The 60,948-nt window shown below is 42.1% G+C and overlaps 1 protein-coding gene across 3 annotated transcripts; it reads right to left on the reverse strand.

The window, feature by feature from the left end:
* Positions 1 to 20,650: 20,650 nt before the first annotated feature.
* On the reverse strand, positions 20,651 to 59,438 carry LOC129822276 (CMP-N-acetylneuraminate-beta-galactosamide-alpha-2,3-sialyltransferase 4-like). 3 transcript variants are annotated; one of them, XM_055880416.1, is made up of 12 exons: positions 59,110 to 59,125; positions 41,561 to 41,618; positions 39,689 to 39,766; positions 33,866 to 33,938; positions 33,430 to 33,522; positions 29,557 to 29,654; positions 27,002 to 27,065; positions 26,460 to 26,555; positions 25,148 to 25,337; positions 24,703 to 24,840; positions 21,351 to 21,503; positions 20,651 to 21,186 (listed from the first exon to the last, which is right to left on the reverse strand). In XM_055880416.1, exons 3-12 carry the CDS (start codon positions 39,711 to 39,713, stop codon positions 21,097 to 21,099), a joined length of 1,020 nt encoding a protein of 339 aa, XP_055736391.1. In that variant the 5' UTR covers positions 39,714 to 39,766; positions 41,561 to 41,618; positions 59,110 to 59,125; the 3' UTR covers positions 20,651 to 21,096. The 3 variants fall into 3 exon arrangements, with proteins under 3 accessions (XP_055736391.1, XP_055736390.1, XP_055736392.1); XM_055880415.1 differs by lacking the exon at positions 39,689 to 39,766 and having other exon boundaries at positions 59,110 to 59,438; XM_055880417.1 differs by lacking the exon at positions 59,110 to 59,125 and having other exon boundaries at positions 39,689 to 39,762; positions 41,561 to 41,580.
* Positions 59,439 to 60,948: the final 1,510 nt, after the last annotated feature.

Raw genomic sequence — 60,948 nt, forward strand, 5'->3', positions numbered from 1 at the left:
AGCTGGAATGAATATTCTCAGGGCAGGGAAAACACTGCTTTGATGGTTATGAAACAGTCTACTTTATTTTTACATTGTTTTCTAGGATTCTTATTCAACTCTTTCTGTATCGGGGAGACGGAGAGACACGAAGTTGACCTCTTCATAGCGTGGGTGGGTGTTACCACATCAAGAGCTGGTCGACAAGAGCATGGAGTTTGACTTTGCTCAAATCATTTGAATTGCATGAGGATTTTGGGGGGGATTTTGGAAAAACAGTGACATTGCAATATTATGCAAGCATATTCCTAACCCCATACTTCCCTTGGTAGCCAAATTATTTTAAACAAATAGATGTTTGAGAGCAACTAGCTTTGCAATGCAACATTTCCATTGTGGTTCTGTTCTTGTCTTTAAGCAAATGTCAAAGGCTGTATCCACACCTGGGCCTGGAACTGTTCATGTTCTCTGACGTGCTCTGAGTTTATAGTAAACACAGCGTATTGAGTTAAATGCTACCATTTGTCAGCAAACACACTTATTTCCAGGAATATTTTTACACCTCATGTGATGCCATAAATTGACAGCGTACATAAGGGAGTGTGTGTGTTTTCTGCTGGTCTCACCAGCTGTTATTTTCAGTGATAAGGCGCACGTTTCATGATGCTGCACAAAATGTAATTTGGAGATCAGAATTGACAGATCTTCAAATGCTAACAAATTAAATTTAGTTTCTTATCATTTCACATTACACAAAAACCTATGCAAATCTAAACAGTGATGCAAAAGATATTCACCTGACCTGAATAAGTCAATAAATAAAAAGTAAAGGGTGTACACAGAAAATGTGTCTGGGATGTTGTGGGTCAGGCAAGACGTGCAGAGCAGGCCTGCAGGTAGCCAGAGGGAGGGGGCTTGGTGAAGCCCCCATGTGACATGTCACTTAACCCATTTGTTTCCCAGACATGCCACTATGCAAATGTTATAGCATTAGTAACCCAAACATGTAATCCATATTGCTTAATATATATGTTAATGTTCTCTGACATGCACTCTGGGTTTGCCTATAATAAAATGAACAAACAAGTACCCCCATTCCCCAGTCCCAATATTTTACCTTTATTTAATTAGGCAAGTCAGTTAAGAACAAATTCTTATTTTCAATGACGACCTAGGAACAGTGGGTTAACTGCCTTGTTCAGGGGCGTAATGACGAATGTTTACTTTGTCAGCTCGGGGATTCGATCTTGCAACCTTTCCGTTACTAGTCCAATGCTCTAACCACCTGCCGCCCCACTAGGCTATTTATATACCTCAGCCCACTTACCCACACACCTAAACTCAATTACCCACACACCCCAGCCCTGTTAACACACACACACCCTAAAATTGGTACAATCAAGTACCGATACACCCATATCCTAGATCCTTTGCCAATACACCTGTTACTTGCATATATCTGCCTTGTTACACTTTCCTTAGCCCTGTATTCCCCAAGTCACCAACAGTAACCTATATTCAGCTATTCGATGCACATTCCAACACTGTTATTTGCATATCTTAGTCATGCGACCTCTAACCTGTTTACGTTAATAATTTCCTAAGTCAATCCATAGTACAGTGGTATAACAAATGTGCCCCAGACCGATTAAATTTTTTTAGACCACAAACGTGTTGCCAGAAAGGTTTTGAATGGGCAATAGACGTCCATCCAGACACATTACCTGTACTAGCTTTGATTATCCCTACACTACATTACTAATGTAAACCAGACAAATCCATGAGCATACTCATATAATTGCAGGTCTACCCTAGTGCCCAAGCCTCAACATTCATACAAACCAGATCTATACCAGATCTATACAGATCTATACCAGATCTGTACTTCAGTCCCAATTGTCATAGAAACCAGGTCTACACCTGTACACCTCCAATGTACATACCTACAAAGTCAGCACCTGTGCTTGAACCCAGTAAGTCAACGAAGCCATGTCTAAATGTGCCAAAGCCTGAAAACTCAAACTGTAAACTAGGTATACCCCGGCACCTCAGCCCAAATACCCATACAAACAAGGTTTACACCTGTGGCTACAGTATGTCCCAATACCCTGATAAACCAGGTCTACCCTTGTGACTATCCAGCAAAACACCACATAAACAAGGTCTACCATTGTGCAAGAGACACTAAACAAACCTATTAAAATGTTATATTTGTTATTACACTAATTCAGATAACTCAACCTGAAATAACAAAATATGATGTTTTAAAGTCAAAGTCACTTATTTAAACATAGGTAAAGGCTAATGCATAATGGTAGATTCATCTGTAAGTTCATCTTGATCAACTACAGTGCCTTCAGAAAGTATTCAGACCCCTTGACTTTTCCCACTTTGTTATGTTACAGCCTTATTCTAAAATGGATTAAATATATATTTTTCCCCTCATCAATCTAGACACAATACCCCATAATGACAAAGCAAAAAGAGGTTATGACATTTTTGAAAATGTATTAATTTAAAACTGAAATATCACATCACATAAGTATTCAGACCCTTTACTCAGAACTTTGTTAAAGCACCTTTGGCAGTAATTACAGCCTTGAGTCTTCTTGGGTATGATGCTACAAGTTTGGTACGCCTGTATTTGAGGAGTTTCTTCCATTCATCTCTGCAGATCCTGTCAAGCTCTGTCAGGTTGGATGGGGAGCGTCGCTACACAGCTATTTCCAGGACTCTCCAGAGATGTTCGATCGGGTCCAAGTCTGGGCTCTGGCTGGGCCACTAAAGGACAGTCAGAAACTTGTCCCGAATCCACTCCTGCATTGTCTTGGCTGTGTGCTTAGGGTCGCTGTCCTGTTGGAAGGTGAACCTTCGCACCAGTCTGAGGTCCTGAGCGCTCTGGAGCAGGTTTTCATCAAGGTCTCTATATGCTCCGTTCATCTTTCCCTCGATCCTGACTAGTCTCCCAGTCCCTGCCACTGAAAAACATCCCCACAGCATGATGCTGCCACCATGCTTCACCGTAGGGATGATGCCAGGTTTCCTCCTGACGTGACGCTTGGCATTCAGGCCAAAGAGTTCAGTCTTGGTTTCATCAGACCAGAGAATCTTGTTTCTCTTGGTCTGAGTCCTTTAGGTGCCTTTTGACAAACTCCAAGCAGGCTGTCATGTGCCTTTTACTGAGGATTGGCTTCCATCTGGTCTAGAGGTCGACCGATTATGATTTTTCAATGCCAATACCGATTATTGGAGGACCAAAAAAATCTGATACCGATTAAATCGGACGATTTTTATATATATTTGTAATGATGCCAATTACAACAATAATGAATGAACAATAAACACTTATTTTAACTTAATATAATACATAAATAAAATCTATTTCGTCTCAAAGAAATAATGAAACATGATACATTTGGTTTAAATAATGCAAAAACAGTGTTGGAGAAAAAAGTAAAAGTGCAATATGTGCCATGTAAAAAAGCTAACTTTTAAGTTCCTTGCTCAGAACATATGAAAGCTGGTGGTTCAATATTCCCAGTTCTTCAATATTCCCAGTTAAGAAGATTTAGGTTGTAGTTATGACACGTCGACTATTTCTCTCTATACCATTTGTATTTCATATACCTTTGACTATTGGATGTTCTAATAGGCACTTTAGTATTGCCAGCCTAATCTCAAGAGTTGATAGGCTTGAAGTCATAAACAGTGCTGTGATTCAAGCATTGCTAAGAGCTGCTGGCAAACGCAGTAAAGTTTGAATGAATGCTTATGAGCATGCTGCTGCCTACCACCACTCAGACTACTCTATCAAATAATAGACTTAATTATATTACACAGAAATATGAGCCTTTGGTCATTGATATGGTCAAATCTGGAAAGTATCATTTCGAAAACAAAATGTTTATTCTTTCAGTGAAATACAGAACCGTTCTGTATTTTATCGAACGGATGGCACCCTCAGTCTAAATATTGCTGTTACATTGCACAACCTTCAATATTATGTCATAATAATGTAAAATTCTGGCAAATTAGTTCGCAACGAGCCAGGTGGCCCAAACTGTTGCATATACCCTGACTCTGCGCGCAATGAACGCAAGAGAAGTGACACAATTTCCCTAGTTAATATTGCCTGCTAACATGAATTTATTTTAACTAAATATGCAGGTTTAAAAATATATACTTCTGTGTATTAATTTTAAGAAAGGCATTAATGTTTATGGTTAGGTACATTCGTGCAATGATTGTGCTTTTTTCGCTAATGTGCTTTTGTTAAATCATCCCCCGTTTGGCGAAGTTGTCTGTGATTCGATGATATATTAACAGGCACTGCATTGATTATATGCAACGCAGGACACGCTAGTTAACCTAGTAATATCATCAACCATGTGTAGTTAACTAGTGATTATGTGTAGATTGCTTTTTATAAACATAAGTTTAATGCTAGCTAGCAATTTACCTTGGCTCCTTGCTGCACTCGTGGAATGCAATGTAATCGGCATCCAAAAATGCCGATTACCGATTGTCATGAAAACTTGAAATCGGTCCAAATTAATCGGTCAACCTCTAGTCTGGTCACCATAAAGGTATGATTTTTGGAGTGCTGCAGAGAAGGTTGTCCTTCTAGAAGTTTCTCCAATCTCCACCACAGAGGAACTCTAGAGCTCTGTCAGAGTGACCATCGGGTTCTTGGTCACCTCCCTGACCAAGGCCCTTCTCCCCCGATTGCTCAGTTTGGCCGGGCGGACAGCTCTAGGAAGAGTCTTGGTGGTTCCAAATGTCTTCCATTTAAGAATGACTGATGCCACTATGTTCTTGGGGACCTTCAATGCTGCAGACATTTTTTGGTACCCTTCCCCAGATCTGTGCCTCGACACAATCCTGTCTCGGGGTTATACGGACCTCATGGCTTGGTTTTTGCACTGACATGCACTGTCAACTGTGGGACATTATATAAACAGGTGTGTGCCTTTCCAAATCATGTCCAATCAATTCAATTTACCACAGGTGTACTCCAATCAAGTTGTAGTAACATCTCAAGGATAAATCAATGGAAACAGAATGCACCTAAGCTCAATTTTGAGTCTCATAGCAAAGGGTCTAAATACTTACAGTACCAGTCAAAAGTTGACACACCTACTCATTCAAGGGGTTTTCATGATTTTTTACTATTTTCTAGTAAAGACATCAAAACTATGAAAGAACACATATGGAATCATGTAGTAACCAAAAATGTGTTAAACAAATCAAAATGTTATATTTTACATTCTTCAATGTACATTTTGCTACATAAGACTACATATTTACAAATAAAATACATTTTTTAAATCAACAATGTATTTGTTCTTTAAGTGTCGAAAACAGACTTCTGGTGGCAAATTTGTCTGAACTATACCTTTGAATTGTATGCTTGTGACCATTTTGAGAAATCATATGAAACTTCAGAAAAATACTAGACACCTTAATAATGCACCATATATGACTTATTTGTTGATAAGTACAACTTTAAATTCTCTAGAGCCTGTAAAGTACAATTAATACTTTTTTACTATTATGATTGATGGGATTAAGTCCCACAGTTGACAGTGCATGTCAGTGCAAAAACCAAGCCATGAGGTCAACGAAATTGTCCGTGTACTGCAGGAGTAAATAACCCTGAGATCTGCAATCAGACCATGGATAAAACCACACACACACACACACACACACACACACACACACACACACACACACACACACACACACGCAAACACACACACACACACACACACACACACACACACAGAGCCTTAGCAGTCAAGGTTTATTCATCTATAAGTCCATGCTAGGTAAAGCTCCGCCTTATCTCAGTTCACTGGTCACGATATCAACACCCACCCGTAGCACGCGCTCCAGCAGGTATATCTCACTGATCATCCCAAAAGCCAACACCTCATTTGGCCGCCTTTCCTTCCAGTTCTCTGCTGCCTGTGACTGGAACGAATTGCAAAAATCGCTGAAGTTGGAGACTTTTATTTCCCTCACCAACTTTAAACATCTGCTATCTGAGCAGCTAACCGATCGCTGCAGCTGTACATAGTCTATCTGTAAACAGCCCACTCAATTGACCTACCTCATCGCCTTACTGTTTTTATTCATTTACTTTTCTGCTCTTTTGCACACCACTATCTCTACTTGCTCATGATCATCTGATGATTTATCACTCCAGTGTTAATCTGCTAAATTGTAATTATTCGCTCCTATGGCCTATTTATTGCCTACCTCATGCCTTTTGCACACAATGTATATAGACTCATTTTGGTTTTTTTCCTACTGTGTTATTGACTTGTTTACTCCATGTGTAACTCTGTGCTGTTGTCTGTTCACACTGCTATGCTTTATCTTGGCCAGGTCGCAGTTGTAAATGAGAACTTGTTCTTAACTAGCCTACCTGGTTAAATAAAGGTGAAATAAAATAAAAAATTTAAAAAGTGGGTTTAGCCTGGTTCACACTGGCTGTTTGAAGTGACACAAGTCAAATAAAAAAAATAAAAAGTTGTTATTTTTCCTGCAGTCTGAACAGCCAAAAAGCACATCAAACTCGATATTTCATGGTTTGAAATCCTTTACAAATCTGATTCCTGGAAATGTGACTTGTCTAAAAAGTAATATCTGATTTATTTGCCCTCTAGTGGGTTTGAGACTTATTGGTCAGATTGTGTTGCTTGCTAGCTACTCTGCTGACAGTTTGTAAACAATTAACAAGCTACCACATGTTTTTGTCAAACAGTTTAATGAACATGCTAAACAGCTACCTAGCTAGCTAGTTGACTGCTGTGGCTAGCCAAAAATGACTTGTTTTGAAAGTTGGATCATCTATCCTGAGGCTTTAAGTGTTCTTACACTATGATTTGAACACTCAAAGCTACTGGGAAACTTCCATGGCAAGCACTGTTGTCACCTTAGCTTGCTACATAACTTCTGAGTGATAGAAAGCAAGAACACCACTACACACACTCGCCATTACCATGATAATTAGCGTAGCCATGTCAGCAAATGACTAGTCTGCAAACACACAAATCTGGTCACTTGTAACTTGCTGTTTGGACAGTCAGTATTCCAATACGGATTTGAAAAACAAAACTAATTTGAGCATTAAGGCGTGCTGTGTGAACAAACTTGAATGTCACTCTTGTTTACCTGTCCCTAGTCGGTCAGATGGAACACTAAACTGCCGTTGTTTATAGAAGCATGGTGACACACAGACAGTCTTGTGACACTCTGTCCTAGCTTTAGATGCTGGAGGACAGGAGACGCCGGACAGATAAGACTGACAGTAACACTGACAGCGGGCACGCTGCCAGACAGACAGACAGAGTGGTGCCTGGCAGAAATCCCACCCACATGCCACACAAAATGGCCAGAGAGTCTCAGTGAATAAGGCGAGACAAGCGTCCCTGAGTGTACTGCAGGAGTAAATAACCCTGAGATCTGCAATCAGACCATGGATAAAACCACACACACACGCAGCCTTAGCAGTCAAGGTTTATTATGCACACAGCATACCAATTCCCCCCTGACCCTGTCCACCTTTAGCAGCCAGCAACTGTAGTGCTGCTCAATAACACAAACAACAATTTTTGGCCACAACACCTTCAACCGCAGTTTAGGAGAAAATGTCAGTCTACCAGACTTTAAATCATCAAGGACAACTGATCTTTGTTGGTTGTCAGGGAGATGAATTACTCCTCCTGCCATAAAACCATTATAAATTAGATTAGGGGTTCTTAAACCTTTCCAGACTGGGACCCAAATAAGAAATCCTGTGTTTTCTTGAGACCAAAGCTTATGAAAACATGTAACTATACGTAAATATAGGCCACAAATGTGCATGTGTCAGCATATGGTCTCATGCACATTTGTGGCCTGCTGGAGGTTGTTTTGCAGGGCTCTGGCAGTGCTCCTCCTTGCACAAAGGCGGAGGTAGCGGTCCTGCTGCTGGGTAGTTGCCCTCCTACGGCCTCCTCCACGTCTCCTGATGTACTGGCCTGTCTCCTGGTAGCGTCTCCATGCTCTGGACACTACGCTGACAGACACAGCAAACCTTCTTGCCACAGCTCGCATTGATGTGCCATCCTGGATGAGCTGCACTACCTGAGCCACTTGTGTGGGTTGTAGACTCCGTCTCATGCTACCACTAGAGTAAAAGCACCGCCAGCATTCAAAAGTGACCAAAACATCAGCCAGGAAGCATAGGAACTGAGAAGTGGTCTGTGGTCACCACCTGCAGAATCACTCCTTTATTGGGGGTGTCTTGCTAATTGCCTATAATTTCCACCTTTTGTCTATTCCATTTGCACAACAGCATGTGAAATTTATTGTCAATCAGTGTTGCTTCCTAAGTGGACAGTTTGATTTCACAGAAGTGTGATTGACTTGGAGTTACATTGTGTTGTTTAAGTGTTCCCTTTATTTTTTTGAGCAGTGTATATATACACATACATACACACACACACACACACACACACACACACTCCTAGCGTGTGGCTGGTTGAAGTTTTCAACAAGCATGTCTATTCTGGGCTTAGTTTTTGACAGTGCAACCCTGAGGTCATGCTTAGCATTGAGTCTGTTACTGTTCTTGTTTTTTTAATTATGCCATTGTTGAGAACCCTGACTCATATAGGTACAGGTATGTGGTGCCAAACTGGATCAGAACATCTACTGCATTCGCAGTCAGACAGGAAACCGCAACCAAGAACTGTTAGAACTGCATCTTGCTTCAATCGCTTTATTCCAGAATAAAAATAATTACCTTATTTAAAAAGTAACAGTTCCAATCTAGACTGTTTTCAAAAATAATTTCTACATTAAAATGTAGTCGGCCTGATAAATGTTCAACTTCATCTGTACTGTTACTTAGGGTTATACTATCAGTAGTTAGCTAGCTTGCTTTGGCTAACGTTAGCTAGCTATCTATTCGTTGTGTGCAACGGGATTGTTTGAAAAATAAACTCACACCTACTCTGATACATAGTACTGTACTAGAGGTCGACCGATTAAATCGGAATGGCCGATTAATTAGGGCCGATTTCAAGTTTTCATAACAATCGGAAATCGGTATTTTTTGACACAGATTTGGCCGATTTTTTTAAAATTTAAGAACACATTCTTATTTTCAATGACGGTCTAGGAACGGTGGGTTAACTGCCTCGTTCAGGGGCAGAACGACAGATTTTTACCTTGTCAGCTCGGGGGATTCAATCTTGCAACCTTACAGTTAACTAGTCCAACGCTCTAACCACCTGATTACATTGCACTCCACGAGGAGCCTGCCTGTTATGCGAATGCAGTAGAAGCCAAAGGTAAGTTGCTAGCTAGCATTAAACTTATCTTATAAAAAACAATCAATCAATCATAATCACTAGTTAACTACACATTGTTGATGATATTACTAGTTTATCTAGCGTGCTCTGCGTTGCATATAATCGATGTGGTGCGTATCTTTGCTCCAATGTGTACCTAACCATAAACATCAATGCCTTTCTTAAAATCAATACACAGAAGTATATATTTTTAAACCTGCATATTTAGCTAAAAGAAATCCAGGTTAGCAGGCAATATTAACCAGGTGAAATTGTGTCACTTCTCTTGTGTTCATTGCACGCAGAGTCAGTGTATATGCAACAGTTTGGGCCACCTAATTTGCCAGAATTTTACGTAATTATGACATAACATTGAAGGTTGTGCAATGTAACAGGAATATTTAGATTTATGGATGCCACCCGTTCGATAAAATACGTAACGGTTCCGTATTTCACTGAAAGAATAAACGTCTTGTTTTCGAGATGATAGTTTCCGCATTCGACCATATTAATGACCTAAGGCTCGTATTTGTGTGTGTTATTATGTTATAACTAAGTCTATGATTTGATAGAGCAGTCTGACTGAGCGATGGTGGGCACCAGCAGGCTCGTAAGCATTCATTCAAACAGCACGTTCGTGCATTTTGCCAGTAGCTCTGCTGTTTATGAATTCAAGCATATCAACTCCCAAGATTAGGCTGGTGTAACCGATGTGAAATGACTAGCTAGTTAGCGGGGTGCGCGCTAATAGCGTTTCAAACGTCACTCGCTCTGAGACTTGGAGTAGTTGTTCCCCTTGCTCTGCATGGGTAACGCTGCTTCGAGGTTGGCTGTTGTCGATGTGTTCCTGGTTCGAGCCCAGGTAGCAGCGAGGAGAGGGATGGAAGCTATACTGTTACACTGGCAATACTAAAGTGCCTATAAGAACATCTAATAGTCAAAGGTATATGAAATACAAATCGTATAGAGAGAAATAGTCCTATAATTCCTATAACAACTACAACCTAAAACTTCTTACCTGGGAATATTGAAGACTCATGTTAAAAGGAACCACCAGCTTCATATGTTCTCATGTTCTGAGCAAGGAACTTAAACGTCAGCTTTCTTACATGGCACATATTGCACTTTTACTTTCTTCTCCAACACTTTGTTTTTGCATTATTTAAACCAAATTGAACATGTTTATTTATTTGAGGCTAAATTGATTTTAATTATGTATTATATTAAGTTAAAATAAGTGTTTATTCAGTATTGTTGTAATTGTCATTATTACAAATAAATAAAATAAAAAAATCGACAGATTAATCGGTATCGGCTTTCTTTGGTCCTTGTAACGACTCCCACCGAAGGTGGCTCCCCTTCCTGTTCGGGTGGCGCTCGGCGGTCGTCGTCACCGGCCTACTAGCTGCTACTGACTTTTCCTCCCCCTCCCTTTTTGTTGAGTAGTGACACCTGTTTGTGGTTAGGGTGATTTGTGGGGCTTTATTACCCAGCAGCCCGGTGTGCGGGATTGTTGTGTGTACAGTCTGTACATTCTTGTGTGTCAGGGTACGTGTACGTTGGTTTGTGATTTTCGTGTTTCTCACTTTGTTTGTGGTGAAGCATTAGTTTTAGAGTAGCGTCGTGTTTTCACCCGTGTGGGGAATTAAATTTGGAACGCTACTCTGAACTCTTGTCTCCTGCGTTTGACTCCTTTCATCCACTACGCCCCGGGCATTACAGTCCTCCATTAATCGGTATGGTATCGGCGTTGAAAAATCATAAATCGGTCGACCGCTATACTGTACTCCCTTATTTCTGCTAAATGATAACAATGTCTTGCTAGCTGACTTACTTTTTCACTGTCGAAGCATTGTTTCATGAAGCATTCTGCCCTGTTCTGAAATAACTCCATGGGTTTACCGTCATGCTGTGAATGTTTGGTCAGGACGTGACGTTTTAATTTGTTAATTTTGTGAGACTCCTTACTAAGCACTCCCCTCCACAAAACATATTGTGGGTGCTCCTCGTATTAAACCAAGATTGCGAAACTAATCGCTGTATTTGCGTTTCAAGACAATTGAGCGCAGTCAGAACTTTTGGCTACCTTGAGTCCATTTGATCACAGCGGCGAGTGGGACTGACCACAGTGACCGACAGCGCATAATCTACTTCTGAACGACAGCAATGCAGTGTGTGGGTCGTGGAGTGATCTTCAATAAAACTGCAGGAAAAATATCCGGTAAAGCACACGGGCATCTCCCTCCCACTCGCGCAGCTGCCAAACTGAGCAGAGACACCGCTGCTAAGCAGAGTGCGCGCTGCACAGAGAGCGCAGTTGCTCTTGGCCAAATCAATTCCAGTAATTAATTAAACATTGTCTGACACGTCGCGACCCATACTTGAAGGGCGAATTCGTTTAACGTCTCTTGAAGCAATGGTCTTAAAACGTTGGACTATAAACTTTGAATAGGATTTTAGCGAATGTAGTTTTAAGGCTGTATCACATCCGGCCGTGATTGGGAGTCTCATAGGGCGGCGCACAACTGGCCCAGCGTCGTCCGGGTTTGGCCGGAGTAGGCCGTCATTGTAAATAAGAATGTTATTAACCGACTTGCCCAGCTAAATAAAACAAATAATTAGGTATGCCAGGTTTTCCTTGAATCAGTGAAAATAACCATTTCACCTGTCCTTTTTATCCATACTGAAATTGTTAATTACAACTGTGAGCCTTCATCCTTACTGCAGAACTTCGGGTAGAAAGGGAGGAAATCAAACCTGAACACCCATCTCTAAAGAGTGCCCACGCACACGAAAAATAAGTTTATTCTTTTCATTATTCTCCCCCATGTACCCAGTTCCCTACTTCATTTAGCTTTGGTGTTTGGGTTTATGGGAGAAGCACCTGAATCACTGCAGTGCCCCTTCACTGTGGGCGAGTGAGTGGTGTGTAAAGCTAGATCCTTCTCCAGGTAGAATACACCCCTTCTTCCTTGCATCCCACACAATCCAGAGAGAAGCCTTCCTCTGGGCTCCAGGCTCCAACACTTCAGCATTGAGTCTCCATCTCTCACCTGCTTCGGGAGGAGTGAGGTATACAATACAAAATACCCAAATTGGCTACAAGGGTGCGACTTGTGGAGTTATGTGGCAAGTAGCCTAGAGTTTAAGAGCATCGGGCCAGTAACCGAATGGTCACTGGTTTAAATCCCTGAGCCGACTGGGTAAACAATATGTTGATGTGCCCTTAAGCAATTAAGGTGCCTGCTAAATGACTAAAATGAAAAAAATTATGAAAACGAGACAACGCTAAAGCAAAATATCATAATGGGTGGACCATATATATGTACCATATGGTGAAATTAGATATGAGGTAAGTCTCTGGCTGAACTGGCTCTTATTGTCAGGGAAAACTTCTTAAAAAAGGTCTAATGCAGCCGTTTTTAATCTCAATATCAAATTATTTCTGGTTAACAATTTAGTACCTTATTGTGATTGTTTAATTAAAATGGAAACAAAAAAAGCTTTTGGGGAAAGAGCAATTTCTAAAGCAATAATTATGTTCAGATCATCTGGGAGCGGTCTGAGTGGGGAGGGGAAAACTGAATATAAACTGTTATTGGCAGAAAGGTTTGGAACCCTTTCTTATTGGTCTATTAACTAATTTACCACCTGGTGATGTAACCAGGCAGGCCATTCTCCATCCCACCAAACAGGCAGAGATGTCAGGTTTTTTCAAGCAGCTCTTACACTAAAAGGGCATTAATTATTTTCACAATTTCACAGTATTATTCCAACCTCAGTGGGTAAATATATATAAAACAAGAAAATCACGTTGTCTGCACGGGGCATTTAAAGTTCAGTTTAATCAAATTCAGAATAATAGGCGCTTAGAAAATTATAGTGTTGCTGTGTAAATATCTGAGAAAGCAAGAAAATACATCTCAATTGGATCTTTGTTTGCACCCATAAATCAATTAGCCAGAGATAAACATCAGTGTAATGCTCACAACACTAATGTCTAGAGCCAGCCAGGTTGGAGTGCGTGCACGCATCCTCCAACAGACTAACCTGCTTTCCAGTTCTCTTGTAAACAGCCCACAGTTTCACACGGTCCTGTTCAATTATGTAACAGTCAGTTGCATAAGAGAACAGTGTGTGAGAGAGCAGCCCATCAAGCATGACACAGTGAGCTCCTCTCATCAACACCACAGCAGTTACGTGTATCAACAATCATCTGAGTCTTCAGCTGTGGCTAGTTGTCTCGGACAGAATATAGAAAGAACGGAAAGAACTACACTATAAGCTTTTAAAATCATTCAATCCCCACAACATATAATGGTAGTGCTCTGGGCCCAGTTTTTCCAAAGTTATCGGATAGGGTTAAATGCAAATTAATAGAATGAATAGAACAGACAAATCATTGAGTTGAACATAAATGCAACATGTAAAGTGTTGGTCCCATGTTTCATGAACTGAAATAAAAGATCCCAGAAATGTTCCATATGCACAAAAAAAAATTTCTCTCAAATGTTGTGTACAAATTTATTTACATCCCCGTTAGTGAGCATTTTATCCTTTGTCAAGATAATCCATCCACCTGACAGGTGTGGCATATCAAGAAGCTGATTAAACAGCATGAACATTACACAGGTGTACCTTGTGCCTGGGACAAGGCCACTTTAAAATGTGCAGTTTTGTCACAACACTATGCCACAGATGTCTCAAGTTGAGGGAGCGTGCAATTGGCATGTTGACTGCAGGAATGTCCACCAGAGCTTTTGTCAGATAATTTAATATTAATTTCTCTACCATAAGCCACCTCCAACATTGTTTTAGAGAATTTGGCAGTATTTCCAACCCGGCCTCACAACCGCAGACTGTGTGTAACCACGCCAGACCAGGACCTCCACATCCGGCTTCTTCACCTGCGGGATCGTCAGAAGGGGGAGGTGGGGAGGCGTATTTCTGTCTGTAATAAAGCCCTTGTGAGGAAAAACTAATTCTGATTGGCTGGGCCTGGCCCCCAAATGGATGGGCCTATGCCCTCCTAGGCCCACCCATGGCTGCACCCCTGCCCAGTCATGTGAAATCCATAGATTAGGGACTAATAAATGCATTTCAATTGACTGATTTCCTTGTATCAACTGTAACTCAGCAAAATCTTTGAAATTGTTGCGTTTATATTTTTGTTCGGTAGATTTCTTTGCATTTAATCCTATAGCTGAAATCCGGATAGATAACTTTGGAAAAATTGGGCCCTGGAGGCTGAAATTGAATGGTTAAATTAATAAAGTAAATTATTTGTTTCAACACACAGTATCAAATTGGTTTTAAGTTGCATGAAATGGCCACGCTACATTATCAAACTCACAATTGTTTTTGTGAGATTAGACTGGTCTCCTCAGTGAATGGGAGGTCTCTTCCCTGGATGCACCGTACCATTATTGACAGTGTAAATAGATAGGCCAAGGCACAGATACGCAGAGGACATGCCTTTATCGAAAGGCAATGCATTTCAGGCTCCATTTCAACTGAAATAAAACACGTCTTTTTAAATTTAGCAGTTCATTCAATTACGACCATCACAGATATGAGCCACAGGAAAACCTTTAAAAGGCTTGGCCTTGTGGTAATTGAGAGCTAAGCTGAACCTCCCTATGAGCACAAGATATCAGAAAGACATTTTTAGTTGAAAAGACATCTTTCAACCAATGTTGCTCACTGGGCTTGTCTAATGTACAGTACTGTGGTTGTAAGCACAGTAAATCATTTACACTTCTATTCTACAATAACCCATAACATTAAATTGTGTAGCACAGAGAGAGATTTAATACATCCTGCATTGACTAGAAAGCTGATATTGTATAGACGAGAGAAGGAATATACAGTTGAAGTCAAAAGTTTACATACACCTTAGCCAAATACATTTAAACTCAGTTTTTCACAATTCCTGAAATTTAATCAGAGTAAAAATTCCCTGTCTTGGGTCAGTTAGGGTCAACACTTTACTTTAAGAATGTGAAATGTCAGAATAATAGTAGAGAGAATGATTTATTTCAGCTTTTATTTCTTTCATCACATTCCCAGTGGGTCAGAAGTTTACATACACTCAATTAGTATTTGGTAGCATTGCCTTTAAATTGTTTAACTTGGGTCAGACATTTTGGGTAGCCTTCCACAAGCTTCCCACAATAAGTTGGGTGAATTCTTGCCCATTCCTCCTGACAGAGCTGGAGTAACTGAGTCAGGTCTGTAGGCCTCCTTGCTCGCATGCACTTTTTCAGTTCTGCCCACAACTACTCTATAGGATTGAGGTCAGGGCTTTGTGATGGTCACTCCAATAGCTTGACTTTGTTGTCCTTAAGCCATTTTGCCACAACTTTGGAAGTATGCTTGGGGTCATTGTCCATTTGGAAGACCCATTTGCGACCAAGCTTTAACTTCCTGACTGATGTCTTGAGATGTTGCTTCAATATATCCACCAAATTTTCCTTCCGCTTGATGCCATCTATTTTGTGAAGTGCACCAGCTCCTCCTGCAGCAAAGCACCCCTACAACATGATGCTGCCACCCCATGCTTCACGGTTGGGATGGTGATCTTCGGCTTGAAAGCCACCCCCTTTTTCCTCCAATCAAAACAATGGAAATTATGGCCAAACAGTTCTATTTTTGATTCATTAGACCAGAGGACATTTCTCTAAAAAGTACGATCTTAGTCCCCATGTGCAGTTGCAAACCGTAGTCTGGCTTTTTATGGCGGTTTTGGAGCAATGGCTTCTTCCTTGCTGAGCAGCCTTTAAAAGGTTATGTCAATATAGGACTCGTTTTACTGTGGATATAGATACTTTGTACCCGTTTCCTCCAGCATCTTCACAAGGTGCTTTTCTGTTGTTCTGGGATGGAATTGCACTTTTCGCACCAAAGTACGTTCATCTCTAGGAGACAGAACGCGTCTCCTCCCTGAGCGGTATGATGGCTGCATGGTCCTATGATGTTAATACTTGCGTACTATTGTTTGTACAGATGATCGTGGTATCTTCAGGCGTTTGGAAATTTGTCCCAAGGATGAACCAGACTTGTGGAGGACTACAATTTATTTTCTGAGGTCTTGGCTGATTTATTTTGGTTTCCCATGATGTCAAGCAAAGAGGCACTGGGTTTGAAGATAGGCCTTGAAATACATCCACAGGTACACCTCCAATTGACTCAAATGATGTCAATTAGCCTATCAGAAGCTTCTTAAGCCATGACATCATTTTCTGGAATTTTCCAAGTTGTTTAAAAGGCACATTCAACTTAGTATATGTAAACTTCTGACCAACTGAAATTGTGATACAGTGAATTATAAGTGAAATAATCTGTCTGTAAAAAATTGTTGGAAGAATGACTTGTGTCATGTACAAAAGTAGATGTCCTAACTGACTTGCCAAAACTATAGTTTGTTTACAAGAAATTTGTGGAGTGGTTGAAAAACGAGTTTTAATGACTCCAACCTAAGTGTAAGTAAACTTCTGACTTCAACTGTATCTGCAGTGACAGTGTGTCCCTGAGCAGCCTTTGCACATCATCAGTTCACTCATTAGTTGAAAGAGCAGCACTTACATGTCTTTGATACAGAAGAAAATAAATGTCCCTGTTATTGTAATCTACTTGGGCATGTGTAAGCACTGGCAGACTTACCATTAGGCAGAACAGGAAATTAACTCAGGCCTTCCATCATCAAGGGACCTCATGAGTTGGGCTCTGTCTCAATCCACCACATCTGCCTTCTGCACCTGCAGTGGAAGATGTCTGAGCTACAGCGGTTTTTGTCAGACCAGGAGGCATCCCAGAAATCATTATTCTCACGAAAGTGTTTGTAGCGTCAGAGTACACTAATATGACCCCTCTATGGAAATATGAGACTCTCATTAACACAATGTTCTCCGTTTTGCATCACAATACTTTTCTGAAGGTAACCCGGTACCGGCTGAATAGGGCATTTCCATGTAAAAAATATACGGGTAATTCCACGCAAAAAAAACCAGCCACGCTAAAAACAGACACTTCAGAACATACTTCATTTTGATTACATTTTTTACTATCCGTTTTTCCATGTATGAATCATATGTTATTCAATGCATTTCTATGGGCTAATAGCAGTAAGGCCAAATTCAATGTTTCATCAAATACATTTTGTATATATCCATTTTTTTGTAACAAAATGTGAAGAAATCCAAGGAGGGTGTAGACTATCTATAGGCACTGTATCTGATTCAGTCTGGCCAAAAATATTATGGCATGTCCTACTCTTTTTGTCCAGACAGCATCAGCTACATATAGTAAGAGGGGCACTGTTTCACTCGTTGGGATGCTTTCCCAGGTGAGATAGTTTAAGCCACTTGCAAATTGAAGGAAAGTTGGCAGGTACACAGTGCACTGTTCCGATGCTGGAATTATTTTGGATGAATGTGCAAGGTACTCCGACATTGCTCATCCAAATATTTCTATATTTCTTAATTCCATTTTTAGATTTGTGCATCGTTAGATATTACTGCACTGTTGGAGCTAGGAACACAAGCATTTCACTACGCCCGCAATAACGTCTGCTAAACATGTGTATTCGACTAATAACATTTGATTTGAGGTAACCTACTTCTTGAAGTGATTTGTTTGACAATCAGATGAAGACCATGAACCAGTCATGAGGTTATGGTCATGGCACATTAAAAGAAAATGTTTACAGTTAAATTACATATTTACTAGAAATCCCATTATTTACTTCTTAGCAGGTGGTGGTGGGGGGGCTCAAACTGGCCTCTGCCTGACGCCTCCAAATCACTAAGTCCGCTCCTGTGTGTAAGACTTACTGACTGCATGGGTTAGACACTATGAGTGAGGCTGTGCTTGGCCACTCGCTGGCAATGAGGATGTAGTGACAGGCAGAACTTATTGTCAGCTCTAATAAGGATGGCACTGCATTTAGAGAGGTTAAAAAACATCATTAGCATCTGTCACTAGCAGCATTATTTAGTCACTGAAAAAAAAAGAGTCTTGCACGGTCTCCTGGTGCTCCAGATGTTCAGGATTGGCTTTAGCACATATACTGCATGGTACGGCTGGCTGCTGTTGTTGGAAATGCCCCAAGCTTCAATCTCTGAAGTGTCTGTTTTCTGGGGGCTGTGAAAGGAGAGGCTACCTACTGTATCCGTTGCCAACTTTATGGAGTGCCTTTTCGCCATCTAGTGGCCAAAAGCTGACAGAACTTTGACTGTAAATACACTTCTGTGTAGCTAACAAAGGTCAACTATCGCTTTTCCCATAAACCAAATTACAATGAACTCCGCTACATACACTGAGTGTACAAAACAACAATGCCTTCCTAATAGTGAGTTGCACCCCCTTTTGCCCTCAGAACAGCATCAATTCATTGGGTCATGGACTCCACAAGGTGTCGAAAGTGTTGACTCCATGTTGACTCCAATGCTTCCCACAGTTGTCTTAAGTTGGCTGGATGGCCTATGAGTGGTGGACCATTCTTGATACACACGGGAAACTGAAAAACCAAGCAGCGTTGCACAAACCGGTGTGCCTGGCATCTACTACCATACTCCGTTCAAAGGCACTTCAAATCTCTGTCTTGCCCATTCACCCTCAATGGCACACATACACAATCAATGTCTCAATTGTTTCAAGGGTTAAAAATCCTTCTTTAAACATCTTGTGGCTGCAATCCCGGTAACGGGATCGATATGACAACAGCCAGTGAAAAGTAAAGGGCGCCAAATTCAAACAACAGAAATCTCATAATTAAAATTCCTCAAACATACATGTGTCTTATACCATTTTAAATGTAATCTTGTTGTTAATCCCACCAAAGTGTCCGATTTCAAATAGGCTTTTCAGCGAAAGCACCACAAACGATTATGTTAGGTCACCACCAATTCACAGAAAAATTCTGCCATTTTTCCAGCCAAAGACAGGAGTCACAAAAAGCAGAACGAGATAAAATGAATCACTAACCTTTGATGATCTTCATCAGATGACACTCATAGGACTTCATGTTACACAATACATGTATGTTTTGTTTGATAAAGTTCATATTTGTATAAAAAAATCTGAGTTTACATTGGCGTGTTACGTTCACTAGTTCCAAAAACATCCGGTGATAGTGCATAGCCACATCGTTTCAACAGAAATACTCATCATAAATGTAGATGATAATACAAGTTATACACATGGAATTATAGATATACCTCTCCTTAATGCAACCGCTGTGTCAGATTAAAAAAAAAAAAAATACGGAAAAAGCAAACCGTGCAATAATCTGAGACGGAGTTCAGAACAATAGTCAAATTAGCCGCCATGTTGGAGTCAACAGAAACCAGAAATTACATGATAAATATTCCCTTACCTTTGATGATCTTCATCAGAATGCACTCCCAGGAATCCCAGGTCCACAATAAATCCTTGATTTGTTCGATAATGTCCGTTATTTATGTCCAATTAGCTACTTTTGTTCCAAAGTCACGAAGCGCGATTCCTAAAGCTGACGAAATGTCCAAAAGTTCCGTAACAGTCAGTAGAAACATGTCAAACGATGTATTGAATCAATCTTTAGAATGTTGTTAACATAAATATTGAATAACGTTCCAACCGGAGAATTACATTGACAGATGAGCGATGGAACGGAGCTCCCTCTTATGTGAACGCGCATGGTGAAAGCATGGTCAGGTCATGGCAGACTTGACTAATTCCTCTTTCATTCGGCCCCCCTTCACAGTAGAGGCGTCAGACAAAGTTCTACAGACTGTTGACATCTAGTGGAAGCCGTAGGAAGTGAAAACTCATTCATATCTCGCTGTGATTTCAATTGGTTGAAAATCGACCAGCCTAATAATTTCCACTTCCTGTTTGGATTTTTTCTCAGGTTTTTGCCTGCCATATGAGTTCTGTATACTCACAGACATAATTCAAACAGTTTTAGAAACGTCAGAGTGTTTTCTATCCAATAATAATAATAATAATAATAATATGTATATATTAGCAACTATGACTGAGGAGCAGGCTGTTTACTCTGGGCACCTTTCATCCAAGCTACTCAATACTGCCCCTGCAGCCGCAAGAAGTTAACCTGGCTCCCCTTCATCTACACTGAAGTGGATTTAACAAGTGACATCAATAAGGGATCATAGTTTTCCTCTGGTCAGTCTGAGTCATGGAAAGAGCAGGTGTTCATAATGTACATCTCATAACAGACAAAAATATTCACAACTAAAAAACCATCAATAAATTATGAAAAAATGTCTGACCATGGCACAAAAGAAATCAGTCTTTGCTAAGAAATTGTAAACTGAACAGTGATATTTCCATTTAGATTTCATTTTAATAAAAATGTATTACATACAATAAAATATCCAGTGGTAACATTTAAGAGAGAATTTTTTTTAAGTTAATAAAAAAAAAATCAAAATCAGAACAAATCAGAACTTTGTTTTAAATATTTTTTTTCTTTCGGAAAATACGTATTTATTTTCAATAAGAGTGAGGTGAATTAAGACTGGCAAAATGTGTGATTATGATGTTTGGACTGTATGGGCCATATTGTCAGCAGAGAGGAGTCAAGTTCACAACTGACATCAGTGTGTAACCCAGTCCAAAAACACACGCTAGCCTCTACCACCTAGGCTTGTGTGTAGATCTAAAGGAAAATGTATAGGTATTAGCAGTGCAGTGAAAATTCCTTTCAGATTTTGATGAAGTTCCTAGGAGGTAAGGGATAGGGGCTGTTTCTGGACCGTGCCCATGTGTGTCAGGAGTGAGGGTGTAAGTACATGATAGCCCCTGAATCCTCTAGTTTTTTTAAGGCTTCTGCTTCGTGGGTAAGGTCATGGTAGGAATCCTGGAACAGAACGAAAGCAAAGCCTAAACATATCAATTATTTTGCCTGAAAAAAATAGAAAACATACACACAAGTGCACTGAAAAATATACTACCATGGCGTATAACACTTAAAGAGTGTTCATCCCTGACATGGGAGTTGAGTAAAATCCCATGTACACTCACCTTCATGGATTTCATAGTGTCATATCCGTAGTAGTGTATAGGATGCTTCTGGTTTTTGGATGCTGGATATCCAAACCCAGCTATGTGCACCACGTCACAGTAGTTGAGTGCCACAAACACGGCTAGGACCCCTGTGGTGGGGTGTACTGGTTTCTGTAGGAGTGAGAACCAAAACCAATGACACCTATAGTATGGTAACAGACATGTAGTATCGTGTTTGACACTAGGTGGTAGCAGGGACCTGTAAAAACTCATGAGTCCTCTAATTCTGCACGTCTAGTACATTAGTTGGCATCACTGGTATATTACAGAGCAGTGTGCCCTTTTCTTAATGTGTACTGGGATAAAGGGAGATGGTATTATTACTTTTGTCTCCAGAACAATGTGAGGGGTGTCCCTGGTTTGATTCAGCTTTTGCTGACTGTTCAATTATTACTAATCTATTGTGTTATTGACTGTACGTTTGTTTATCCCATGTGTAACTCTGTGTTGTTTTTGTCGCACTGCTTTGCTGTATTTTTGACAGGTCGCAGTTGTAAATGAGAACTTGTTCTCAACTGGCCTACCTGGTTAAATAAAGGTGAAATAAAAAATAAAATGATTACTAATGTTCACAGGGGAATTGTTTCCACATGACAGCAGTGAGGGAGTATAAAATCCCCTTTTCCAAATGGTGCACTCTGTTTCACTCTCCAGTAGCCTTTCCTTATCTGTCCTTTAGGAGAGAGTGGGATAAATTGAGCCATTGTTTATATTCAGCATCACTCCCAAAAAGGGAAACATAGTATTCTTTCTAACAAAGAGATTTACATATTTTTCATATGTTGTGTGTCCCTGGAAATTATCCGAATTCATGTAAACATTAGATTTGAAAAAAAGTGGGACAGGGTAAGTTAAGTCACCTACACATTTCTGTACTGAATTAAATATTACCACTACCTTTTTTAAACCATGTCTATCTTTATTTCCCAAACACAATTTAATACAATCACAATCGCTTTTTGTCTTTTAATCATTTTAAGCATCTTTAACACAGGCTTAACACCTAACAAAAACGTTGTACTTTTAAAAACACTTTCAACATAGGCCAGACCCTTTTGTTACCTCATATCCCAGCAATAATGCCTTGCATTACGCCTGGGAAGAAAACACTTCAATTTGCTCAACTTGCCATTAGCGCAACCATTTGCTAAACTTAACCCAAGGCAAACATTTTGACTATATTAGCCCACACAGCTACAAGGACACACTTTCATGCTAGTTTTAGGAGCTCATGTTGAAGCGTAGAGACCAACTCATGTATAAAACAATCTTAAAAGTATCTAAAAATGGTAAGCAAGTAGTTGGACCTAACTTTTACCATGTGGTTTCTTCCTTCAGACCTCTTCCTAAATATTTGGTCAAATTAAAAATTGTGGATGGTTTCCTAGAAACAAGGGTGGCTCAACCCCGCTCTCCCCTATCTGTTCCATGTAATCATTACCCTTGGTTTACGCAACTACCCACCATTTCCAAGGAAGCTTCCTATTCAGGTACATTATTCCACCCTACTGCTTTCCCAATCCCTTCCAATAGACCCCTACTGAGGGTCTGCAGTATAAATCAGCCAAATAAAATAAAAATAAAACAAGACACAAAACCTTCAAAATGGCAGACAGAGCTAATACTGGGTGCAGGACCCTTTCCAAAGTAAATGTCTGTGTTAGAGGCACTTTTTAAACATCAATATTGTGACACAGGAATAAAACTTCCATTCTGCTTCTCCTATCAATACCATGCATTCAATCTCTTTCCCCTGTTTGAGGCGAGACATGTCAGTTTCCTGCGCGGAATAAGGATGTGTCTTTCAGAGTGTGGCCCGCAAAGCTTTACGAGCATGCGGTCTGGGGTGGACATCGATCCCCAGGCCCTAAGGAGAGAGAAACTGGACAGGACCAGTCAAGTTCTCAAACCCAGACTTCTCTTCATCACACCGTTGGGGACATTCCTCCAAACCAGGTTCCTAATGAGCCTGGCTGGGCTGGGTGCATTAGCCTAATGTGGTCGGTCAACGAGCACTCCAACTTCTGTAGTGCCTCGCATAGCTTGGACGTGGGCCCATGGAGCCTTGGTGAGAGGGGGTGAATATTGTCACTGCTGTTCGCCAGCCAGACCAGAGTGGTGGGAGTGGGATCTTTGTTTTGGAAAGGGGTGGGAGAGGCGTTGGGGACTGTCTGACTGGCAGGGGCATTAGTTAGCCCTCAGCTCAGTCAGCCTCAGTATTGTAACCAGGGGGACTGCCTGCTGCTGCCTTCTCACAGGGCATGTGGATGACTGCCAACATGGCACCCACGGGGAGGGGTGAGAGAGAGGCATGGGGGCTGTGGGTCTGCGGTCAGGCCCTCTTACCCTCCTTCTGGCTGACGGGGCACGCACAGGCTCCTCTGGCCCAGGAAAGAGACAAGGCAGAGAGGAGAGAGTGGGGAAAGGGGTCAGGGCCGAGTGCTCGGAGTGGCCAATAGGGCCACGCAGATGGAGGAGGAGGGCTACTGTCGGACTGATCGCCTGCAGTACCCCTTCTTACCACTGTTACCTTGGCTCAATGTTGTTTCAGCAGTCCAAAGGGTGCACAGCCTAAGTCTGACATAGGGGCTCGCTGGGAGAACAAACTAAACCTGGCTTTGTTCCATCTCAAAGACATCTCCACCATGCACTGAACAAGGTCTCTTGAATGTATCATGTATTTCAAAAACAAGAATTCCTCAGCCAAACTGAGAATTGTGGTCCAATTTGTGAACAGAAAACAGCTCAATGGCTTACTATTAAAATGTAATCTGTCACAATATTCTATTCCAAAATCATTTTCCTTGATTCCATTAGTTCTGTTGTTCCATTCTGCATATGTTCCACTGATATTTTCTGGAATTTCCATCTGTTTTTCTTGCTCTTCCATTTCTGGGTAATCAGTGGAGCGTTTGAAACTGACCTTCTCCTTTCCAAACTGTAGCTGGTAGAAATGCTTACAGACAGCACAGAACACTGGCCCCTGTTCAACAACCATTTTTTTTAAGAATGTACTGAGAAGCCTAAAAAACATCAAGGACTTATCTTTTAATGACTTTGATGAAATGTCAAGAGGAGCAAAATGTTCATTTGTGCAGTTATGTGGTACAAACACCACTCTTGACCTCAAGTCAAAAAGCCTGTTAGCTAAATAATATTCAATTTTAAGTGCTGTAGCTAATCAAATATTGCACCTTTGAGTACTGCAGTCTCAAGATTTTTGAGAGACTTAAGTCTACTTCACAGATTTATTTTCTGCCCATATCCTGGTTCCCAAAGTAGCTAGGAGTAAACGGAGCTGGTCCCTTACCTGTTTTCTCTTTGGGTGAAGGGGGATTTGTAGCAGACTGCTGGCCGTCCCATGCAGGAAGTGAGGGTCCAGCACCCGGATGCGACTGGTACTGCCTAGCCAGATCTGTGGAGGGGGCTTCCAGAAACCCTTCCTCACCTGGCACACACACACGTTGATTAGCGAGTGCACACACACAGAGCCTATGTCTACACAATTGAGGCCCTGTTTTAGTCTCATTCTACTCAGTTTCTCAGGGCAACCTAGTCAATGTGTAAATGAGGGGATAATGACCCTATTCCTAATCATGCTAAGAGCGACCGTAGCAGCCTGAGCTAAACCAGAGAGTGGGGGTGTTGGGGCTGCTGAGACCACAGTTTAAATTTTCAAGTAGGTTTGGCAAGGCTGCCATTGATTCTGTATATTTTGTCACTGCATGGCTGGATGGCACGCACACATCCAGTACCCTCTTCTCGTCATACAGGATCTCCTTGAGCCAGCTGAGGTCCTGCTGTTTGAAAGGCACTAGGACCATGAGGGTGGCAGGGTCATTGTGCATGCTGGGGTTGTAGGAGGCCGACTCAGGGTAGAAGAGACGCATAGTGGTCTTGTTCCCCACGTCGTCCTCATAACCTCTGACGGGGGCGTCATTTAGCCTGCACAGGGATACAGAGAAAGAGAAACCTTTGCCATTCCCTTCTATAAAAATAGTCATTAAACAGAGTAGTAGTTTAAATAACATTGTGTGTACTACATTCGAATAAAAAAAGCAATACAAAAAACACATAAGGTTGCCATGAAACAGTGCAACTCTGGACAAAAATAACAATTAACATAATAATTACATAATAAGTTTAAGTTTAGTTTAGAGCTGTTCTACCCTCCCTCTAATGTAACAGAATTAACTGCACTATTTCACCACCATGTATCAAAACAAGAATGGAGGTAGGAGAAAGCTTGGTAGGAGAACTCGATTTCCTCGGCCTGTGAGATTAGCGTCTGAGAATGGGAGATGTGAGAACTGAGCAGAACAGAACAGAGCAGAGTGCATTGTGCCTGGATATGACCTAACGCTGGATATGACTTAACCCTAACCCTCGATATGACCAGGCAAAATTGTCTAGGCTGTTGGCAAGAGGTTTATACAAAACTCAAAATGCCTGTGTTCAGTCCAAGGCTATAAATAAGATTTGGAAAGGGCACTGGGGTATTTTTCTGCAGGGTAGACCAAATCCCCCTTTTAATAAGAGACTGAGTTAACCCAACAGTATACTGATTACACAGAGAAAGGCATTAAAGCAAGGTCACCAGTCTGAGCTGGCCATTATGGTACAGCCACATTGACTCCATTACGCTTTCACGGGCAATACTAATTAGACTATCCCTCTTGAGGACAACGCATCATAGAAAATCCGTTTGTTTTTTACTGGATTACGGGAATTGCTATGGAAAAAGCCATTGGGGAAATAGCTAAACACAATTGCAGCTACAGACTGTACTCTGAGCCATATTTCAATATCAAATTATATGGCTCTTGACTGTACTGCAATATATTGCACTCTATGTACTGATATTGATTAGGAATACCACTAATTGTGCAGGAACATCATTGGGTCAATGAGGAAATAGTCCATCAAACGTAGTGCATCAGATAGATCTGATAAATGAAACACAAGTGGTGAGTTGTAGCAACAGTTCAATAGAAGAGAGAGGGAGGATGGACTTAATGACGATCGTGTGGTAGAAAACAGGATGGAACCATTAAGCTTTATACTTACCGGATCACCACGTCGTACTCATTGATGATGCCGCCCAAGGAGCTGTTTTTAATGGAAAACCCATTTCCTATGACTGCACACGTTCTGCAGTCTAGACTGCGGACATAAAACAAAACAAAATAATTTTTACAATCCATTTACTTTAGTGTTGCCTTTTCTATCATTTTAAAGTTCAAGGCCAATTTGAGGGGTGACTAACTGCACACTACAGTAGAACCACTGGACATTTTCCAACACTTCCATTGTAATAGTGACTGGTCACTGCTTGAAATGAAGTTAATGAACTAAGGCAGCTTCCTTGTGGCACATTTGTCCATCCATTATACACACACCACATGGATGATTTGAGTCATTATGTTAGCACAGCATTTACACTACATTTAGGAGACACACACACACCAACATATATTGCTCTCAGACACATATCAGCTATCGGTGGTTCTTTGTGACCGTAACAATTGTTGTAAGAAATAAAGTGATTCATACGGCACACCAGAGGTTAACTCTTGCTAATATGGCTAAGAATCACTCATCACATTTACCTATCAATGCTGGCTGGCATTTTGTAATTGGCAATAATGGCTAAAACCTTCAGCAGCAGCAACTCTGGAAAAGAGAGAGGGATTAAACAAGGTGTGATCACTTGGACTGACTGTAGATTCTGATAAATGTGTCTTCACATAGAGAAGTCCATATCGAGAGGACTGATGACCCAATACGTTTTTCAAATACTAGTTGTAAACTCGACGCACGTCACACACACACACACGTTTTCTGGAAAGGGAGCATAAACCTAGTGGACATTGACTCCATAATGCTTCTCAATCAATCAAATTACTCTTGGTAAGCTAATAGCGTGTAGAGCTTGACTGAGCATTACATTTTTTTAAACTTTTTATTGAGTTTTGTAAAAAAAAAAATTACATGTACAAAACAATAAAAAAATGCATACAAAGATGACCCAAATTGTCCCCATCCAACCTCCCGCATCCCTCCCACCCAGCAACTGAGGTTGCTTATCAGTCCCCCTCCCTCCCATCCATCCTCTGATTCCCCCTGTACCACCCCTTCCCCATGGGCCTGAAAGCATAGAAAGTAACAAAAGTCTAAATAAATAGAGTATATCAATTGGTTTGAATATGTGGGAGTTTAGCAGAGATTGTTCTTTACAGAGTCAAGGACTCAATTGTTCCTTAACTAGCACCATTCAGCCTAGCTGTCAATAATTATAATGTAATAACTTCTAATAGTATAGAGAGTGAAGTGGTTGCCATCTTAGAGCCAACATTTTTTCACAGCAGTGCTGCCTGCCAGCAGTCATCTTCTCTGACTGATAGCTCCACAAATCTCTCGACCATTGTCAAGTAACATATTAGATGCATGAATTTAAATATTCAATGCTTTGCACTTCAAAATAAATTGTGTAACTTTGTCCCAGAAGCATTTAACTGCAGGGCACATCATACGAAGGAATGGGAGTAGTTGGGAGTTGGGGCCAATTTCATCGTAAAACATTTCCTTGGTGTTAAATACATTCTGTGAACAAACTTAAAAATGTATAAATTGATGGTTTGGATTAAGGGATGCCACGGTCAAATGTTTCAATATTCTGTTCCAGTGGTTCAAATTCAATTAGATCTGTGGACCATATTTTAATGGCTAGCTCAGAATTTGATTTTCAAAAGTTGTTTATATATTATACTGATCAGTTATTTCAGAAGCCCAGATCATTTATTTATAAATCCCATCATTGGATGTTTCGGTAGTTGGGTTTCCCAAGGGACTACATTGCGCAGCTATACTGGCCTAAATTGTAAATATAGAAAAAAGGAGGTTGGTTACCAGGTTGCCTGGTAATGTGTATATCTTTCAAATCTTGGAATGTTCTCAAACCATTAGTGCACATGATAACAGCAAGGGTACGGATTCCACATATGGACCATTGGGGGGATGAAAAAGGCCACCTCCAGATCGCAAGGCATTATTGTGAAATATTGGAGTATAGGTATGACATTTTGAATCCCAGTTACATTGTTTAAACATTTTGCACCAAATAGAAATAGTGTGAGCAATAAAATGACCAAAGCGTAGTTTACATTGTTTAAGTGATATAACATCAGTGAAGATTTATATCAGGGCCATAGGAGACACCATATTTTTCTCTGTACTCAGCCAGTAAAATAATCATGTCTAAACAAATATCAAGGTGGGGCAAAATGCTAGAGCTTGGAAATACAATTTAAAGTTTGGTACAAATAGTCCTCCTACATATTTTACTCTTTGTAAATATATTCATTTATCTGGGATTGTTTACATTGCCATATACATTTTGAAACAGGACTATGGATTTGTATCTAAATAGCCAAAAGGTGGAGCCACGGGAAGCATTGAACTACAGAAATTCAGCCTTGGCAATATATTCATTTTGACAATAGATATGCTGCTGGTTAAAGCAACGGGGATATAATTCCACCTACTGAGGTCAGATTGAATACATCAGTAGATTTGAGAGAAGTGTTATTTCCTTTCATTGACAAATTGCCTGGGCCAGAGGTTCCATGGATAATAAGAATAGCAGAGGTGAAATTGGATCACCTTGTCTGCTACTTCTAGTGATTCTGAACAGAGCAGATATTGTCTGTTATAACTATGGCTGAGGGATTGATATATAGTATTTCAATAATATAAATGAAATTGGAGCCAATTCCTATATGTTCCAAAACAGACCAGAGATATGATAATTTTGGTCAATCAAAAACTTTTTCTGCATCAAGAGATAATACAGCCCAAGAAGCTGTTGTTTCTGATGAAGCATCTAAGATATGTAATAGCTATCCGAGGATAAACGCTTTTAAAACAAACCGCTTTGGTCCGTGTGGATCAATTAGGGTAAGTCAGGAGACGACAACATTTTTGGAAAATTTTGATATCTGTGTTTATCAAAGATTGGGGGTGATAGAGAAAACGATGGCATCCTTATTTCTTGAAATAAAAGCAAAATTAGAATGAAATGTAATTTCATAACATGTTCCATTAAAGGCTTTGTGGGAAAAAAACAAAAAACAAAGCAATTACACAATGAAATGAGAGCACATACCACTGCCTTTAATACCGTAGGGTAATGCAAGAGTGGACTGATTATGTCGCCAGAAGAAATCATCCAATTTGAAGAAGAGCTGTGTTTGTCTGCTAATGCTGTATTAGAAACAGGGGAGAATAGATTTCACATTACAACACAGAAAAACAAAGATATACTGTATAGTTCCTACTAAATATTCCACACTGCCAATGGCATACAGTATACACTGCTGACCTGGCAGTTTTAGTTTGTCATTAAACTGAAATGACCTTAATGGCCGTAATTCCTTCTCATTGTTCAATGTAATCAACCCCCATGTCTATGACATGCTGACCACACCGCTTGCATCACGTGTGTTGCAAAATAAATTTACACATACAGTTGAAGTCGGAAGTTTACATAAACTGAGTTTAAATGTATTTGGCTAAGGTGTTTCACAATTCCTGACATTTAATCCTAGTAAAAATTCCCTGTCTTAGATCAGTTAGGATAACCACTTTATTTTAAGAATGTGAAATGTCAGAATAATAATGGAGAGAATGATTTATTTAATTTCTTTCATCACATTCCCAGTTCGTCAGAAGTTTCCATACACTCAATTAGTATTCCCACAGTAAGCTTCCCACAATAAGATGGGTGAATTTTGGCCCATTCCTCCTGGCAGAGCTGGAGTAACTGAGTCCGGTCTGTAGGCCTCCTTGCTTGCACACGCTTTTTCAGTTCTGCCCACAAATATTTTATAGGATTGAGGTCAGGGCTTTGTGATGGCCACTCGAATAGCTTGACTTTGTTGTCCTTAAGCCATTTTGCAACAACTTTGGAAGTATGCTTGGGGTCATTGTCCATTTGGAAGAAACACGTGACCAAGCTTTACCTTCCTGACTGATGTCTTGAGATGTTGCTTCAATATATCCAGAATTTTTCTTCCTTGTGAAGCCATCTATTTGTGAAGTGCCCCAGTCCCTCCTGCAGCAAAGCACCCCCACATGCTGCCACCCCCGTGCTTCACGGTTGGGAGGGTGTTCTTTGGCCCCCACATGCTGCCACCCCCTTTTTCCTCCAAACACAACAATGGTAATTATGGCCAACCAGTTCTATTTTTGTTTCATCAGACCAGAGGACATTTCTCCAAAAAGTACAATTTTGTCCCCATTTGCAGTTGCAAACTGTAGCAGTGGCTTCTTCCTTGCTGAGCAGCCATTCAGGTTATGTCGATATAAGACTCGTTTTACTGTGGATATAGATACTTTGTAACTGTTTCCTCCAGCATCTTCACAAGGTGCTTTTCTGTTATTCTGGGATTGATTTGCACTTTTGCACCAAAGTACGTTCATCTCTAGGAAACAGAACGGGTCTCCTTCCTGAGAGGTATGACGGCTGCGTGGTCCCATGGTGTTTATACTTGCATACTATTGTTTGTACAGATGAATGTGGTACCTTCAGGCATTTGGAAATTGCTCCCAAGGATGAACCAGACTTGTGGAGGTGTACAATTTTTTCTCTGAGGTCTGAGCTGATTTCTTTTGATTTTCCCTTGATGTCAAGCAAAGAGGCACTGAGTTTGAAGGTATGCCTTGAAATAAATCCACAGGTACACCTCCAATTGACTCAAATAATGTAAATTAGCCTATCAGAAGCTTCTTAAGCCATGACATCACTTCTGGAATTTTGCAAGCTGTTGAAAGGCACAGTCAACTTAGTGTATGTAAACTTCTGACCCACTGGAATTGTGATTCAGTGAATTATAAGTGAAATAATCTGTCTGTAAACAATTGTTGGAAAAATGACTTGTGTCAAGCACAAAGTAGATGTCCTAACCGACTTGCCAAAACTATAGTTTGTTAACAAGAAATTTATGGAGTTGTTGAAAAACAAGCTTTAATGACTACAACCTATGAGTATGTAAACTTCCAACTTCAACTGTACATGTTATTCAATCATTGCACCCGCACTGCTCGAACGCCTCAGCGAGCATCTGCGTGGCCATGCGCTAAAATAGAACCCATTTCTATTTGTGACGCTCAACGCACTGCAAGTCTGGCCTCTCCCATCTCCTCATTGGTCTTTAGGAGCATATACCCACGTGGGTGATTGAAAGATGAACTGACGTCCACACTCCAGTTGGTTGTAGTAATGCACCTTAAAGTTGGTTGCCAACCGCCATATAATGTCCAAAGAAGTAAAGAAGAAGCCTGAAGGAGGAGAGATGACGAGAAAGGAATTTGGTTTACCGTTTTATCTGTGGATTAATTGTCCGAGTAGAGGACCTTGTGCATTTCAGGTAAAATAACAACCCAATGTTTATATCCTTGGACAAATTAGCTAGCAACAGCAAGCTAGCTAGCTAAATTGACATAAATGTTTAATGCTTTTCGACCTATCCCCAAATTAATATAATTGGTTCAGAGTTTGTTTTGATATTTCAACCTGCGTGTCCTGATCATGCCTTGTGTGGGGCTACAAAATCATGCGCGCGATGGTGCCCGCACGCGTCCGGTTTGGTCAGCATGTTAGGCAGACAAATCGTACTCATTATAAGCAAAGCTGATTTCAATAAATGTTTCCCCTCAACACGTAATGTCTACATGATGTCATTCATCAAGCATGACCCTCCAAAAACCATCCTCTGCTAAAAGCTACTTTTTGGCTCCCGATTGGTGCAGCGGTATAAGCCACTACGTCTCAGTGCTAGAGGCTTTACTACAGACACCCTAGTTCGAATCCAAGCTATCACAAACGGCCGTGATTGGGAGTCCCGTAGGGCGGCGCACAATTGCCCCAGCGTCATCCGGGTTTGGCCGTCATTGTAAATAAGAAATTTGTCCTTAACTGACTTGCCTAGTTAAATAAAAGGTTCAAAATAAAATAAAAACGTATTTTTACTGCCAAGAAGAACAAAACAATGATATGCAGTACTGAGACTCCAGGGAATGGGGTGAGACGAACATCATGACCACACTAGTAATTAAATGTATGTGAAAACAGTCATGTCTGGCTTACAGTCTCCTCATGTTAATTCTCTGGTTGGAATTTAACATGGAGGATTATGTTTTAGATGCTAGCTGTTTACAAGTATGTAACAGTCTTTGACTGTTAGTTGTGGAGGCATGCATTACCATGCTGTGCCAGTTGTAGTTGTCAGTGAAAGGGGACATCTTGGGGGCTTCCAATTAGGAGGGACATTGTTATTGCCTGATTTGCATGTGTAAAATGACCTGACCTTCATCACTGCCACACAGATGAATCACAATCAGTTGGCAAACAGTATTGACCTTGAGAAAATGGAGCGTTGTTGATCTCTATAATTTACAAGTCCTGTCTGAGCTGAGAGGAGGCCAACTGAACTCTATGGTCTAGTGGTTAGAGAAACATGGCTGACCAAGGTTGCTGGGCCAGTAGGACAGATGGGCCATTGCACTGTTGCACCCTTGAGCAGGGCACACAAACAGAACAGCTCGAGTACATAGCCAATTGAATAAACAGATAATAGCAGAGTAGAAAAAAATTAAAATGGGGGACCATTCAAGTATCCTGGACAAAGGTACTCAGCAAGCCAGAGGAATACATTTGTCCATTGTCCTCCTGAAAAACATATAATTGTGTGAATCGAAAGCTCCTTTAAAAATAGACTTGCTCTTAGGTGTCTGTTTTCAATGATGATCCAGCAACAGTTTCAACTTAAACGATTGTTACAGAAAATGTACTTTAAAAGGAAAAATCTTTCCTTTCATAATAAAATTGTTCCTACTTACAAAAAAAATCAGAATTTTACTGGTGACTGAGTGAAAACAGACCCCAAATGGCCAAAGAAGCTGGCACCTGGCATTCCAGTAAAAGCATTGGCATCATCTCCACCCTCCTCGTTTTGAAGATAGACACTCCATTACTCACTTAAAATTGAGGCTCTCCCACTTCTTCTGCGTTAGCCAGCCACCGCACAGTGACTTGCGCGGAGTTGGAGGAGACTTGCTGATGCCTCCATAGCTGAAAGACAAGCACACGAATCACCACATTTGGAACAGAAACTGATTACTTTTTTTAACTCAGTATGTCCAGTGACACCAGTTTTTTTTTTAAATGGCAAGTGTGGGTATCTATTGAAGGCCTAAATTGACCGCCGTTTACCCACTTACAGCTGTAGGTAGATTAGATGCTCGGCGAATGGAATGGGTTGTCAGCGTGATGTGACTCAGCAGTGGCCTTATTTCAAGGTTTCTCTTTCCTTCAGTAAAGCATAAATCAGTATCTGTGTGATTGGTCTACCTGCCACTCCACAGAGAGGGAGCTTCTAGGCAGTAGACCAGGGCTGAGGGCCGAGCAGCCTTACCTCTGGAGGAAGACATGGGAGCAGTAGTAGGAGACGAAGAACAGAACAACAGCGATCAGTCTAAAGCACCATGCTGGAGAGAAAACAACCACATGAATAGATTAGAAACCAACATCATGCTTTTCTTGTATAGCCTGTGGTCAAATCCTAGTTTATGACATTGCAAATTGCTGCTAAATGTGGAGCTCCAATCTGCAGGCAGGCAGATCCAATCTGCAGGCAGGCAGGACTGCAAGCAGATTCTAACTTCCTACAGTACAGTATCACTAACTTAACTGGAGTGGAACGGAGGAGTGCTATTAATTGAGCCTTAAAAAAAAACATGGCAGACCCTAGAACTCTTAGTTCCCATATCAAACAACTCTGCCGAACAAAAGTCCCCTCTACCTCCACATGAGCAACATATCTCAGACCACAACCATTCTCTCATCTCATAGATACACTCCCCAGCCCATATAGTGCCCTACATGTATAGGGGATTGGAAGGGAGGGAGGGGAGTCCTCCAACTCAAAGACATACTTCCCACACATTTGTTACAGAAATACAAATGGCTGCTTACATGCTAAAGGCAAACACGTAGTGCCAAACTAAACACGGTCTCCATCAAGCTGAATCTGCTTTCTGGGACTCCCATTAACTGAGCCAGAGAAACCTTGACATGGCTTTTCATTTTCAGCACAGCAGCTATAGTCAAACCAAAATGAGCTGGTGTAAATTGCAAAAGCAAGCATCCGGCTCTGAAGGCAAGGCCAATGTGTTTTCTGTTAAAGGATACAAAATGAGAAGGCTAGATCAAGGCAGCGCCAAGCTGTGCGTTTCGAGTATAACAGAACTCATATGGCAGGCAAAGAAGTTCCACTTCCTGTTTGGATTTTTTCTGCGGCTGGTAGATTATGAACCAAACTCCCATTGAAATTACAGCGAGATATGGATGAGTTTTCACTTCCTACGGCTTCCACTAGATGTCAACAGTCAATAGAACTTTGTCTGATGACTCTACTGTGAAGGGGGGCCGAAGGAGACAGGAATGAGTCACCACTGCCACGAGGTGACCATTGTTTCACCATGCGCGTTCACATAAGAGGGAGCTCCGTTCCGTCGCTCATCTGAAGTCAATGTAATTCTCCGGTTGGAACGTTATTCAAGATTTATTTGAACAACATTCTAAAGATTCAATACATCGTTTGACATGTTTCTACTGACTTTAAAGAACTTTTGGACATTTCGTCACGTTTTAGTGAACGCGCTTCATGACTTTGGAATTGTTTACCAAACGTGCTAACCAAAGTAGCTAATGGGACATAAATAACGGACATTATCGAACAAATCAAGCATTTATTGTGGACCTGGGATTCCTGGGAGTGCATTCTGATGAAGATCAAAAGGTAAGGGAATATTTATCATGTAATTTATGGTTTCTGTTGACTCCAACATGGCGGCTAATTTGACTCTTGTTCTGAGCTCCGTCTCAGATTATTGCGTGGTTTTGCTTTTTCCGTAATTTAAAAAAAAAATCTGACACAGCGGTTGCATTAAGGAGAGGTATATCTATAATTCCATGTGTATAACTTGTATTATCATCTACATTTATGATGAGTATTTCTGTTGAAACGATGTGGCTATGCACTATCACTGGATGTTTTTGGAACTAGTGAATGTAACGCGCCAATGTAAACTCAGATTTTTTTATATAAATATGAACTTTATCAAACAAAACATGCATGTATTGTGTAACATGAAGTCCTATGAGTGTCATCTGATGAAGATCAAAGGTTAGTGATTAATTTTAGCTATATTTCTGATTTTTGTGACTGCTATCTTTCGCTGGAAAAATGGCTGTGCTTATTGTGGTTTGGTGTGACCTAACATAATCGTTTGTAGTGCGTTCGCTGAAAAGCATATTTGAAAATCGGACACTTTGGTGGGATTAACAACAAGATTACCTTTAAAATGATATAAGACACATGTATGTCTGAGGAATTTTAATTATGAGATTTCTGTTGTTTTGAATTTGGCGCCCTGCACTTTCACTGGCTGTTGTCATATCATCCCGTTACCGGGATTGCAGCCATAAGAAGTTTAACCTAAAAAGAAACAAATATAATGATATTCCAAAAAGGGTACGGAAATCAGGATGACAAATATAAATTCTATTTGGACACAGTTCTATTAGAACACACCAAAAACGACACATATCTAGGACTAAATATCAGCAACACAGGTAGCTTTCAAATGGCTGTGAATGAGCTGAGAGACAAAGCAAGAAGAGCATTCTATGCCATTAAATGGAACATCGAAATTCCAATTAGAATCTGGCTCAATTTTCCAATCAGTTATAGAACCAATTGCTCTATGGCAGTAAAGTATGGGGTCCAATCTCTAAAAATGAATGTACCAAATGGGACAAACATCAAATCGAAATACTGCATGCAGCGTTTTCCAAGACTGGCAATAGCAAGTGCAAAATAGCAAGTGCAAAGAAAAACTCAAAATAACGCATGTAGAGCAAAATTGGGCCGGGCCAATACCCCCTCATTCAAATAGAAAAAAGAGCCATCAAATATTACAACCATCTAAAAACAAGTGACCCCAAAACAGTCCATCACACAGCTCTACAATGTCAAGAGATGAAACAAGAGAAGAGTCCCCTCAGCCAGCTGGTTCTGAGGCTCAGTTCACCAAACCAACCCCATAGAGCCCCAGGACAGCATTCGGATAATCTGGCCCAACCAAATCATCACATCACAAAACAAAAAAATGTCACTTATTGGAAAAACACCACAAAAAAATCAAAGTTAACTTCAATGCTATTTGGCTCTAAACAGACAGTACATCTGACCACTGTGACTGATAAAAAAACACTGACTAGGTACACACTCAGTGAGCACAGTCTGGCTATAGAGACTGGTCATCACAGACAAAGCTGGCTGCCCAGAGAGGACAGGCTGTGCTCACTCTGCTCCAGGGGAAAGGTAGAGACAGAGCTGCATTTCCTATTACACTGACACATACTCAGACCTAAGAGAATATTTCTTTCCCAAAATTATAATTCAATACAAAGAATTTGTAACTATAAAAGATGAAGAAAAATATCTAATATTTATTGGGTGAAAAATGTGCAGTTTTGGCAACCAAATATGTGTCCTCCTGCCACAACTTGAGGGACAGCCAGTGAAAAGTGCAATGTAACGTCGATAATATTTCCCATCTTTTTTTGTCTTTCATACCATGTCATGTGTCTTCTCAGTCATGTTGACACTGGTCTACTACCATTGCTTTAATGTATTGTTGTTCTGATTAATATTGTTGTTGTATTTGTTGTTAATTGTAATCCAACAGCAATAATAGTAGTAGTGGACATGGGATTATAGATAGATAGATAGATAGATAGATAGATAGATAGAGAGATAGAGAGATAGAGAGATAGAGAGAGAGAGAGAGAGAGAGAAATTGAGATACCAACCAAAAACATAGAGACCCGGAAAACCTGAGTCTATGCCTTCACTATGGTGAATCACCAAAACAATACACAAATACACTACGGAAAAAGAAGGAACAGCACGTCAGAAATCAGCTCAATGTAATTGAAGAATCCATAGACTAACCACTACTGGGAAAATTGGAAAACATTTAAATAAACATGAAGAATTATCTATCCAAAATGGAGATATATGTGTAAAGCACTTCTCCAATCTTTTTGGCTCTATAACAAATAACAAAAACATATTCAAAATCTTAGAATCAACTATTAAAGACTACCAGAACCCACTGGATTCTCAAATTACCTTGAATGAACTACAGGACAAAATAAAAACCCTCCAGGCATGTGGTGTTGATGGTATTCTCAATGAAATTATCAAATATACAGACAACAAATTCCAATTGGCTATACTAAAACTAATTTACATCATCCTTAGTTCTGGCATCTTCCCCAATATTTGGAACCAAGGACTGATCACCCCAATCCACAAAAGTGGAGACAAATTTGACCCCAATAACTACTGTGGGATATGAGTCAACAGCAACCTCTGCATTATCATTAACAACAGACTCGTACATTTCCTCAGTGAAAACAATGTATTGCGCGAATGTCAAATTGGCTTTTTACCAAATTACCGTACAACAGATCATGTATTCACCCTGCACACCCTAATTGAAAAACAAACAAACAAAAACAAAAAGGAAAAGTCCTCTCATGCTTTGATGATTTCAAAAAGCCCTCGACTCAATTTGGCATGAGGGTCTGCTATACAAATTGATGGAAAGTGGTGTTGGGGGTAAAACATATGACATTATAAAATCCATGTACACAAACAAGTGTGTGGTTAAAATAGGCAAAAAACACACATTACTTCCCACAGGGCCATGGGGTGAGACAGGGATGCAGCTTAAGTCCCACCCTCTTCAACATATATCAACGAATTGGCGCAGGCACTAGAAAAGTCTGCAGCACCCGGCCTCACCCTACTACAATCTGAAGTCAAACGTCTACTATTTGCTGATAATCTGGTGCTTCTGTCACCAACCAAGGAGGGCCTACAGCAGCACCTAGATATTCTGCACAGATTCTGCCAGACCTGGGCCCTGACAGTAAATCTCAGTAAGACCAAAATAATGGTGTTCCAAAAAAGGTCCAGCCGCCAGGACCACAAATACAAATTCCATCTAGACACCGTTGCCCTAGAGCACACAAAAAACTATACATACCTTGGCCTAAACATCATCGCCACAGGTAACTTCAACAGAGCTGTAAACGATCTGAGAGACAAGGCAAGAAGGACATTCTATGCCATCAAAAGGAACATAAAATTCAACATACCAATTAGGATCTGGCAACAAAAAAAAATACCTGAATCAGTTATAGAACCCATTTCCCTTTATGGTTGTGAGGTCTGGGGTCTGCTCACCAACCAAGAATTCACAAAATGGGACAAACACCAAATTGAGACTCTGCATGCAGAATTCTGCTAAAATAACCTCAGTGTACAACGTAGAACACCAAATAATGCATGCAGAGCAGAATTAGGCCGATACCCGACAATGATAAAAATCCAGAAAAGAGCCGTTAAAATCTACAAACAGCAAAAACATAATCAAATACACATCTTAGAATCAACTACTAAAGACTATCAGACCCACTGGATTCTCCAAATACATTGAATGAGCTACAGGACAAAATAAAAACCCTCCAACCCAAAAAGGCATGTGGAGTTGATGGTATCCTCAATGAAATGATCAAATATACAGACAACAAATTCAAATTGCCTACACTAAACCTCTAACATCATCCTTAGCTCTGACATCTTCCCCAATATTTGGAACCAAGAACTGATCACCCCAATCCACAAAAATGGAGACAAATTTGACCACAATAACTACTGTGGGATATGCCTCAACAGCAACCTTGGGAAAATCCTCTGCATTATCATTAACAGCAGACTTGTACATTTCCTCAGTGAAAGCAATGTACTGAGCAAGTGTCAAATTGGCTTTTTACCAAATGATCATATGTCACACCCTGACCTTAGAGAGCCTTTTTATGTCTCTATTTGGTTTGGTCAGGGTGTGATTTCGGGTGGGCATTCTATGTTTTGTTTTTCTATGATTTTGTATTTCTATGTTTTGGTTCTATGTATGGTTCTCAATCAGGGATAGCTGTCTATCGTTGTCTCTGATTAGGAACCATACTTAGGTAACCCTTTCCCTCCTTTCTTTGTGGGAAGTTAACTTTGTTTGTGGCACATAGCCCTTAAGCTTCACCGTCGTTTTTTGTATTGTTTTGTCGGCGTCATCACTTAATAAAAAGGAATATGTACGCTTACCACGCTGCACTTTGGTCTTCTTCATTCGACGGCCGTGACATCGTATGACAGGCTACGTATTCACCCTGCACACCCTAACTGACAAACAAACCAAAACATCTTCTCATGCTTTGTTTTTAAACATACGACATTATAAAATCCATGTACACAAACAACAAGTGTGCGGTTAAAATAGGTAAAAAAAATAATAATAATCTTCCCACAGGGCCGGGGGGGGGTGAGACAGGGATGCAGCTTAAGCCCCACCCTCTTCAAATGAATATCAACGAATTGGCGAGGGTACTAGAATAGTCTGCAGCACCCGGCCTCACCCTACTAGAATCTGAAGTCAAATGTCTGCTTGCTGATGATCTGGTGCTTCTGTCACCAACCAAGGAGGGCCTACAGCAGCACCTAGATCTTCTGCCAGACCTGGGCCCTGACAGTAAATCTCAGTAAGACCAAAATAATGGTGTTCCAAAAAAGGTCCAGTCGCAGGACAGAGACACCCAAATTTAGGTTAAGCTTTGACTATGTACAGACTCCGTGAGCATAGCCTTGCTATTGAGAAAGGCCGCCGTAGGCAGACCTTTCTCTCAAGAGAAGACACTGCCCACAAAATGTGGAAACTGAGCTGCACTTCCTAACCTCCTGTCCAATGTATGACCATAGAGACACATATTTCCCTGAGATTACACAGATCCACAAAGAATCCCATTATTTTTATTTTTTATTTTTTTTAAATCACATTTTGATAAACTCTCATATCTATTGGGTGAAAAACCACAGTGTGCATCACAGCAGCAAGATTTGTGACTTGTTGCCACAATAAAAGGTCAACCAGTGAAGAACAAACACCACTAAATACAACCTATATTTATGTATTTTCCCTTTTGTACATCGATACAACACTGTATTTATACACATATGACAATAGTAATGTCTAAATTATTTTGGAACTTCTGAGAGTGTAATGTTCACTGTTCATTTTTATTGTTATTTCACTGTTTATTATCTATTTCACTTGCTTTGGCAATGTTAACATATGTTTCCCATGCCAATGAAGCCCTTTGAATTGAGACACAAACAGAGACAGATGGGTCAGTAAGAGGATGAACAGGAGTGATGACTCTTCATCACCATCCATGTACATCTTCAATACCACAACATCATATATAGCTCACCGCAAGATGCGCCTTTAAATTGTGCTTTGGGGTAGCAGAGTTTAGATTACGGATTCGATGAGATTATAGGTCACTGATTCAATCAAATCAGTTATTCAAACACACAGATCTTCCACGGACTCGCCGTCTCTGGACATAATCTGACCACAACCCCTATTGTTTACACTTTATTTAACTTGGCAAGTCAATTAAAAGAACAAATTCTTATTTACAATGACAGCCTACCAAAAGGCAAAAGGCCTCCTGCGGGTACTAAAAATAAAATAGGGAGAAAAAAAAAAATCACGACATTCCAGAATCATGACGGATTGCCCAGCCAAACTGTGCTTTCACAGTAGTAGCACTGACAGGCTTTTCCTTTGAGGAGTCGGTCTCTCCTTCAGTTCACCATAATAAACTGGAACTATTTTGAAAGGAGGATCGGTGGGGCAGGATTAGGGTGTGTCATCACTGTGCTTGATTACACAGCTATTGTAATAGGAAATAGCGAAGAAAACAAGCACAGGAACACAAGCCCCTAATGTCCATCTTGGTCCTTTGTACACCCTGTTACATAAGGGAGGGAGGGACACGCGCTTGTAACGCCAGGGTAGTGAGTTCGATTCCTGGGACCACCCATATGTAAAATGTATGCATGCATGACTAAGTGTAATATATAAAAACAGTCCTATAAGCAACCAAAGCCCTGTCGATAGCCTAAATCCCATACCTTTGCCTTTCTCCATGTCCTTTAAAAGTGTGGATGTGTTGAGACTCTGGGTTCCTCCCTGTAACACAAAAGGAGATAAATAATAAATAAGACAAATGGAGAACGATATCAAGTGCTAACTGATGTGATAAAATGTATGACTATAAGAAGAGAATATCCTCAATAGTGGCTGATACAATGAAGGCAACCAGCATTAGAAACTGTCAAACCGAGTGCATGACTGGTGGAAACCAGTAAGAAAGGATACTTGAGAATGATACTTGCTTTATCTCCAGAACAAGAACATGATCATTCCTCAACTTTAAGTGCAGCATGCTGTGATAGCATCGTTCAGCCTACTATCTTTCATTGGTATTTCTAAAACAGGATTCTGACTCACAAATCATTAATAGGCAAACTCTTACAAGCATTTCACTACACCCACAATAACATCTGCATATGACCAATACAACTTGATTTGACAATCAAACCAGAAAGAAAAAGCATAGCCAAATCGAATAATTAAGCAAGTGGTTTAAAATGAATCTCTATTGATTTCCAATCCAGAGCTATCCATTCCACCCTTGAGTCAAGCCTTTGGTGAAGCACGTTTAGAACGGTCTTTATGCGAACATCAGGAGGGAATAAAAGGCTCCATTCGGAGCTATGCTGTAGCTGTTCACAATCACATAACTCCTCCTCCATAGGCAAACTCACATGTGAACAGAGGCAGACTCGCTGACCCTCAAACAGACAAAGTCAGGCACACATGACTGTTCCGTTAATTTGGATTAACAACCAACAGGAAGTTGTGAAGATATAGCCTAATTGACCTAGTCTGGGTACCAGTCTCTGTAACATGCTACACCTTGTGTCTTTAGCAAATGACACAGAGTAGGCCTACAAGGAGTGGAGGTCGACTGTTTAACTAGGGCCGATTTCAAGTTTTCATAACAATCGGAAATCGGTATTTTTGGACACCGATTTGGCCTTTTTTTTCTTTTTTTTTTACACCTTTATTTAACTAGGCAAGTCAGTTAAGAACTAATCACCTGCCTCTCATTGCACTCCACGAGGAGCCTGCCTGTTACGCGAATGCAGTAAGAAGCCAAGGTAAGTTGCTAGCTAGCATTAAACTTATCTTATAAAAAAACAATCAATCAATCATAATCACTAGTTAACTACACATGGTTGATGATATTACAAGTTTATCTAGCGTGTCCTGCGTTGCATATAATTGACGCGGTGCGCATTCGCGGAAAAAGGACTGTCGTTGCTTCAACGTGTACATTAACCATAAATATCAATGCCTTTCTTAAAATCAATACACAGAGGTATATATTTTTAAACCTGCATATTTAGCTAAAAGAAATCCGGGTTAGCAGGCAATATTAACCAGGTGAAATTCTGTCACTTCTCTTGCGTTCATTGCACGCAGAGTCAGGGTATATGCGATAATAATAAACGTTTTGTTTTCGAAATAATAGTTTCTGGATTCGACCATATTGTAATGACCCGGCTGGGTCATTAAAGAGAAAAGAGACGGACTCTAGGTGTACAGGTTAGAACACAGGTTTATTCCTAAACTGGGCTATTGTTCAGGCCACAGCCCACGCCGCTAAATGCCGAACGTACACAATTATACATGTCGAGTTAAGGTCACTCTCATAGGAACAGATCAAGGCCCGAACAGAACAGAAGAGATATGAGACACTCATCCCTCTTTATGCATTTCCAAATCCCGCGGGATTACCCATCATACCCCCCCAACCTTTCCATCTGTCCTGACATATTTAACCCCTGCTAGTAGCCATGAGAACCATAACACACCCACAAACACAATACCGGGTCGTTACATAGCCCCCCCCTTTCTAAACCCTAGCCCCTAGGGTTACACAACAAAATCCTTAAAACGACCCGGAGGTCGCATCAGTCTCTTGGGCCTCCCCGTGACTCTCACCGGTGAAACCCCAGAACACTCCTCTGCCCCAATGTCATTTCCAGCGTCCTCCGAAGAAGCAGCCCCCTCCCCAGGCTCAGGTTGCGCTAGAGTCTCCTCGTTAGACTGTTCCCGTGGGCTCACAGAGACCTCACTCCCATTCCCTACCGTTTTCCTCCCTCTGTAGGGTGCCAATCGATCCCAGTGGACCACCACCTTCCTGCTCCGTGGAGGGACCTCCACCCGGTACGTCACCTCCCCCACTCTCTCTATCACCAGACACGGCCCCACCCATGTACTGTCCAGCTTTGGGCACCGCCCCTTCTTGCGCATGGGGTTGTGAAGCCACACACATTCTCCCGCTCCAAAGTGCCTCCCCCTAGCGCGCGAGTCGTAGTGGCGCTTTTGGCGCACCCCTGCGTTCTCGAGTTGCTCTCTTGCGAAGGTGTGAGCCGCTTCTAACCGGTTCTGCAGACGACACACATAGTTCGGGCCAGGCAAAACCCGGTCGTCACTATCAGGAGGGTGGCCAAACGTCAGTTCGGCTGGGGTGCGCAACTCACGACCTAACCTTAGTAGTGATGGGGAGCACGCAGTCGATTCTTGAACAGCCGACCTACACGCCATAAGAATAAACGGTAAGTGGGTGTCCCAATCTCTCTGGTGTTTTGAGGTAACGATGGCCAGCTGCTGTGCTAATGTTCTGTTGAATCTTTCCACCAGCCCATCACTCTGGGGGTGAAGCGGAGTAGTGCGCGTCTTCTCCGCGCCTAACCGTCTACACAACTCTGTGAACACCCGTGACTCGAAGTTTCTCCCCTGGTCGCTGTGAATAGACTGTGGCACCCCAAACCGACTGATTATTCCCCCCACCAACGCATCAGCTACTGTCCCCGCCTCCTGGTCTGGGAGAGCGTAAGCCTCCGGCCACTTGGTGAAGTAGTCCATAGCGGTTAGAATCCACCTGTTACCGCTGTCTGTGGTTGGAAACGGCCCTACTATGTCTACCCCCAGTCTCTCCATGGGCTCCCCTACTGGGAATTGTTGTAGGAGGGCGTGTGACTGACCTGGAGGTCCTTTTTTAGCAGCACACTCGTCGCACTGCCTACAAAAGTCCTCAACATCCCTCCTGTGCCTGGCCCAATAGAAGCCTTTACGCATGCGCTTTAACGTTTTGGAGACCCCAAAATGCCCTGCGCCTACTCCCCCATGAAGCTGCTGTAACACGCTCCCCTGCAACCTTTTGGGCACCACTACCTGCCACGTAATTTCTCCAGTCGCTGGCTTTTTCCACCCCCTCTGGAGCACTCCCTCGGCCACTCTAAGGACTGTGAATTTAGCCCACAGTCCTTTGGTGACTGGTGATAGAGGTGCTACGTCCCCCCACGGCGGTCGTCTTCTCTCTTCCACCCACCGCAGCACAGGACGCAGCTCTGCGTCCTCCTCCTGGCGACGCCTCCACTCCCCAACGTCCACAGCCTCAAGCTCCCGGCACTCTGTCACACTCAGCTGACTCACCGTGGCGGTGACTCCCTCCTCCCTGCACAGTTCTCTCTCTCGCTCCACCCGTTTGGCGCAGTACCCACAGCCATCCTCAGCACACGGGCGGCGGGACAAGGCGTCTGCATTGCTGTGGTGAAGGCCGGCTCTGTGCTCCACCTGGAAGTCGTAGGGTTGTAGCTCCTCCAGCCAACGGGCAATCTGACCCTCTGGCTCCTTGAAGGAGAGAAGCCACTGCAGGGCGGAGTGATCCGTCCGGACCACAAACGGCAGGCCCCCCAGGTAGTACTTGAAATGGCGTACTGCTGCCACGACAGCCAAAAGCTCTCTCCTTGTAACGCAGTAGCGTTTTTCAGCCTTATCAAAAGTTCTGCTGTAATAAGCTACTACGTGTTCCCCATCAGGACCACGCTGAGCCAGCACAGCCCCCAAACCCTCATTGCTTGCGTCGGTGTCCAGGATGAACGGACGGTTCGGGTCTGGTGAGGCCAGGACAGGGGCCTCCATCAGGGCCCGTTTGAGGGCCTCAAACGCCCGCTGGTGCTCTTCGGTCCACTGAAAAACAGTGTCCTCCTTGAGTAGCTGGTTCAAAGGAGCCGCTACCCCCGCAAACCCCTTCACAAACCTACGATAGTAGGATGCCAGCCCCAGGAAGCTCTTAACCTCTTTTTTTCCCCCTGGAACTGGCCACCCCCTCACAGCCTCTACTTTGTCTGGCATCGTGCTGATGCCCTCACCACCCAGCTGATGCCCCAGGAACGCCACCTCCCTTTGCATGAAATGGCACTTTCCCGGATGTAATTTTAGCCCCGCCCCCGAGATTCTCTCCAACACTCGCCTAATTGCCCCCAGTGCCCCCTCAAACGATGTGCCGTGCACCAATATGTCGTCTAGGTACACAACACACTCGTCTCTCGGAACCCCCGCCAGCACTCTGTCCATGAGCCTCTCAAAGGTGGCAGGAGCATTACAGAGCCCGAAGCACAGCACCTTGAACTGCCAATGTCCCCTATCTGTGGAGAAGGCCGTTTTTTCACGTGCCCCTGGCGAGAGGGGCACCTGCCAGTAGCCACTGCGCAGATCAAGGGAGGAGAACCACGAGGACCCTCTCACGTGGTCTAGCGACTCATCAATCCTCGGTAGGGGATAAGAGTCTTTAGTGGTGACAGAATTTAGGCCCCTGTAGTCAACACAAAACCTAAGTTTACCCACTTTCTTAGGCACCATGACGACCGGCGCGGACCATGGGCTATCTGATGGCTCAATGAAATCAGCCCGCAACATGTCAACAATAGCTGTGTCTGCTGCTTCCCTCCTGGCAAGGGGAATACGACGGGGCCGAATTTTAATGGGTCGGGCGTCCCCAGTGTCTATTTCGTGCTGAACTAGGTGCGTTTGTCCTACCTCATCTTCCCCCCAAGCGAAGCTATCTTTAAAGTCCAACAGCAGCTGCTTTAACTGTCTCTGTTGTCCCTCATCCAGACCCTGACAGTTCTTCAGCCACACAGCCTCGACGGCGTCGATAGCTTCCTCCTTCCCCCCGTCGGGCTGATGGGTTGAAGGGGCCAGTGTGTTTTGGGCTACTGGGCTGCCTGTGCTTGCACCATGATGGGGAGTGAAGGCCGTCGCCGCCGGAGACAGCTGCTGGGATGGCACAACGACCAAGGGAGCAGCCGGGATGACCGGTGGAGTTTCTGCAAGTTTGGAGGAAGACGGAGGGACAGCCCTGCCCCCTGCTGGCCCTCCCGAAGGCGACATTCCCACTGTGGGCCCCCCCGACAGCCTCAAAGTACCTGACGCTAAGTCCAACTGAGCCCCACAGTTTTTCAAAAAGTCCATTCCCAGGATACAGGGGTCCTGCACCGCTGCTACCCACACCGGACACCCCACAGTTCTCCCCCCCACAGTCACAGATAGCTGACACTTCCCAAACATGGGGGCTAGCTCCCCCGTGACAGTCCGTAGCTGGACAAGGGTCGGCTCCACCCGCTCCCCAACAGGTAGTATGTCTGGTCTCACCAGGGTTACTGTAGAGCCCGTGTCGACCAGGGCCAAACATTCCACCCCCTCTACCTTGACGATGACATTGCAGAAGTCCCCAACGGTGGTACGTCCCACCACAACTACCGGACTAGGAAACACGGCGGCAGCTACACCCTGGGGGAGCAGGTCCCCACCCTCTTGTCTGCGCTGCTGGGTACCTCCTTTGCTTACAGTGGGTTCGGGGGCGGGGGGGTGGGCCCGCGCTGCCCCCTGCGCGAGAACCCGTTGTCGTTTCCCTGGTGACGGGGGAATCTGCCACACTCCCGCTGAATGTGGCCAGGTTGGCCACAACCCCAGCAGACAATAGGAGTTGAGCTGACACTGCGACGTTGCCTGGAGCCCCTCTCCATGACAAGCGAAGCAGTCTTGACTAGCCCGCCCAACTCGTCAACCCACTCTGGTTTTGTGACCCCTGGCACCCCAGCCACTGCTGCTCTCACCTCTGGTTGACTGGTGACTTCCACTCTCACTCCCTCACCCCAGATCAGCTCCCTCTTCCTGGCTATCTCCACTGCAGCCTGCAGAGATGGTGGGTCCGCCATCTGAACATGCTTACCCAGTTCGGTGGAAGAGAGCGCTCTAATAAAACTGTCCCGTGCTAGCTCGTCTTGCACCCCAATCGGCATAGTTGCATAAGCCCGCCTGGTCAGGCTCAGAATACCACTTGCCAACGCCTTTAATGATTCCCCCTGAAGTCTCTTTTTGTTACACAGTTCAATCCGCAGCATGTTGGGCTGCGCGTCGCTGCCGAAACGGCCCCCCAATGCCTCCACTAGCGCACCGTAGTCGCCCCTATCGTCCGGGGCTAGCATTAGCAGGCATTCCGACGCCTCCTCCGCCAGGCTCAGGGCAAGCTGTAACGCTTTCGTCTCGTCAGACCACCTCACGGCTCTAGCCAACAACTCGAATTGAGTGAAAAAAACTTCCCATTTACCTTGTCCATTGAACTTCGGTAGTTTAGCCGCTACCGTGGCTAATGGCAATAGGTCGCCGCCATCTCTGTTTACATAAGCAGGCCCAGCCATTTCCGCACCCGGTGACGTCGATATCCCCGTCGCCGTGACGTCTGCTCTCGAGCGATGTGAAGGAAAACCCGCCAGTTCTGCCATCTTGCTGACTGACAATTTAACTCCCGCCAAGTGGCTCTCAAGCCCCTCTACGGCAGTCGCCGCCTGACCCTCCCGACCGGGTACCCCCGAGCTCACAACGGACACTTTGTCCGACTCTTCTTTAATTTTCCGCCTCGCCCCAGGCATCATGACCGTAGATGCGAGTCACGCTAAAGCCAACCCGGCCTATACTGAACAGCTAACTCGCCTAGTCTCGATCCCTTAGTTCGAAAGCACTTCTGACACCAATGTAATGACCCGGCTGGGTCATTAAAGAGAAAAGAGACGGACTCTAGGTGTACAGGTTAGAACACAGGTTTATTCCTAAACTGGGCTATTGTTCAGGCCACAGCCCACGCCGCTAAATGCCGAACGTACACAATTATACATGTCGAGTTAAGGTCACTCTCATAGGAACAGATCAAGGCCCGAACAGAACAGAAGAGATATGAGACACTCATCCCTCTTTATGCATTTCCAAATCCCGCGGGATTACCCATCATACCCATCATACCCCCCATCATACCCCCATACCCCCCCAACCTTTCCATCTGTCCTGACATATTTAACCCCTGCTAGTAGCCATGAGAACCATAACACACCCACAAACACAGAACACAATACCGGGTCGTTACAATATTAATGACCAAAGGCTCGTATTTCTGTGTGTTATAATGTTATAATTAAGTCTATGATTTGATATAGCAGTCTGATTGAGCGATGGTAGGCAGCAGCAGGCTCGTAAGCGTTCATTCAAACAGCACTTTCGTGCGTTTTGCCAGCAGCTCTTCACTGGGCTTCAAGCATTGCGCTGTTTATGACTTCAAGCCTATCAACTCCCAAGATTAGGCTGGTGTAACCGATGTGAAATGGCTAGCTAGTTAGCGGTGTGCGCTCTAATAGCATTTCAAACATCACTCGCTCTGAGACTTGGAGTAGTTGTTACCCATGCAGAGCAAGGGGAACGCTGCGTCGAGGGTGACTGTTGTCGATGTGTTCCTGGTTCGAGCCCAGGTAGGAGCGAAGAGAGGGACGGAAGCTATACTGTTACACTGGCAATACTAAAGTGCCTATAGGAACATCCAAAACTCAAAGGTATATGGAATAAATAATGGTAGAAAGAGAAATAGTCCTATAAATACTATATTAACTACAACCTAAAACCTCTAACCTTGGAATATTGAAGTCTCATGTTAAAAGGAACCACCAGCTTTCATATGCTCTCATGTTCTAAGCAAGGAACTAAAATGTTAGCTTTTTTTACATGGCACATATTGCACTTTTACTTTCTTCTCCAACACTTTGTTTTTGCATTATTTAAACCAAATTGAACATGTTTCATAATTGTTTTGAGGCTAAATTGATTTTTATGATGTATTAAGTTAAAATAAGTGTTCATTCAGTATTGTTGTAATTGTCATTATTACAAATAAATAAATATTTTAAATTTACATAAAAATAAAAAAAATTACAATTAATCGGTATCAGCATTTTTTGGTCCTCCAATAATCGGTATCGGCGTTGAAAAATCGTAATCGGTCGACCTCTAAATGTAATAGCTGAACAGAAAGGCAAACAGGCTATATTTGACCAATGTTTTCCAAGTTTCCCACTATTTTACCTTAGGATACATCACATTTATTAGCAGGGTAGCCTGCTAAATGTTAAGCATGAAGTAAGCATATGATTGGTGGGGAAATTTTGAAAAGGCTTTGAATAGTCTGGTGTGGCTAATTCCACCAATTTATACAATTACATAACAAAATGAGCGACAATGACGATATCATAATTGAGGACTTGAGTAATCAATGAAAAAGACACGCTTTGTATAGGCCTAACCAACAGTGCCAACTACTACCTGACAACTATTGCCTCCATGCACCCCCAGTGCTCTTTTCCATGACGCAGTGTGTGAGGACTTCATTGAGGGAGCTCTAACCAGCTCCACATGCCTGCTCTGAGCAGGAGGCACAGGTCCTCAAAGACAGTACAATCAATGTCTGTGTGACATGTGGGGAGAAGGCTCAAAGAGAGGGTCAAGTGCTGGGTCGGATATAGTGGGGCTGACAGAGGCCCAAGTCTTTAGGCCCATTAGCGTACGTGGATGGGTTCCAATCCGGGTCTGTCTGAAGTACCACACAGCTACCGCTGATTTTATTTACGACTTTACTGTAAGTGCTCTACCAGTGGAATGGAGCTAAACTGTTTGGCCAGGCTGAGACGCACTCAAACACAGCAGTGCTAAAGATGTCAATAAGGGAAAGGGGGATATCTAGTTAGTTGTACAACTGAACGTATCTTCTGCATTTAACCCAACACCTCTGAATCAGAGAGGTGTGGGGGCTGCCATAATCAACATCCACGTCATCGGCACCCGAGGAACAGTGGGTTAACTGCCTTGCTCAGGGGCAGAATGACAGATTTTTACCTTGTCAGCTCGGGATTCCTTCCAGCAACCTTTCAGTTTTAATGTCCAAACACTCTAACCACTAGGCTACCTGGAGTCATGCAATGTGAGATGAAAGGCAAATATTATTGTAATTTAGAGTCAGTCTTTAAATGACAAAAATGTATTTTGTGGGCAAAATAACTGCTACATTTTGAGAACCATAATAAATCTGCTTATTATAAATAAAGTTTCAATGACATGCACAAGTACAGTGAAATGCCTTTCTTGCCAGCTCTTACAATGCAGTAATCAAAAACAACGTAGTACAAAAAAATGTAAATTAAAGTTTGAACTAAAAACACACAAGATATAAAAATAAGAACACAATAAAGTAAGCATACCATATGCAGGATCATCTCCAGTACCATATTTACAATGTGCAGGGATACTGGATCAATAGGCATCAGGATATTTGATAGAGTAGCAGCAGCATATATGATGATTGTATGTGAGTAGGAGTGTGTAGAGTCTTCGAAAGTATTCAGACCCCTTTACTTTCCCCACGTTGTTAAAGCCTTATTCTAAAATGGATTAATATATATATATATATACAGTGGGGAGAACAAGTATTTGATAACTTACAAAGTGTTTCCTACTTACAAAGCATGTAGAGGTCTGTAATTTTTATCATAGGTAGACTTCAACTGTGAGAGACGGAATCTAACAAAAATCCAGAAAATCACATTGTATGATTTTTAAGTAATTAATTTGCATTTTATTGCATGACATAAATATTTGATCATCCAACCAACCAGTAAGAATTCCGGCTCTCACAGACCTGTTAGTTTTTCTTTAAGAAGCCCTCCTGTTCTCCACTCATTACCTGTATTAACTGCACCTGTTTGAACTTGTTACCTGTATAAAAGACACCTGTCCACACACTCAAACAGACTCCAACCTCTCCACAATGGCCAAGACCAGAGAGCTGTGTAAGGACATCAGGGATAAAATTGTAGACCTGCACAAGGCTGGGATGGGCTACAGGACAATAGGCAAGCAGCTTGGTGAGAAGGCAACAACTGTTGGCGCAATTATTAGAAAATGGAAGAAGTTCAAGATGATGGTCAATCACCCTCGGTCTGGGGCTCCATGCAAGATCTCACCTCGTGGGGCATCAATGATCATGAGGAAGGTGAGGGATCAGCCCAGAACTACACAACGGGACCTGGTCAATGACCTGAAGAGAGCTGGGACCACAGTCTCAAAGAAAACCATTAGTAACACACTACGCCGTCATGGATTAAAATCCTGCAGCGCACGCAAGGTCCCCCTGCTCAAGCCAGCGCATGTCCAGGCCCGTCTGAAGTTTGCCAATGACCATCTGGATGATCCAGAGGAGGAATGGGAGAAGGTCATATGGTCTGATGAGACAAAAATAGAGCTTTTTGGTCTAAACTCCACTCGCCGTGTTTGGAGGAAGAAGAAGGATGAGTACAACCCCCAAAACACCATCCCAACCGTGAAGCATGGAGGTAGAAACATCATTCTTTGGGGATGCTCTTCTGCAAAGGGGACAGGACGACTGCACCGTATTGAGGGGAGGATGGATGGGGCCATGTATCGCGAGAGTTTGGCCAACAACCTCTTTCCCTCCGTAAGAGCATTGAAGATGGGTCATGGCTGGGTCTTCCAGCATGACAACGACCCGAAACACACAGCCAGGGCAACTAAGGAGTGGCTCCGTAAGAAGCATCTCAAGGTCTTGGAGGGGCCTAGCCAGTCTCCAGACCTGAACCCAATAGAAAATCTTTGGAGGGAGCTGAAAGTCCGTATTGCCCAGCGACAGCCTCGAAAGCTGAAGGATCTGGAGAAGGTCTGTATGGAGGAGTGGGACAAAATCCGTGCTGCAGTGTGTGCAAACCTGGACAAGAACTACAGGAAACATATGATCTCTGTAATTGCAAACAAAGGTTTCTGTACCAAATATTTTGTTCTGCTTTTCTGATGTAGCAAATACTTATGTCATGCAATAAAATGCTAATTAATTACTTAAAAATCATACGTGATTTTCTGGATTTTTGTTTTACATTCCGTCTCTCACATTTGAAGTGTACCTATGATAAGAATTACAGAACTCTACATGCTTTGTAAGTAGGAAAACCTGCAAAACTGAGGATGGCTGCTGGATTATGAGGTTGGCGTGGTCTCGAAGATGCCGTATGATGTAATACCGGGTAGATACTTCCCTAACTTTGCGAGGTTAGGCCAGAAGAACGGCATATTTGAGAAGCCAACACCCCTTACCAAGCAGGAAGTAGCCCTCAACCAAAGCCAAGAAAATAGAAGGACTTCCAGGGGCCAACCTCACAGGTGCTAGTCGGGGAGGATGAGGAAGAAGGGGCAGACCCAGTCAATAACAAGCAACCTGGTACTAGTGGGGCCTGGATCGATCGGAATCCAGAGGGTGACTATCTAGAACCAACAGGCCTGGCAGGGTCCCTGACTAATTTCGGGACAGCCCAGACCCAGGATCCAACCCTGCAGCAACCCAGAGCAGATGTGCAGGTGGTAGATTGCCTATCATTTATGGGGGTACATTGTCCTAAGAGCTTCCCCCACTTTATCATGAAAAAGGGTTTGGTGTACAGAGTAACAAAAATAGGGGTTGACGTGGTGGAAAAGTTGTTGGTCTCCATCCGGTACCGTAGAACATTACTGGATCTAGCTCATGGGCATATTCTGGGGGAGGACACCTTGGTATCGATAAAACACAAGACCAGATTGTGAGGAGGTTTTACTGGCCAGGAATTCAGGCTGAGGTGGCTATACAATGTGGAAAGTGCCTGTTAACAGCTCCCCGACCAGCTGGTAGCCCGTTAGTGCCACTCCCCATAATCAAAATGCCATTTGAGAGGATAGCAATGGATATAGTGGGCACACTACCAAATCCGCTAGAGGTCACCAATACATTCTGGTCATCCAGGATTATGTCACTCGCTACCCATTCCCCGTCGGACGATGGCTTCCAAAAATATAGCCAAGGAATTAGTGCTCAGGGCCTCAGAGAAAAGTAAAGAATGAGGTCAGGCAACAACACCATTAACAGCCTTTCCCTTTACATTAGGCCTAACATAATGGAGGACGCTTGGAGAGTGATGCCATCATGTTCTTGAGTTAGGGAGTCATCTGTTAGCCTGACCGAAAATATAAAGTTTCAGCAGGGTAGCATATTTTCTCTCCAGTTCCCTGGGCTCTGTGGTGTGGCATTTTGTCACTGTGCAAACTTAGCAACACATAAAAAATAAAAGACAAACCCATGTAGCCTACTGTACAGAGTAGGGCTGGGCGATAGAGCTAAAATATCATATACATTTTTTTACGGTATTTTATGTTTTTGATTACGTTCTAAATTTGCTTTATGAGTAGCGCATGACCCTAGGGTGGCAACACATTCTAAATTATTTCAATGGGTCTTTCACAACTGTTTTATACCATGGACAAGTTATTGTGACAGGGTAGGAACCAAAGTGATGTTCAGTGTTTCCTAGGGGACCCTATAATCTTTGGCTACATTAAATCTTTATTCATATAGTCAACATTAGAGGTCGACCGATTATGATTTTTCAACGCCGATACCGATTACTGGAGGACCAAAAAAGCCGTTTTTTTTTTTTTTTAATTTTAATTATTTGTAATAATGACAACTACAACAATACTGAATTAACAATTATTTTATTATAATACACCAATAAAAATCTATTTAGCCTCAAATAAATAATGAAACGTGTTCAATTTGGTTTAAATAATGCAAAAACAAAGTGTTGGAGAAGAAAGTAAGAGTGCAATATGTGCCATGTAAGAAAGCTAACGTTTAAGTTCCTTGCTCAGAACATGAGAACATATGAAGCTGGTGGTTCCTTTTAACATGAGTCTTCAATATTCCCAGGTAAGAAGTTTTAGGTTGTAGTTGTTATAGGAATTATAGGACTATTTCTCTCTATACGATTTGTATTTCATATACCTTTGACTATTGGATGTTCTTATAGGCACTTTAGTATTGCCAGTGTAACAGTATAGCTTCCATCCCTCTCCTCGCTGCTACCTGGGCTCGAACCAGGAACACATCGACAACAGCCTCCCTCGAAGCAGCGTTACCCATGCAGAGCAAGGGGAACAACTACTCCAAGTCTCAGAGCGAGTGACGTTTGAAACGCTATTAGTGCGTGTAACAGTATAACTTTAGACCGTCCCCTCGCCCCGACACGGGCGCGAATCAGGGACCCTCTGCACACATCAACAACTGACACCCACGAAGCATCGTTACCCATCGCTCCACAAAAGCCGCGGCCCTTGCAGGGCAAGGGGCAACACTACTTCTAGGTTTCAGAGCAAGTGACGTAACTGATTGAAACGCTAGTAGCGCGTACCCACTAACTAGCTAGCCATTTCACATCCGTTACAAGCGCCCCCCGCTAACTAGCTAGCCATTTCACATCGGTTACACCAGCCTAATCTCAGGAGTTGATAGGCTTGAATTCATAAACAGCGGAGCTGCTGGCAAAACGCACAAAAGTTCTGTTTGAATGAATACTTACGAGCCTGCTGGTGCCCACCATCGCTCAGTCAGACTGCTCTATCAAATCATAGACTTAATTATAACATAATAACACACTGAAATACGAGCCGTAGGTCATTAATATGGTCGAATCCGGAAACTATCATCTCGAAAACAAAACATTTATTCTTTCAGTGAAATACGGAACTGTTCTGTATTTTATCGAACGGGTGGCATAAATCTAAATATTCCTGTTACATTGTGTAGCGTTCGTTCTCCTCCTCGCCTGAGGAGGAGCATGGATCGGACCAAAACGCAGCTTGTGGAGAATACATGTTTGATTTATTTTAAAGGAGACGAAACGAAGAACACTGACAAACTATACAAAACAACGTCAACAGACCTGAACATGTGAACTTACATATAACGAAGAACGCACGAACAGGTACAGACTAAACAAACGAAACAGTCCCGTGTGGTACAAACACTGACACATAAGACAATCACCCACATACAAACGGTGTGAACAGCCTACCTTAATATGGTTCTCAATCAGAGGAAACGTCAAACACCTGCCCCTGATTGAGAACCATATAAGGCTAAATAACAATGAACCTAAACATAGAAACAAATAACATAGACTGCCCACCCAGCTCACGTCCTGACCAACTAAACAAAGCTAAACAAAGGAAAATAAGGTCAGGAACGTGACAACATTGAAGGTTGTGCAATGTATGTCATAATTACGTAAAATTCTGGCAAATTAGTTTGCAACGAGCCAGGAGGCCAAAATTGTTGCATATACCCTGACTCTGCGTGCAATGAACGCAAGAGAAGTGACACAATTTCACCTGGTTAATATTGCCTGCTAACCTGGATTTATTTTAGCTAAATATGCAGGTTTAAAAATATATACTTCTGTGTATTGATTTTAAGAAAGGCATTGATATTTATGGTTAGGTACAAGGAGCAACGACAGTCCTTTTTTGCGAATGCGCACTGCATCGATTATATGCAACGCAGGACACGCTAGATAAACTAGTAATATCTTCAAACATGTGTAGTTATAACTAGTGATTATGATTGATTGATTGTTTTTTATTAGATAAGTTTAATGCTAGCTAGCAACTTACCTTGGCTTCTTACTGCATTCGCGTAACAGGCGGGCTCCTCGTGAGGCAGGTGGTTAGAGCGTTGGACTAGTTAACCGTAAGGTTGCAATATTGAATCCCTGAGCTGACAAGGTAAAATTCTGTCGTTCTGCCCCTGAACAAGGCAGTTAACCCACCGTTTCTAGGACGTCATTGAAAATAAGAATGTGTTCTTAACTGACTTGCCTAGTTAAATAAAGGTGTAAAAAAAATATATATATAAAAATATATATATAAAATAATACATTTAAGAAATCGGCATCCAAAATGACCGATTTCCGATTGTTATGAAAACTTGAAATTGTCCCTAATTAAATCGGCCATTCCGATTAATCGGTCGACCTCTAGTCAACATATTCATGCTTCGCCTATTCCTCTTTGATTTAGAAGATACTGTTGCACAAACATGTTGATTTAGCTAGCCAGCCAACTAGCGATTAGCATTAGTGGCTAACACGATTTAGCTTAACTTGCTAAGAAAATACAAACTAGCTGTTTGCAGATGTAAGAAACACAAACTAATATTGTAATTATAGAGCACCTGTGGATTCATATTAAGATATAATTGGAAACAACATCGTTGTATGTGCTGCATTAACATGCAGACTGAACGAAAGTGTCTCACGGTCAAGCAACAACAAATGCGCACCTTGAGTGACGGGATGGGACTAGGTCTATGTGGAAAGCGGCATAGAGACAGAGCGGAGAGGGATGATTCAAGTAGCGGAGTAAACTATAAAAAAGGGACGTTACACACATGGCATATCACATTTCACAAACCAAACATTCAAATACCATTATAGAAGGTAAAGTAAAAACCCAAACCGGTCCATGCATCAATACCGGTATATAGTAAAATACGGTATACCACCTAGCCCTAGGACAGAACAAACCTGCATCTCTAGGCTAAGTATCAGTCTGGTCTGACACTGGTGTTGAACAGTACAGTGCTTAGCCTACTTTTTCTGTGTTATTAGAACGTTATAACAAACCTTCAAACTGCTGCACCAACCCTCTTGAAATTCTTAACTAGCCTTTTTAACAACGCTATCTTTAAAGTATAATTAGGCCTGTTTTGAAAGTAAAGCAAATCTGCACAAACATGATGCACCGATGTTATGACAAACCATATGAGTTAACCAATTTGAACCAAGCCTCAAATTGAATTAAACAGAGCAATGTTATGCATAGCTATACATAGCTCAAAATGTGGATATTTTATAATAATGGCTGTAGAATGAGGAAACCTAATCTAGATAAGGAGATTGAACTATGCCTATTATGAAACAAGAACCCCTTGTGATTGCCAGTCTATTGAGACAATTGGCATGGCTACTTGTATTGTATTATGTTATTTGATAATAGCCATCCTACACCAAATGAGTTGTATTGTGAATATACTGGGCATGGATCAGTTGCATGCAGTCATATTCTTGGCTAATTGGGAGTGTGACTTTCATTTAACTATTTTTGAAACCCATCCCATGAGAATGAATGTCATTCCAGTTAATCTGTTCTGTTCTGTTTAATCAAATCTGACTAACCTAGTGCACTGCTTGCTATGAATTCTCTGATATGTCTTCGCTTGTTTAGGTAAAAATATAAATGATGTCCTGTTTAGAACACTGACAAGTAAAGAGCATAAAAAAACATTGTTGCTTAACCTGATTGGGCCACCCAGGCCTACGCCCCTGTTTTTGATTAGTTTATGAGTAAACTCGCCAATGCAACCAATTGAGTTAGGCCGTGTAAACGCAGCCATAGTGTACTGGTCAGAGGACTGAATCTATTGAAGTTAACATTGGTAATCTCATTATGCACTAACTACGCTACTCTTTTTATAACCAGTCATACCTTTCGATACTAGGACCCACTAGTGGGCTGACCTACAAGAAACTGAACATGCACTGTGTGTTGCTGTATAAGACTATAGGCATATACATTTATCAGTGTTTTTTTTTTTATCATGCTTTGGCCTAATCCAAGAATGCTGAGGACACTAAAGTCATTAATAGAAAACAAGACTGTCAGCACTCTTACAATTAAAGTCAGAAAAAAATATAGCTTAACAGTTTTACATTTTCACTGTTGTGTGGAGCTTCACCAGTTTGTTATCTTTCACAGACAAAACAATGATTTAGCTGAATATAACACAATGGACATTGCATGTTGCTCAACATGCATGACAGTTTGTGTACAGTCATAACTGCCAAGGCCAACCTCATTGCACTCCATTTCATGGGCCAGATTTCATTTCAGCAGGGGGCAACTCACAACATGTCCCTGCTGACAGACAGGCAGCATGTGAGGAATCAAACTCAGAATAGACGTTCTCGTGATTCTGTTAACAGGCTGCTTAGGGAGACTATAGGGAAGTGAAAATGAAAGGATAACATCTTCCACCATCCCTGACTCAATGTTACAACTTCCACAAAGATTTTGCAAACTTTCCTAAAACAATTGTGAAGCCATCAAACTGCCATGTTGCACTTGTTTTTCACTTTACATTTGTTAAGTATTTCCAACAAAATACGACTTTGTTAATCATTCATAAAAACGACCAAGTTGAGTGTGCCCTGTTTCTGTCTCAATTGATGTGCTGTAACTTGGCAACCAAGCAACAGCATAAAATGGACAAATTGGTTATGCTAAACAGATCGATTCGCAAACGGATGTCAAAGTAAGTTCAGAAAAGTATACATTGAGCATTTTGATTTAATAACTTTTAAATTATAATTTAAATAGGTTTTAGTTGCCTCTATGCGATTGCAGGGCATGCAGCCACTATTTCCTGAATTATTAAAATGAGCCAGCTAAATCACAATATTTGGCAGCTGTGGTTGATAGAAGAAAAACTTGAAAAAGCAAATGGGAATTCACTTACCAGCAATGTAGTTAACAAATGTGGCAATCCGAAGCACAAGCAGAATAGCATAGGCATATAAGAGAACGTTAGAGTTTAACGTTACTATCTCCGAGATGCAAGAAATAGGCGTTTTTATGCGCCAAGTGGGGGGCGCCGCGGTATCCGTTTCAATGATTAGGGCTACACGACTTGAAAACATGGACACATACCACATTTAAGAAGCAAAAACTTTTTCATATCAAATTCATAATTTGTTGGCAATAATCTAACGGGCTGCTAACTCCGCAGGCAGAGTGAACGGTCCATTGGAATGTAGTCAGTACAACGCCTACCCTTTTTCAAAATGTTTCTTTTTGGCACATGCGCAGCGCATGCAGTTCTTGAGCCATTGACTTACAGAAAAAGTTTCATCAATTTATTGATAGAATGCTGTCTGTATTTAAAGAAGTTCTGAAGCAAGTACAATTAAATGTGCTTTTTTTTCTGTGAACTACAAACAGTTTCACACATTCTCAAGTCATCATATTTTATAATAGCCTATTTCTTTATATTTATTCAACAAAAAATATATATTTTAGTGTGATGAGAAAATGGCAACGCCCACATTTGACAGTATTGGATTTGTTTTGTCTGATAGAACTAGTGGGCAGCTTTTGTCCTTGAGCCTGAGTGAGTAGGCTGCTTCCCAAAGGGAAGAAATACCCAGTACTCTCTCATTTGTGGATGAGACCCATGAGCAGGTTTAGCTCTTGAACAATATGCCAACATATTTGAGTGAAGTGAGAATATTTCAGCGCTAGGTCAGGTTGGTATTATTATCTGCTGTGTGCACACAGGATTTTTATTTGTAAGGGGAAAAGAGATACTCAAGAGGAATATCTCTTTCATATGTAAATGTTCCTCAACTTCAGAATAAATGTATCATTACCTTCTCGTATTGTATCAAGTTGTAATTTTATGATACTGTAGATGTCTAATGTAACAAAATGGATCCACCCCTGTCCTAAATTTACTGGACTTTGAACTTCTAATTCGTGACATTAGACTACAAACGTTGAAAGCCAATAACCAAATGGAGAGCAAATGTTTGCTTATTCTTTGACCAAGGGCAGTGTCAAAGCCCTGTAAAAAACAGACAGGAGAACCGCCCGTCTGCTTGGTTGTAACTGCGTGGGAGAAGTCCGTTTTCCATTTCAGTTTTCACATCACATTTGAAGTGCCAGAAATCTACATCTTGCAGTCTCATCTGTGTGCGTCTTTAGGTGCTTGGCTGTGAATCATCCCTTGAAATGGGTAGAACGTCATTGTAAACAGTTCTTTACTTGGACAGACCAGATTCCTGGGGCTGTATGTATAAAGTGTCTCCGAGTAGGAGCGCTGATTTAGGATCAGTTTAGTCTTTTAGACCACAATGTACAAGATTGAATGGACAGGGGAGACCTGATCCTAGATCAGCATTCCTAAGCTACAGGACTGTTTTGCTAGCACAGACTGGAATATGTTCCGTGATTCCTCCGATGGCATTAAGGAGTACACCACATCAGTCATTGGCTTCATCAATAAGTGCATGAATGACGTTGTCCCCACAGTGACCGTACATACCCCAACCAGAAGCCATGGATTATAGGCAGCGTCCGCCCTGAGCTAAAGGCTAGAGCTTCCACTTTCAAGGAGCGGGACTCTAACCCGGAAGCTTATAAGAAATCCCACTATGCCCTCCGATGAACCATCAAACAGGCAAAGCATCAATACAGCACTAAGATTTGGCATGGGTCCTCAGATCCTCACAAGGTTCTAGAGCTGCACCATCGAGAGCATCCTGACTGGTTGCATCTCTGCCTGGTATGGCAACTGCTC

This window comes from Salvelinus fontinalis, chromosome 24 (assembly GCF_029448725.1).
Source record: "Salvelinus fontinalis isolate EN_2023a chromosome 24, ASM2944872v1, whole genome shotgun sequence".
NCBI classification, from domain to species: domain Eukaryota; kingdom Metazoa; phylum Chordata; class Actinopteri; order Salmoniformes; family Salmonidae; genus Salvelinus; species Salvelinus fontinalis.

What these genes read in the sequence shown, in the direction of transcription:
- LOC129822276 (XM_055880415.1), bottom strand. Translation starts at nt 59,166, where the DNA reads ATGCCTATGCTATTCTGCTTGTGCTTCGGATTGCCACATTTGTTAACT. An exon ending in TTCACCCAAAGAGAAAACAG is followed by an intron (nt 21,504 to 24,702) that starts GTAAGGGACCAG and finishes TCACTCCTACAG; the next exon opens with AAACCAGTACACCCCACCAC. An exon ending in ACACTATGAAATCCATGAAG is followed by an intron (nt 21,187 to 21,350) that starts GTGAGTGTACAT and finishes GTTCTGTTCCAG; the next exon opens with GATTCCTACCATGACCTTAC.